Here is a 72,089-nt window from a genome sequence, read left to right as displayed (position 1 = left end):
GTCTTGTATCCACACTGTGGCACCAGGAGACGACGATTGGCTGGACACTGTCGTTATTTCATGAGCTGGAGAGACAATAGAAATACCAAATTAACATCTGTACTATTTCATTTGTGAGATTTGGCGAACGGTGTTTCCGAGCCTACCCTCGTCCAGGGTGGAGCAGAGAGGCGCAGTCGACGCAGGTCCTATCCCCGCATTTGTTCTGGCCTGTACAAGAACACCGTACTTGCTGGACGGCTTCAGGTTCTTCAGGACGACGCTCTCTTCTTCACTTCTGGGCGTGACGCTCAAGTGCTTCCACTGTCTGAAATGTCTTCCCGCGGGGTCGTACTCTCTGTAGCTGATGCTGTAACTCCGCAGGACACCGTTTCTCAGATCGGCTCTTGGCGGCTGATCCACAGCAAACAAATCGCATCAAGTCACAGAACAAAAGGATGTAATAAAGCTGTGACAACAAGTAAAATAAAGACTTCACCTTCCAGCTAACTTTGATACTGTGAGAGCTGACGGCCTCAAGCTTCATATCCAGAGGAGGACCCTCCGGCGCTGCAGAGAAAACATGGTTATGATTTTATTTTGTGTCATTATATCTTCATAACCCCTGAATGTACCTGCTTCTTTAGTTGTCACTGCGATGACGTCGCTGGCTTCACTCAGTCCCACGCTGTTATCAGCGTACATGCGAATGTTGTAGGCTTTGGCTGGACGTAAATCCACAAGAGTCACCTGGGTCAGTGCAGGATTGTATATTTCGGTTCTCACGGCAGTGTCCCATTGCGCTGAGCAATAGGAAGACAAAGATTAAAACCCAGATTGCACATTATTTATAAAGAAAAAATAAGCTAGGTGAAATTGACTGAGGATTGCCAGGAGAGTTTGTTTGTTTTTTTTCTTCTCTATGCTTACCCTGTTTGTGCTTCAGATGAACAATATAGCTTGTGATTGGCTGGCCACCATCAAACCCAGGAGTCCAGCGAATGGTGATTGATCTTTCTTTAACCTCGCTTATCTCTATCTTCAGGGGATTCGGGCGCACTAGATAGAAAGAGGAGTTAACTTACCAGTTGCCACATTAAACAATATTGGTAAAACAAACACACATGACTAATCTACTTTACTTTTTTTTTTTTTTTTTAATGAAGACACCTGATGACAATATTCTTTTTCATTAAGAAAAAAAAACGCTAAAGATCAGTCAGCACTGATTCTATTACGATAGCTGCCAAATGGAAAAAAAAATCCCTGCTCTGCAGTAGAACAGTACTTAGAAAGGTGAGATAAGAAAGTCTCTCTGTCCCCATTAGATGAGGGAAGATAAAACTGAAGACATTGACGTCTTTTTCAAAATGGTCACAGCTGCTATTTGTGTCAATGGTGAATGTCTGCTGGTCTGACCTGCGTTGACTGTCAGGGTCATCTGACGTTTGAAGTCATTGAACCAGCCCGGGAGTTCCACGCGACAGCCGTACGTCCCCGAGTCTCCCTCTTCGACCTGCCTGATGGTCAGCGACACGTCGCCCTCGCCCGTGTTCCCCAGGAGCACGTAACGCTCGGACAGCCTGCTGATCACCGATGTCCCATCAGACTTGATCAGCTCGTTGGCGCAGCCTCTGCTGGGTATGGGCCCCCGGCCCCAGCACGCAGGAAGCTTGCCATAGTATTGGGCATCATAGTTGCACCTTAAAGTCACGTCTGTTCCCACTGTGGCTATGATCATTTCTGCAGTCACACAACCTGACGAGGCAATATGAGACTTTAAACAGAATGATCATTAATCCAATTTCAACTAAACAGTGAATCTTCGGCATGACTCTCTTACCTATGAGTGCGCAAACGAGAAGACCGCCGCGCACAATGTCCCGGGAAATCATTTTACTGCTCCAGTCTGTGGATCAGTGGAAGGATGGGTTTCACTTGCTGAACGACACTAAACTGACCGCACCGTGGTTTAACCTCTAAAATCGCCCCCAAGTCACATGATGCTGGCCTTCATATGCTCACACAAACAACTTCTGTCCAAAGAAGAGGAATGCAGAAAAGAGTCATTTCCTTCTCTGTGGTTTTGGTTCCTGCTACGATAAGGGCAAAACCGTTTCTTTCTGATCATTAGACAGAGACGGGATCAAGGTTACTAACATGCCAACTGCATACCGCCGGTCGGCTCTCAGTCTGTATGATGGTGGTTGTTGGGAAAGACTGACTTTCCAACTGTTTTGTGAGAGACTGAGGAGAAAAGGTTTGCATCGAGAGTCTCCTCTCTTTTGAGCAAAGCATATAGTAAAATGTTGCTGAGGCACAAGAGAATCAAAAAAACTCCAAAGCCAACAAGTAATGATTATCAACCTGCAAGCACAGTTGAGAAGATGTTTATCTTTTTGTTTTTTTAAAGTAATGTATGAAACGCATTCAGTTTCCACATAAATGTGCATCTATTGTGGCCTCACTCAAATACACCGCTGATGAAAATAGAAAGTCTGGTTTACTCCGGGGCTGTTGACTCTAGTATGTGTCTGAGACTGCTGAGTAAACATTTAGGTCTGCTGGAGGTTGAGTCACTCAGCAGAGGACTTCCTCTGTCCTGAATCCCAGAAACAGATGGACAGCTTCATACGTATCGTGAACTACAAGAACTTTTCAACAATTGTAAGATTTACATTTTGGTGATGGGGGACAAGAATATACAACCAGTATAATCTTTTTCAATTTAGCCTAAAATGTGACTTATTGAGAGGATTTTCTTTCTCACCGATTCAAAAAAAGACACTTCCTCTTTTTTTTTCCCACAATCCTCCCTTTTTCTTTTTTTTATTAGTTTCACTCTTGTTCATTAGATCAAAAAATAAGATATTTGGTGCTTCTTGGCTGCTTAGAATTGGCCAAAGTTATCAAATTATCATGAGTGTCACAACATTACTCTGCTCATCTCACAGATGCATCTTTGTTATGAATCAGGCTTTCGACTTATTGCTATGAAGAAATCGTTACAACAATAAAACGAGGTAGCCATTTAAAATTAAATTGGTTTTATCACACAGTTTTAATATTCATTGTAACTCTTTATATAATGGAAATTAATGTGGAAAAAGGAGCAGAACAAATGCGGCAGTGGGCTGCACTGTTACCTCACGGGCAAGAGGCCCTTGTTCGAAACCTTTCCTCTAATGGAGAGCAGTGCGTGTATCGTTTTCCAAGTTGTGTCTTCATGGGTTTTGTGTAGGTACGCCTCCTTCCACCACCAATCTCACTCATTAAACTAACTAATGGCTCTATATTGTCCATATGTGTGTGAATATCTGTACTTTCTCTTAACCCTTGAGACTGTGGACCTCTCCACACCTCCCGCTCATGAACTGTCTCCGATCGTCCGATCTGAATAAAGCAGCTATAAAAGATGGATGGATACAGTTTGTGCTTGTGATTTCCCTCGGTGCTGGCAGTGGAAGTGTGTCATCAATCATTTACACACACACATGCACACGCACGTGCACACACACACGCACGCGCACACACACACACACACACACAGCTGTGAAGTCGCTATTACTTGATATTTTTATCCTAATGTGTTAGTCCAGTAGGTGGCAATGCATCTGCATATATGAAATTTAAACAAACCCTTTCATCCTCTGGCATCCATATACAGAACTCCTTGATCCAAGAGCTGCAGGGTGTTGGAGCCGATCCCAACTCGGTTCACTTTCAAGGGCCAAAATATAAAAGAGAATTAAAATGAAGAGACAGCCAGCAGCTGGTTTGCTCGGAGAAACACGTACAGCTTTGGCCAAATGGAATAACGAGTGTCTTAAAATATCTTTAATGAATGGAATACAACTCGATCAATCAATCTTTTGTCCCACTTTATCCAATTTGCTGTCACAGGGGACTGGAGCAGGTCACTATGGCAGAAGACAGGGTACAACCTGGATGACTCAAACCGTGGATTTTAGGGCAGTGAGGCCAGAGTGCAGACCACTATTCCACTGTGTGTGATAATAAATTCCCACTTACCAATAACAAAACTAAGTTGATGAATTTTTGGCAATGATGATGATGATAATGATGATGACGACAATTTCCCCTAATTGTGAAGACCTCTCGGTTTGTTTTTAGAGCATTTATAGAGTTTAAAATATGTAGAGTTACACAAAAAGTCAACGTGAACCTAAAAAGAAAAAAAAATCTATAAATTCCCATCAGGGGATTCAACTTTAACAAAACAACAACCAACTACTGAATGACCTGAATATGTTTGATCCACTATTGTTTTAGAGTACTGTGTAAATAAAAACGCTATGTTTGTTCTACTTTCCTAAAAACTGTCACTGAGAGTGAAATGTAACATACAAAAAAATAAAAATAAAAGGAAAAAGAGAACAAATGTAACTAAACAACATATAAAAGGACAGCCTTCGCTCAGGAGCTGTAACCTTTAAATAGACACCCTGTTATAATGTGTAAAATCTGAGGTGAGCTATAACCTATTTCCCACCGAGGAAAAACACAAAGAGGCCTCTCAAGTATGGAAGACAATTGCTGCAAATGTTCCCACCTGGAGGACTCATCGCCAGGGAGTGTGTCAATTATACAGTGTGTGTCATGTTACTGGAGGTGGCCTCATGTGCTGGCGCAAATTGTTCATATCATGATGTACGGAGCACATACAGCTGTTTCACAACTATAATTATATATACTATTATTATCACAATTATTGTCTGTCTCTGAATGGTTCGTGGAAAAGGATTGGAACTGCAAGGGAACAAATGCACCTTAATGGAATTTAATGCAACATTTAATGTTCACGGTGAAATCTGCGGTGGAATCTTCTCAAATATAGAAACCGAATAATAATGCATATAAGAGTAATTGATCCTAAATCACAACATGCCTGAATAAACTGTTCAATGGTTTCAGGTTCAAAATCTGCCCAGACACATAACCTTCTTCACTGTGACGAACCAACAATCAATCATTTCTTTATGCTAAAAGCAAACACATCTCAGGAGGAAGAGCCGAACCTCATCTGAGCCAATTACTCCTATTTGAATATAAAAAGGAACCGGTGCTGTGCTTTACTTTCACTCATATTAAGGACAGAAAAACACCTTTTAACATGTCCAAACATTCAGAGCCCAAAGTGGAGACTTTTCCAATACAGTTCATGTCAACTATAAAAAAAATAATAATAATAATAATAAATCAATAAATAAAAACCAACCCACACATTTTGGTTCACTTGACATCCTTTTGGGTGTTTCTGAGTGGACATAAGCAAGTTCAGAAAACCAACACAGAAATTAAAATGCTTCAACAAAATACACACACATTTTATTGCAAACATTTTGTGAATCAGATCAAACTGCTCCATTGCAACTAATAATTGCAAAGTAACACAACGACAAAGATTCACACTGGCAAATAGTGCCACTTTCAATGAACTATGCTTTTACAGACATGATGAAAGGACTGAAGTCTCCTTGTGGTCATCACTCAATATTCTTTATAGCAAATGAATGCTGTGGACTATTCTCTCTGTATGCCACTGCTGGAACTACTGTGACTCAGTAACTTGAAAGATGTAAGACTGGTGGTGATTTACAGCTCAAAATAAAGAATGAATTATCTTAAGGTTGTGTTCTTTGTGATGGAAAGTTGTGTTGTGGGTCTTTAATAATGACCGAGCATTTGTTTTTTTTTCTTCTTTACATTAAAATTGACCTTTACAGCCTCTATTTACACCTTCGCTCAGCAAATTGAGCTTTTTGTAAAAAGGGTGCTCCTGATGAAAGTGCCCAGTAGATCCAGTAGGTGGCGTTGTGGCCACAAATGTGAAGTATTTATCAACCGACTTCTTCGAGAAGGCACAGAAAAGCAGAAAAGGACAGCCAATAAACCTGCAGAATATTTCTTCCCATCTGTTGACATCCATTTACTCCTTTGAGTATTGAACGCTGCCTCCATGAGTTCATAGGTGTTTTCTGTTCCTGGTTTGGAAGAAATCTGAGGATCTGAGGAGATTCATTATGTGACTGGCAGCCAGGTCTCCCCTTTGTTCTCATGTTTGTCATCATTAAAATGTCGAGACAGTTTAATAAATATTCTCAGCGGCAGAGGTGTTGACGTGTTGATGAGTCCCCCCCACAGCAGAGACATCCTCCCTGGTTTGAAGAAATGCAAACAATAAACTCCAGTCCCACTGTAAAGGAGGAAGACCCTCCCTGGGAGTTCATCTGCTGAGGGGGAAAAAAAAAAAAAAAAAAACACCCACTTCTAATGTAAAATTAATCTGAATGGTAGATGAGTCACAAACTATAATCCTTTTGGTACTCACGGAAAATAGAGACGAGGATTATGATTACGGTGGAGAGGAAAATAGCAGCCATCCTCACAATGCTCTTCACTCAGGAAGGCTTTGAATTTTCCCTGCAATGGAAATGAACCTCATTGTGAGTCATTTTTTTTCTCCAATTATTATTGCCATATATATTATTTATATTATATACATATATATTATATAGTTATTCACATCATGTAGTGCAACAGCCACTATGTGAGCGCGGGGCGTTCCCAGCTGGACTGTAAAGCTCTGGATACACTGTGTGCAGTGATCATGTTTAAAACAATACGTGATTCCTCTTTGTTCTTGTAATTAAACTGTACCCTACCTGCATCGTTACGCTTGTTGGCTCACTGACTCCCACACTTGTAGATGCAGCTTTTGTCAGTAGTCCTTTAAAATAGTAATAGTAATATAATCATGTTTATATGAAGTCACAATTTGCTGTTTAAGGCTTTAACACATTTGATTAATGTCATCCGATTTAAACATGATGTATCAACTTGTCTGTGTGTGACACTCCTGGCTCTCAGCAACAAAGAACATGATCATTCCATTAGAATTACTGACAGTTTACAGTATTGGAGCTTTTTTTCTATAATCAGTTACGTGTTGATTTTGAGTTACTACGATCCAACAGCCATACACTCCTGCTTTCAGGATTGTCAGCAGCACATCGCCTAGCAGCTGATAGCTGGTGGACAAGGAAATGACGGCATTTAGACCGGGTCACCGTCCCACATCCTCAACAGGAACCCTGGATGTCGTGCTTCTGGAGGCTGTATCTATAAGACAGCATGGCTTTTTGCCCCGTCAGGCCAATGATTCCGATGGTGCTGGCACACGCTACATATTTCATCTGTGATTCCTGCAGATGAGGCACACTACTGCACCCACACACCTCCACACAAAGCCCTCCATCAACAAACAGCTCCACAAATAGCCGAAACAGGGGAGCAGAAAATATCGACTTTCCTCGGACCAGGATCGAAAGGAAGAGAAAGAAGGATCACGCTGCGTGTGTGTAGGCTATTGTATAACATCCTAAAGTGAGAAATGTCTCCCCCCCACATACACTTGAGGGCAGATAGCATCACACACCAATGGCGTACCTTCCTCTTTTTAAAAATCAGGAAGGAAATCAATAGGCCCCTCGTTCTGACTCGTCTCCTTATGAACCCAGCTTGTTTGAGTTTATAGATGCACATAAAATCTCTGGCTTCCATCTGTGTGTGAAAATATTGTACTTTGGTATTTTGCAAAATGATGTTGTAACATCCATTTTTTGTACTTGTGACATAAAGGCAGCGGTTCAACACCCACTTTCATCATTTTTTACACAGTTCAAAAAATTTTTTTCCTGCAGTTTAGCTGAGCGTTTTCATGATGATATTTTGTGCAAGTATTTCATTGATCATGTGAAGCACGAGTGGCAACCTCATTGTCGCTCAGGCGTCACATTACAAGCCAGCGTGATCAGAATCGGGACGGACCTGTAAAAAGTCATATGGAAGCATAACATCTGTTGAATAAGATGATATTAAATATTACTTTATATAGGAACATTTCCAAATGTTGTTTTTTTTTTGGTTTGTTTTCGTACATGGAGGCAGAAGCACATATCAGAAAACTAAACACCTGTATCTTCTACGTCGCAGTATGGCTTGGATGCTAATGCATCTTCACTACACCTTGATCTATCCTCAAACATCAGTCTAATTTTGAGAGGTTTTTTTTGTGTTTTCTACACACATTATTCGGATTGCCTTATTTATTCTCATCTTTAGAACTGTACGCAACATTTAATAGTTCAAGTTAAAAGACCCACAATTACTATGTTTGAATCAAAACTCTCTTCCCACTTGATTAATGCTGCACACATCCACTGTCCATGAGGAGAGCTGGCATTTCTCAAATGATGCACTAAAATGTGTGTAACCTTTGTCTTAATCACTCATCTTTTACTTCTAATCGATGTAATTCTAGTCATCAGGAGATTGCATGAAACCGCACTTTTCCTCTTATCCGTGTGAATGAGTGCATGAGTGTGCGGCCATATATGTGTGTTAAAAGCTCATTGTTTCACCGCCGTTACTCATGGGAAGGAAGTGTCATTGTGCATACGTGATGACAGCAGACCAAGAAAAATATTTTGTCTTCGCCAGCCATTATCTGCCCTCTGCTCACCTCCGACAGGCCTGTCTACACCTCCACTTGTCAGCATTGTCAGCCACAAACTGAACTGACCAAGCACTCCATAAATCACTGTCCTCCCACCACAAAGACTGCTGCTAACTCACTTTGTAGCTTCTCCAGGTCTAAGAAGAGGCATAATGAAATGGAAGCCTTTTCATGAACACAAATGTGGGGAGAGAATATAAATTAACACCAGCTTGGAGAAAATGTGTTTCTTAGCAACTACATTGCAATTCATATCCTCATAACAAGAGAACACAATAGGTCAACTTCCACCGACTCCAGGAGTCATGGATATGAGTGATTTAGAGTCGTCTATGGGGCCACTTCATTCTTACACCCAAACAACAGAGCTGGTCATGTGAACTACTTTGTTGTCGAGGCGACAACAAAAGGCATGTTGTTAACACAATGTAGCAGAAAACTTTGATTTATCGGGGTCATCCCCTTAAACATGGGCTGTGGCTAACACATTATGTATGAAACAAGCAAACCAAACACTTTTTGCCATTTTAGCCGATATATTTAATATCTCTGCGCCAGTAACTGCTGAAATCACATTCATTTCCAGATTCATATGGATGCTAATTTCTGGGAAACACCCACCAGCTAGATTCATCCTCAAAAGAAATTCTGGATGTTCTGGGTCTCACCATTGAATCTACAGAGCAGCGTGACTTTTGACACAGACAGGCCAATGACTCACAGTGCAAGAAACACCTACAATTATGGACAGCGAGCTTTTTCTCTGACCATACATCTCTGAAGGGTTATAAAAGAAAAAAAATAAACTTTTCTAAGGTTGTCCTAAGCAGTCACCTCTGCTTCAGTGCAGAGCAACATCATACAGTTAAAACTTACCATCATATCCACAAATATGACAAAGCAGCAGGCAATTCATGTAAAACCGATTTGTTTTGTGACAATGTTTAAGAAAATATTGACAAAAGTACCAAGTAATTGTGATAGGCTTAGGATATGACAAAGAAAACACTTGCACTTATCATAATGCTCTTGTCATAATTACAACAACCACTCGAGGTCCCAGTCATTGCACTGTGACATGACCACCATTCAGTAATCCTACATTTTTGAAGAAAGGATGAATCTTTGACTTTGGAAGGATGCACTGTCCATCTCGATCAGGTTTTCCATTTGTTCGTTCGCGCACTCGAGAAGTTAATACAGATGTTGTGAGCGAACTTGTGAAAGTATCCCACATCATGGCATGTATGGTGTCCACTTTGCAGCACTGGTGTTCAATCCTGGTATTAGAGCTTCACTGTGCAGCATTTTGTAGGTGTGTCCCCATTCCAGCGCAATCACGCAGTTTCACAGTCATCCATTACAATCAGATGCCTTGAAGCAGGGTCATTTCTAAAACCTGCAGGACTGTGGTCTTCAGTGATGAAGATTCAGCACCTCCAACCTAAGGTAACAAGCTAATTATTAAAGTTTTTTTGAAAGGTGAGGCTTATGGATTTGTATTCAATTATTTACCCTGAATGTGCAAAAGCTGCAAAAACCAGTGCGTGGTCTGAAATTGGAGCACCGGTACGTTGTGTGCTCCTCGTTCACCTCAATCACAGATTCTCCTGCAGTTTCTACTAAAGCCATAAAACAACTTGTTAAGTCAGATTTCTCCGCATGATAATTTCTTTCTAATCAGAGATGAATACTTTCCAAGTACCTGCTATCAGGGTTGATGTATTTCTCTCGCTCTCTCTTTCTATTTCTGTCTCTCTGTGAAGCCTCTCACGTCTGACTGAACTTAAACTTTGCTCTGGTAAAAGAGGAGTTCTGTCTACTTTAATTTCATGTTCATAATAAAACTGGAGCCACTGTCAATCTCAAATGCAGATAAAGATTCAAAAATGACTCTTGGTACAGAAAAACTGGACAAAGGCCAAGATGGCGGTATGAACGAATAAATGGCTGGGTGACTTTTGCTGATGTCTGATAGCGAGGAGCAAAGAGAAAAGAAGAAGTGAGAGTGCAGAGGTCAGAGTCTGCGACATTATTAGAACTCACATCGAAGGCTGGCAGTCGCCGCCCCGCTCGTCGAAACCTCAAAGCAAAGAGAGGCAGATCTACGGTTTGAAGAGCCGTGCGTATACAAACGCAAAACATAAATCATCTTCATTATTTGTCAATTGGAAGTTTCCTGAGGTCATCCATCACAGATGGAGGATGAGAGAAGGCATTGATTTGCAATATTGCTGACACTGCCAACCCACCGTTTTCTCTGGAACAAACATGCTGACGTGTCCAACAGCTTCATCCTCCTTCAGACGACCTCCACACCCCAAAAGTGCTTTTTTCTTATGAAAATAAAATGAAGCATCTGCTGGAGGCAACAAGAGATGCGTCGGTGAGGTACTGCTGGGATGGGATACGAACATCATCTTCCAAAAGGAAGACCATTGGATCAATCGAGGGCCTCTCCTCTGTCGGAAGTACTTATCTGTTCTGGATTGAGCAGGTTCAATAAGCAGATCATACACAGCAAATCACACAAAACACTAAAATATATATACATATTTTTTATTTAAATAAAAGCTGTCTAAACTCTCACTTATGCTACAAACAATTCCCCACACATCACATCGAGCTATATTTTGTTAAACATCCTGTGTTTCACTTTTAAAAGATATTGTTACCAGTTACCTGGTCAATACACCTTAACAAGTGCCGTTTCGAGGTTTTCACTTTGAAAGGGAACTCGATAGTATCTGTATTGTATCCAACAAACAGGAAACATTTATAGTCATTACATCTTTTTAAATATAATATTATAATGAGATTGACTCAAATGTCATGCTCTAAATCTTTTAGTTTGTGCAAAATGTCTATCTACCATTTGGTTCTTTCTTGAATCATGGCATCATCCCAAACACAACATCCTTTGCTTTCATTACAAATCAAAACTGGATCATTTGGAGGATAACATTCACAATTGCAAGGCCAGACATTTGAAGAGTGGAACGATGGAGCGAGGCCTGGACTGCACTGTACAAATCCTCATGATATGGAGCAAACTTAAACCCACGAGTGTCACAGATATTTATTAATTTATTCAACATGCCAGGGCGCCGGCGACGACCTCACGGTCACAGTGTGGAAGAAATACTTTGGCTTGCCTGCCCATTGCCGACAGCTTGTTTCTGGCTCAAATTGTCATCACAATCAGTTAGATGAAGTCAGAAGATACCGCCGCTCAACCGTTTGTCTGATATGAGGCAGAGAGCCTCGAGACCCCAGAGGGCGGACCAACAGGACTGCCAGCATTAAACCAACTGTCTTGCAGCGGCCGCAGGAAATATGTGAAGAGATGAAGAGAATTCAGGAGACGAACTCAGCAGAGACGAGTCAATAAGTCATTGGATTTCAGTTTGAGAGACTTCAATGAACAAGTGTTAGCCGTTTTAGACAAATTTCAAAGGATGTGTACCGTATACCCTTGCTGATAAATACCTTCTCAATAATGTAATGACACAGTCTATATGAGCTCCAGAAATATATCATAAACACGACACCTGGTTTAGTTCAGGGACTGTTTGGTGTCTTTAATGCTGGTAGCAGCTGATTGTAAAGATTTATGATCAAATCCACAATATGACACCAACATAGTTATTTAAATAACAATAATACTCAATGCCGTGCCTGGGATCAAGCTTGTATCTGGTCGAGAGATTGTTTAAAACCTAAAACTGCCAATTCTGTAACAATATAAATAAACCCATTTTCTGTGCGTTACATCATCAAGAGGAACAGCCTGAGTGTGTTTGACATGCGGGAGCTCTCGTGTAATATCGTGATATCAAATGAAATGGTTGAATCCCAGAAAACCTGGTTGTAATTTGGAGAACAAATTTAGTAGAAAATTCAACTTAAACTTCCAAATCTTTATTTCTCCACATCCATTTTATTGTGTAAATATTTAAACATTGGTTTAACAAAACTCTCAACTCTAAAAACTAGCATTGTACTTCATGCAGCTGCAGATGATGGCAATATCATTATTATGACATAGTAATAACTGTTAGAGTAACATGTCATTTGCAGCAAGTTAGTAACTGTAAATTCTCCCATTTCTTATTGGAAGTTTCTCTATGTTTAAATAAATACAAGTATTTTCAACTATTCTGGGAAGTTTTCAACGCAATGGATGAGGAGTATTTTGCTGTATCTCAATATTTTGAAAATGTTTCTCTCCGTTGTGGTGGTTTGTTTTTTTCTCTTTGTATTTCCCTCTTCGCAAACCTCAAATCTGTGCACAACTCATGCTTGATGGATTTATGCTTGTTGCAAATACGGAGATCGGCCCCTTCCCCACTTCTTACTTCCCACCCTCGTCTCTCCTGGGACTGTGTCTCAATGTTCCACTCCTCTCTCCTATTAATATCCCACAAGGGAGAGCAGCGCTGATGGTGAGTTTGGGAGCGGAAACGCCCCCAGGCACTCCTGATAGACACGGAGCTGGAGGAAGAGGAGGAGGAGGAGGAGGAGGAGGGGAGAAAGGAGATTAAGACAAATGAGGAGATAATTTCAGAGTGTGTGTGTGAGTGTGTGAGTGAAAGAGGATCAGGAAGAATGAGTGAGGAGGGGGAAACCATTACAGCGGGTGGAAAAGCGAGGATGCAGAAACAGGCATTGTGTGAGACGCAAAGGGAAATGCACCGAGTGACCGCTACAGGTGTGAGAAGGCTGTTGCTGCCTTAGAAACAGTCAGCGGAGCCTTGGAACTATTCAATCTTTACTCCTTCTTCTCCCACATCCACTATGTTGGGTTGCTGCCATTAATCCCGTTGCTGCATCACGATGGGAGATTCAGTTTTTTTCCCACAAATCTATGGTTCAATGACTCACCGCTCCACGATCTTCATCATCAACATCCTCGCACCAGATCGTGACCTGAATATGGGGGACTGTAAAAGATGGTGGGCTTTGAGGCCGAGTCCGCACAGTGCGAATAAAAAGAGAGGCTGTGCCTGGACGTGGAGATTCTTCACTCGGAGCATTCTCATGGGTTCACTCTGCTTCAGCACGATCGAGGGGGAAAAATGTGCAAACATAAACATACTCGTAAAGGAAAGATGATTAGGGACGTACAGAGGAGAAGAAGCTCTCCTGACCCGAGCCTGATCCGCATCCAACTCTTCTTCTCCTCTGGGAGAAAAAAGCTCCCTTTTCATTTCTCACATGGCCTGGCCACCCCTGCTAACACTGGACTAAGAGATGCTGAGAAAACCGTACGGGGACATGAGCTGGGGTCCCGTATGGGAAAGATGATCCTGAGCACTAGTCCCATAATGGGTGTGATGTGAAACCAGCCTTTTTGCTTTTGAACTATTCCACGCAAGACAGTTTCATAGGATGTTTTGTTGTTTTCACAACGCAACTTCACCCATTCTGTCGAAGAAAAGCAAAAAAGGAAAAAAAAAAAAAAACTTCTGACCTGCACATGTTTAATTCTCAGGTCTAAGTCCTCTGTTTTGACAGACTTCCTGCAGCTTCTATCTGTGTTTTTTCCTGTCGCCGCGTCGTCACTGAATCACCGTCCAACGATGCGCAACGCTGCACATCAACTCACAGCCACGAGTCCGAAGCACAGCGGGAGTCAAAGTTCATGAGAACATTTGTGGCGCATATGTTCACACGCACACACCAGCCGGTCCTTACAACAAAGCACGAGCCTGACCTACTGCAGCTTTTGGTGTGACCTCTAGTGGTTAGAGGCGTTATGGCAGGAGCCTAGAGATGAGCGTAAAAAATGACAAACTACAGTCACTTGAAAGTTTCCCATGATGAGGCACTGTTTATACAACAGTGGCCGAAGCATAAAGTGTTGTTAAATGTACGGACTGAACACTTCCTGCTCTTTCCTGTATAATGCTCAAACACATACGATAATAAACATCCAGCCATTGTCTGACGGAGAGGCTCAAAACAACCCTCAAGTCAATAGCTGCTTAACCGAGAAAAATAGCCACTGATACTTTTGCTGTGCCGGTTCGTCGTCATTCGTAGCAGATCAACAAGAGTAACACCCATTCGGCGGCCTTTGACTGAGTCATTGTTAAAGACAGACGGTGGCCTGATTCAATATATCTCCCCACAAACCGGATTAGTGGATAGGAAGACACGAAACACCAGCTGAGGTGTAAATCAGCAGCATAAACTCACATGTCCAACACTCAAGTCAGAGGTTTGAAAGAGGCCGTGCATTATGACTTGGATTTCGGCTTTACTCGCCCTCTGACAGAAAAAGACCAAAGCTCTTTGGGCTGAAACAGAGGTTTTTAGATAAAAAAATTTTCTTTCTTTATTAGAACAGACTTATCATTTAAAAAGTGTAGCTGTTCAACATTATGTCACTTCTCACATTACAGCCGCTGTCCCTGCTGCGATCAGGTCTAAGGTCACAGAAAGAATCTGTACTTGGACCATTTTACCTTCTCAAGGCATTTCTGGAATTTTCACACACACACACACACACACACGCACACACACACACACACACACACACACGCACACAGAAATGCACTGAGCATACGCACACGTCCCCACGACTTCAGGAGAACTGACAGTGAGTTACATTCATTTCCTGGAGACCTGCTGTAACCTCGAGCGCCGGCAGCCGCACTTTTAAATGCCACTTCACCTGAAAACAGTGATTTATGTTTCAAAGACCTGTTTTTGTCTCCATAAGCACGACTCATCCCCATAATGTGACAATAAAAACAGATTTAGGTCCCTACAACATGGGTAATACCTCCCCACACACCACGTACACACACACACACAGACACAGACACAGACATTTTGTCTACCTCCAGCCATCCTGTCTGCAGAGTACATAATCCATCTTTGGCCAGTGATCCCTGTTTATTGGATTCATATGGGGACCCTAAACAAAGACGGGAAGGAAACACACGATCTGCATGAGTGAAAACAATTGGGAGCTGCAGAGGGTGCATGAAGTCACAGGAAAAAAAATTTAAAAGCTCACCTGAAAGGGCAAATGTGACATTCCAGTAATCAAAAGACTGTAACTTTCAGCTTATTTATAAAGACATTTATATTATGCCTCTAAAGTTTTTGACATTCATCCACAAAGGGTGTATTATTCTTGTGATTGCATTTTATATACCAGTTCCGTTAATGGATGCCTTTGATTTGTTGATTTTTATGGTGCAAAAACACGCAGCCATCCGATGTGGCAAAAGAAAACAAATGTGGTTATATAAGTGACTTGTTTGCACGTGCAAGCGGACACGCATGTTTTCAAGACGCCTGGTGAATTCATTAAAGTGAAAAGTTAGAAAACACAGCTTGGCTTGAGAGTTAACATTTATCCTTTTAAGTTTCAAACAGAAGTTGACAAAATAAGCCTCTTTAGTGGCGACTCTGGAGCGCCCCGTCATGTCACACGGTGCTGATCAGCTGACTGCTCACATGCAAATATACAATTGTTGGAAAGGGAACAAAAGGACAAAAAGTACAAACAGGTGGGGCATGACGAATGCAAAAACATGACCTGTTAATTACAATCGTATCACAGGATGCCACTGAAGGGAATTTGAGTTGAGATGCTTTGCCTTCTTGAAATAAAATGAAGATAGTTACAGCTTTGTTTGAATGTGGTTCACTACTTTGCTATAAATAAACTGTTCTGTTTACATTCCGTGTTTCTCATCAAACATCCTTGCGTTTGTAATGATGTGAAACCCCTCCCCCCTCCAAAAAAAAAAAAATGTGATGTGTTTATAATCATCTCAACCTGTTAGCAGCTCTCTCTGCTTTGAGCATCTGCCTCTTTAAAGGGAATCAGGAATTAAAACTGAAAGTACCACCAGGGCTGCACAGAGGCTTCAACTATGCTGAGTTTGCACGTTCTGCTCGTTTTGCTTGTTTTCCTCACAAAATCTATAAACTAGCATAACGAGGCTAAATTATTATCTTTAAAGTGCCCTTCGATAGATAATGCAGAAGAATGCAGGATTGTTTTGTTGTGTTCCAAACAATCAAAAACTTTCACACGTGGTCCAGTCTGGATGTTCCTGCCGTCTGCGGCTCGGCTGTCGTATACAAACAACACAGAAAGATGCTTTATATGGCAATGCTTTTCATGTACAACAGAAATAGCATGTTGCGGCTATTTTAAATAGTTACAGACATCTCTGTATCATTGTGCTAATCTCCGGATAATTTAGGCATACCGAGTGATTTAAAACTTGCTTTCCGGCCAAGAGGAAAGGATCTTTTTTTCTTTTCTTTTCTTTTTTTTTTTGACGAGACTTACTATCGAGCCATCTGTGCATTGCGAGTCTCTTCCACTCTCCTCCCTCCCTCTGCTTCTTAGGGCTTCTAGTAAATTCTGTCTTTCCAGGCCGAGATGTGAATGACCAATCAGCGAAATTACTCCCAGGTCTCGGCTGCATTGTGCTGCACCCTGTAGGCAGGTTGAAATCATGGAGCCACTTCTTTGGAACAACACTGCAATCTCCTTGGAGACGCTGTAGCTGCAACTGTGCAGTTCACTTGGCCCGGCTCTGGCGGGACTGCCCGACTTTCTCACAGACGCCCGTGGCATTTCAATTAGGCAGTGAAAAATACATCCACTTAAGACACTCTGCAAGCTCAAGAAAAAGGAAAAAAAACAAACTACCATGAGTGAAATCCGAGAGGCCCCCCCTTTTTTTTTTTACAAGCTGACATTTGTAAACTTTTTTTTTTTATATAACATTGTGAACTCAACTGGGGAGAATATCCCTCCACGGCACAATTCAAATGATGCATCTCCGTGGTGTAACATCCAGTTTTACTCCATCGTCTGTGTTTATAGCTTCAAATATTAAAAAGTCATTATAAGAAAAGAGATTTGGACAAATTGCTGGCTGTTCCCTCAACATCAGCTTAATTCATCTTGCAAACATTAGATCCCTGGAGATATTCATCATGCGCTCACAATTTCTTACATCTGTCAAAACTACTGTTTATTTTATGGCTCCTTCCAAAGCCTATAATAAACTCTACTGTACGAGTGCCTGTTCTATCACAGTTTTCTGTGGCCTGGGTCTGTAGGTTTCCAAAGAGCAGCGTCTGTACAAAAAGTTTGCAAAGAATCTCGTCTGTAACTTATCAGTAGAAACTATGAAGACATTTTTATAAAGTGTTTTCTGCTGAGAACATTTGGGACCCGAGTGGCAGTGTCCAAGAAGAAGCCCACAAATGTTCTGATGAATAAAATATTGCAGAAAAATGGAATTGTTTAAAAACAAGAACGCAGCTTTCCTCTCTGCTTCTACGCTGTTATCGTGTTTGTTAACAGATTATGGAAACAAAAAGTGCAGATATCTTTTTAATTAAAAGCCCTGTTGTGTTGTTGATTAATTAAATTGATTATTTCATCACAACATAAAATAATGGAGTGCTTGAATGAAGACTCGACTATTATAAACCTAAATGGAAGTAGCAAGCACGGTATTTATTATGGAGGTAGTATTTTGGGATACTTGTACTCTTGTACTTATTAGAGGATAAGGTTTTAAAGAAACTCACAAATATGTGATTATTGTAATGTTGCAGTGCAGATAGGATGAACTGTGATGAGATCTGTGACACAGTAGCTGAACATGAGTACAAATAATTAGCATTGTCTTATTATCAGTTTGATTGTCATTATTTGAGATGACCAGAAATGGTTTTATTCATCATCCTGTTTAAATTACACATGAAAGTCTTGATTTTTGCACCATAATTAAAAAGGCTCAGGTTCAGAGGCCATGTAAACATATTTTTCTAGCACCACCAAGAATGATTAAGGAAATTGATGCAGCATGCTGACAGCAGTCTTCTCTTGTCTTTTCGCACCCTGAGGTGACGCAGCATGCCTGTGGAAACCCTGATGTTGAGGAAATGGGAACAAATCAAATCAAATTCAATCCGTTTTTTGCTCAAAACATTTATATATACCAGAAAATGGAAGACAATGGGAGGTTACCAAAGATGAAGAGGCAAAGGGGGTTTTTATTTTCCCCGACATGATTCATTCCTCAAAGCTTTAAAATCTGCCGTTTACACAATAAACTGAAAAAAACTTCATGAGTCAGAATTTCATCTCTTTAGAAATAATTTAAAGGTGGCAGAACTGTAAGTGTGAACATTAAACTGGTATTGTGAGATAACATAAACAGCACTTATTCACCTTCCTACACATACAGACAATTCTTTAATATAATTTGCATTACATGTAACACTTGATCAGGATTCTAATCTGCTCATGAAACATGTAGTTTTTACATCTTGTTAATATATGTCACCAAAAACTCAAATTCACAAACATAAAACATAATAAAATGAATTGTTATACAAGTATATGATATATTAGTAGACTTTTAATATTGAGTGATGGGTTTTCATTTGAAAGCCTTGAGTTAGTTGGGTTTCTGGATTCACCCCCCTGAGTCCAACCAAACACAAATGACCAGTTTTATCATCTGGTCAGAATGAAGTCAATATGAGGACTTTTTAGAAATACATCAGGAGTTACGCCATTATAATTAGTGAATTGGCAACTCCTAAACTCAATATCCCAGCATTCCTCCCAACCACAGGGCTCGTTATGACTAAATTCAAATATTTCTGGCTATATAACTTTTCTTCAGGATTTCTTCACTTTTATAAGCAAGTCTACAACCGTACACTAAATATTGGTTTACGATTGCTTTTCATCTTATCCTGGATGTGTACATGTTACCTCTGTGTGGCCTGCACTGCTTCCTGAAATATTAAGTGAAATGATCTCATAAACATATATTATTACATGGTGGTTTCACTTGTACAAAATATTTTCAGTGTCTTGACACGAAGTCTAAAAAAAAAAAAAGTGGCGACAGCCCGCAGAAGTTGTACTTGTTAGGTGATTGTTTCTTACAAAAAGTGTGAAAGCAGAGTTCCAATTGGAAACTTGTTTCACTGTGCAGCTTATTTGTTATCCTGATGAGAGGAGATGAAGTACACCGACTACATGACTCTTTAATCTGATAACTTCACTCAGTTGAATCAGGGAAAACCCCAATAGTTGTTTTTTTTTTGTTTGTTTTTTTAATAACAGTGTGGATTTACAAATACGTCTCCATTTAGAAAAACATGTTTTATAGAATTGTACGTTTTCATGCAGAAATATCAACAAGTTACTGAACAAATGAAATGAGTCAGGTTACTGTAAAGCACCTTGTATTGTTTTGTGTCTTCATGGCAGAAACTTCCTTTCACACGCCGCTATCCTCACCACTCCACTGTTTGAAAGTCTGCTTTCCACTTCAATACAAACAGGTTCATCCATGCACTCATACAGTGTTTTTTCACACCGCCTTGTAGCTTCAGACATCCAAACATTAATGTTTGTTTCTACCTGGCTCTGAAATGTCCACATGGCCAAAAAAACAAATCTGTTAAACACATCCAATTTGCTTTTATATTTAATCAGCAAATGTAGAAATTAAACAAAATAAATAAATAAAGATCATGCATGGCTAAGAGCCTGCGGCCATTGTAATGAATGATTCTTCTCCAGCTACATTAAAGTTTACTGCCTGGCACCACGATGCAGTCGAAGGAACGGGCAGTAATGTTCCCGACATGGCATTTAATCTTTGAAAGTACGCTCACACTTCATTCAGGGGGAATGACAAAAAAAGCAAAACAGAAAACTGTTCAACATGTTTTCTTTCCTGACGGGTCTTCATTTTTTAAAGCAGATACAGTCTGACGTTGATGATGGCAATGCTGCAGATCTGCGGCCCGGTTCGCTTGTCAGGAGCATGCACAACAGAGCCGAGCATGACGGATGGTTTGGTGAGGAGCCCGGGCCTGGGAACGGCTCTCCTCAAGGCTGAGGAAGACGCAAAGTGTGAGAACACAACACAAAGGCTTGTGTGCACTATTTCCTGTAATGACAGTAATTAAAACAGAGAGAAGATAGCAGCTCTGCTCCCAAATGACACACTGGCACATTTTAATGCCCATTGTCTGTGGGAGAGAGGAGTTAACTAATGCACTGACTGAAGTCGCAGCTCTCGGGTGTTAATAGCTTTGGGATGCAGAGGGAGGACTGTCAGACGGACGGACGGCAACTGAGAATCTCAAACGTGCAATAGTTTGATTAATCGCTCGCAATGTAAAACTGGGAAGAAAGAGGAAGACAGTGGCGAGCATGTAGCACTGATGTCAGCTGCTCCCAGTAGAAATATCATCTCTTGGATATTTCTTATATAGTCAGTCTACATGTACCTTTTTTATTGAATGAATGCGTTTCCAAATTTGTGTGAAACAACAGACTTACAATGTTACTTCCGATCACTTCTGAACAGTTCATGGTCCCGCGTGGAGCCTCACATCAGTGTGATACCATGTTGTTGAGCTCCCAGCCTTCACCTCCCACTCAAGCAACAACTCATTACTCCAGAGCAGGCACGTCCAGAGTCCGGCCTCACGGTCAGTCATGATCGCTCATGTCGACAGCATGATTGTGTAGCACTCAAATTATGTGATTCGTGGACTAATCGCAGCCTTTGCCGATGCGGTTGTGATTGCACTCAAGTGTCGGTCCCGTTGGACACAGTATTTATATTTTGTATTTATTCTTTTGACTAACTAAAAACTGAGGAAATAGATTTCTTCAGTCCGTCTTCTGTCGGTCAAAGAGAAAACTTTCAACTACAACATTTAAAACTTTTACACTCCTTTAGATCCCAAAAATCAATGAGCAATAAGGTTTTATTTTAAGAGATACGGTGCGATAACCTCCACCTGTCAGTCAATATGGACTGTGCCAAACAATGGTGTCCCTGGGATGTTGCCAACTTTGCTTTGCAGTGATTGAAAGTGTAAAAAGATGGTGAAAGTTGATTCTAGGAAAAAAAAAAAAAGAGGCTTTATTCAGTGAGCGTGTGACTTGAATGAGGTGTTTTATTTCTGTGATGGTTTTGCATCCTCGCCTGGTCATAAAACCCAGAAAGCCCTCAGACTGGATGCGTCTGCCTCGGTTACTGTGTACACTGGCACTTTATGAATCCTGGTTCAAGTTCAGATTTTGGGGAGTTTGTATGTTCTGTGTACTCCATCTTTTAAATTCAGTGTAGACTAATAACGGATTTATTACTGCCTTACACACACTTACCTTCTTCCGGTCTCACAACTTCCACACTGTCATTTACAGCCACAGTAGGCGGCTCCGCCTCCCGTCCGTCTGCTTCCTGCTGAGCTTCAAGAGCAGACAGACACATTTGGCTGGTGACAATGAAGCATTTAACAAGAGAACCCTTTTCCCCCTTCCAGAGTTGGTAGAATCCCAAGTTCAGAGCTAAATAAGGAAGGCTATAAATCTGAGAATCGTCAGGTAGAAATGAAGAAACGGCTTGTTTGTGAGACGGGTTAAAAACACAAAAAGTGTTTTGAGGCTGGAGCCATGATGATTCGTGACGGGTTGAGTTTCCATGACCGCCGGAGAAGAGGGTCTTTAGACCAAAAGCCGGATCCGTACCTGCGGCTTTAAATCCTTATTTCATAAAAGATTATAAAATAAGGCGACTGAAATGAATCAATACATCAAACCAGCTACATTTTTCATGTGTGACCTTGATGATTATCTAAAACCATTAAAAAAAAAAATGTAATCTTAAATGCGCAGCTCCTTGTGCGGACAGGTTTTATCCTTACTATCCACATAGTTAGCCAGCAGTATTATCTAATCTCGTGTGTGCAGTTAGTGCAACGTCCTTAAGCACAAACTGTTTTGTGGGTTCTTTGTGGCGGAATGCAGGAAGACGAGCATCTCCAACATTCTGTTTTCGGTGTTGCCAACTCCCCGGCTGAACCTGAAAATAGTCAAGACATCCACAGTCTTTCAGTAGAGTGTTTGTGAGATCTGCTGCTTCACAGTTGGAAATTTCCCATGAAAATGTGCTCGTATGCTGCATCCATCAGATCGTGTACAGGGACAACATGCAAACTCTGCACAGCAAGTCCAATGTTGGGTCAGATCTGGGGTTCTTCTTGCTATGAAGTATAATACTACTACTAATAATACTAAAAACCAATGATTCTAAAATAGATATACAAAAGGTAAACATACAGACGTTTGCAAATACTTTACCCAAATCTACTTTCTGTAACTACAAATGAAAACTGATATAATCTATAATTGCACTTTCATCGATTGCCTTAAAAATCAATATGATCTGACTGACCGTTTCCTTCTCTGTTGATTTATGTTACTGATTGCTGATCAGTCCTTTCAACAGTTTTTATCGTCAAGCAGCTGAGCGCTTCGTTAACTTAAAGCTGGTGGGAAAGTGCAGCAGGTGGAAGTATTTTCAGTCTTATCGACAGAAACGGTTTGTGCGTCATATTCAATGCACGCCATGAGACAGCGTTTGTTTTCTACGGGACAAGATAAAAATATGCCACGGTCTGGTGTCGATGTTATTTCAAGTCAGCAGTGTTTTTCCACAATTGTTTAGCCCACCCGCGACAAAAACAAACAAACAAAAAACAAACTGTTTTTCTTGTGGAGTTTGCATGTTCTCCCAGTGCATGTGTCTGACATGACCATTTGTGCATACAGCATAATAACAACTAAAACTTTCTCTTCCTCCGTATAGTTCTTTTAATTCATTCATGCTAATCCTAGTTTTCTAAATCAATCAAATCAAGTATGAGAATTACAGTCATTATAGACTATTGTTATGATTCCAGGACAAGACACCAATCAATGGATGGATGGATGGCAAACTAACATGACCCAAGTTAAAAATAAGTGCCTTTATATTCCTGGGATGGCTGGAAAAGTCCAGCTTATCGAAGGGGATATTTACCCTCAGTAATTGATCTGTCGCTCCTTTGCAAAGCAGTGGCCCTCATGTCGAATACACTGCATTCCTGAGATTTTCGCCCACATCATGATGATAGCTGTCCTCGCGTACTGCTGTTTCCACTGTCACTTGAAACGATAATCTCACACGGATTACCAGCAGACACGTAGACGCCGAGTTCGACATCAAGAGATTTTGCCATGAGCACGAGTCAAACAAACATGTTGGCACCAATAAACAAAACCAGAAACCTCAGTTGCAGACATGACTGTCAGGTCGGAACTTTTCTTCTTCTGATTTCCATTGCTGTGTCGTCTGGTCTGGCCTGTTCTCTTCGCCTTCAAAATCTATGGAGCCCCAGACTTTTCCAGGGAAACGGGAAACTTAATGCACACATACACACTTCTGTAATTGAAGTTTCCAACTCCAGTTTCTTTGATCCCAGAAGAATTTAGTAGGAAGATGCACACAATATATCAGCTAATGATCAACAGCAAAAGCTTCTGTCCTGTAAGAGCAAGCAGCGATAAACAGGAAAGTGAAAGTGCATCTGCTGTTTATTATGAGCAGATAGTGAAAGACTAATAAATTAAGACATTACACGTCAACATTTATGAGCCAACGAAAGGCTTTTTAAAATGTTTTTGTAGTGGAGAAACTTGTGTAAAGAGACTGTTCGTCCGAGTTCATTTAATCATCTGTATTTTCTCTTTAACTTCCATCATTAGCTTGTGCATTATTCTTTACCATTGCAGAGGTTATGTGAGGACGCACATCCCCCAAATAATGGACTGGTCCAACATCAGATTAACATTTTTCAGAACTAGTATAGTCGTGCGAGTGGAATTTCCCTTGTCCTTCAAAATGTAACTTTTCTTTGAGCTTATTTGGGCTAATATAGATGATCTACATCTGACAAGTTTTACTGCTGGCACGCCAAGCTAAACTTAGCTTCTGCTGGTCTTGGATGACCCCCCCCCCCCCCCCCCCCCCCCCCCCTCCCGCTCTTAGCAATCCAAGAAAACAAAAACTTGCATCCTCCCATGTTGAGCACACCCTCCAACCCACTGAGCTGTAGATCGTTTTCCAGGCATGTTGGGACTGCTTTCTGTCGTGAAAACCAAAATAGAAAACTAATAACTAATAGTATTATGCAATTCACACTATATCTACTTTTAAAGGCATAGGTCATTCCTGAATACATCCATGATTTTAATTGATATTCAAAACAATTCATTTTTATCAATGTTTTGTTTACCTTCTTGCAATAACCCCAAAGAAAATGTGTGAGGAAATATCAAGATGTATTCATTTTGGTGATGGTACAAGCTGTTTATCATCGTAATCATGAGATCAGGATCCAATTTTGCCATGATTTTGTTCAGAAAATTTTCTGTTTGATAGCAAACTTTATTATCAATCACTATGATTTCAACTTTCAGAAAATGGTTTTGGGGGGCCTTTTATTCATGAAACAGGGACACCAAGTCTGAATGGTCATCCATTATTGATGTGACCAGTTCATTTTGTTGAACTCGTGCACCTTCAGTGTCGACACTCGGCAGGTGCTTTGCTCCTTTTAATGTGACTCTGAATCCTTTTCCACAGAGGTTGAAAACAAATAATGGGACAGTGTCATGAAACAAAAGAGTACAAAGTACAGATCATTATTCTCAAGTGTCGGTAGTAAAGATCACATGTAGAAATACCTGAAAAATCAAACTAAGTTGAATAGAAACATGTAAATTCTTCACTGACTTGTGACATAATTGTGAATCAGATTTTTACTTTTGGGCTTGGAAGCCAAAGGTGGACAGAAAAGTCCACATTTTACAAGGAGAGAATAAAAATGTTCAACCCTTTCTAAGCAAATATCTCAGTTTCACGTTTCCAACTTATTCAAAGATGATGCATTAATAAATGGATTTGGTGAGCCGTGCTCACACCGACTTTGACTTTCAGGTGTATCCATCTTTTATATACCGTAAAATAGAAACTTGAACTATACATTATCTTCATTCGTTTTAGGACCTTATAGGAGAGCATGATTTTTTTTCCCAGCCTTGATCAAGATTCAGCTCATGAATCATTCAAAAATAGATATTTCTTCTGAAAGTCATCCAGCAAGCGATGGTGTCGCACATAATTTTAGACGTAATTTGAAAAGCAATTTAAACGGAACTATAGGAAGATCATTTATAAGCGGCCTGGTTGGAAATCGTCCAATTCTTTTTTTGTAACGTGATTCAGTGTTTGTCAGCATGTGTGAAAGCTACAGAAAATCTCACCATCTGAATCATCAGGAACAGTCGAACCTTTATTGTATTCGTCGTCATTCAGTTATTTGGCGAAATAGCCTTTTGACAATTTTATATTGCTGTGAAAATTCTTCATATTGACCATGCCAGTGCTGTGTATTTATATAAATGGTCGCTGTGTATGATGGCAGTGGTTCAAGATGGTGGAGACAAATTAAATGAGACAGCTGTGGAAAAAATACAGTTTTGATTGCCAAAATCTAGAGGCGCATTCTTCGTCTGTATGTTTGGGGGGGAAAACTCCCCAATATAAACCTCTCTTGGGGGGAAGACACGTTAGAAGTGCACGTACAATCATCTTCTCGTCGTGTTGCGGTTGTTATGTTGTACTGCAACACAAGACCACGCTCGTGCAAACGTGTTTTCAACTGCGAGATGATTTGTTTGAAGGATTACACACTGCAGACATAAAAGAAAATGCATCTGAATGGAAAAATAAACAGAGAGCACTCTGTTTGTGTGTGAGGAATGTACACGGCTGAGGCATCGACCTCCTGATCACCGATATGTTGACGACTAAAATGTTAAGACTCAACAAGCCGTTTTGAACTGTCAGCAGACCAGACGAGGCTTCAGTTGAACTCTGCGCTGTGAGATGGATGGCAAAAATAAAATGGTCCAAAACTCCACATCAAAACAAAACTTAACAGATATAACAGCATGTATTTGGATTCATACAAAATGGAAATGATGCTGTTAAATGGGAGGGAGGTTTACAAGGGCGGGTTCAGACGGGGTGATTCTTGAAAAGCACAATAGAAGGTCTTTGAAAATAGGTGACAAATGCTAAAAACTGGAAACAACGTAAGAATCGTATAGTCCAAGTTAACAAGAAACATCTCACTATGCAATACAGTAAAAACATTTTCTTGTTCATACATCACAATCTTCACTGTGTACTTATATTGACATTTAAATGATTAAATTGAATTAAACTCAATGAAAATTCATGGATAAGTTAACTTTACAAAAATCTGGCTATTTTTAGGGCCAAAACCAAACACAGTAAATAACCTACAACTATTCAAAGGTGATTGTATGATGGATATATAATCTGTAATATAATGTGATGAGAAATATTAACGTCCAAATAGAAGAAAGGTTTTTTTTTTGTATTTCAGTAGCTTCAAATATGAAACAATAAAATATATATTTTGTAATTCCAGGGATAAAACAGCAGGCTTACAAATGCTTTGGTGTTTGCAGCTATTATGGGATTAAGTTGTAAAAATTCCTCCAGAAGTCATTTTGGACATCAGTCTGCTTGTGCCGAGTGTGTCAAAGGCAGAACTGAAGTCCACAAACAACATCCTTGCATAACTGCCAGATTGTTCAAGGTGTTTACATAGGCTGTGGAGGGCTGTGTTTCGATTGGCATCACCTGTGCACCTGTTGACTCTGTATGCGAACTGGTGCTGATCACGGCGAGGAGGCAGCGAGGTTTCTATGTGCTTCAGCAGCAGTGTTTCAAAGCACTTCATCACAGTTGAGGTGAGAGCCACAGGTCTGTATTCATTCAGACTGCCAACTGGCACATTGCAGATTTTCGGCAGCTGGGGACGGTGCAGGCGGAACAGCGAGAGGTTAAAGATATTGGTAAGAACTTCTGCCAGCTGGTCCGCACAGCCCTTCAGTACCTCCCCCTGGATACTATCAGGGACCCGCAACCTCTGACGGGTTCCCGCTCCGGAATTCCCTCCTGACCCCCTCTGTGCTCGCAGTGAGGTCCAGGTTGGCCGCAGGTAGCAGCATGGAGGCCGTGTCCTCCTCCTCGCCTTCTGGCAAAGAACCGATTCAACATTCAGGAGATGTTTATGTTAATTAGGTCACGGATGCCCTGCCAAACAGGCCGGAGGTTCCCCTCCGTGAAATGTTGGCAGAGTGCGATGTGTTATAAAACCACACAATGAATGTTTCACATGTTCCCAACACGAACTCATGACGAAAACAAGGTTTTGGACTGTCATTTTGCTTTTGTTATTTCTTCTTTTTGTGACATACAAACATTTCAAACTCAGGTTAAATAAAAACCAACCAGACAGCGTATATTATCTCCCCAACTCAAGGTCTCTCATTGTAGATTACACAGCAAGACAGATACAAAGCAGCCAATGATTTATCATTTCCTCAATACGATTTGTAAATCCAGCTACATTGCATTTGGATATTTGAATACAAGTGAGAATGACGGGAGTTTAATGACCTGCCATCACATCCTCAAACAAAACAAATGTGCAGCAGAGAAACTGCTGGCACCTGGTAAAAACAAGGCGATTCTCCCGCAGGTGCACAAGTCCAAAAACAGGCATGAAAGAGGACGGCTATGCATTTGTAGGAAAAGTTAGGCTGTTGGATGAAACACAGTCCTGTCTGCTGAAGAGGCAACACTGATGTGAAACACCTCGTCTGAGACTCTCAAGAAGTCAGAGTTCAGATTCAAGTGGCAGCCGCTCTAAACACAAAACTGTCAACATATGAATTACTTTTTAAGACTCTCAGCTTTATGGGTCTGATGTGAATTCCATTTCAGCTTTATGGATGTTCTTGTTGCCTCCTCTGGGCTATAAACTGTGAGAAAATATTTTCTATAACTCTTTATTTACTCGACATGTTGATATTTTACCTCTTCCACTGTACGAAAACACATTTAAATTCACCATACGGTTGTGAATCAAAGCAATTATCATTAAGTGCTGCTTCCTGTGGTCGTTTTCTGAGCCACGTCGGGCAGTTTTCACTGCGGAGAAACACTTGAGCACTTCCTTCATTAGTTAAAGTGTAATACTGTAATGTCATACAGAAAGTTGGGGATAATGGATGATGAATGCTATACTGTACGTTCCAAAACAAAATCAGTTTTTCTTCCTGACTGTTGAAACATGGATCTGAAGGTTGGACCTGCATTCTCTACCAGCCCACTGTTTACACAGGCGTGTGTTTGTTTCTGTGGTTTTAAGGCCCACATTAATCACTCCTGGTGTCCATTCTCTGGGCCTCCAGTGAATCTACATTGTCAGACTAAATGAGAGAGAACAGGGAGGAGAACCGAGAAGCATCCTGCTGTACTTTGCCCTGATTTCACACAGATTGTGTCAGTGCTTGAAGGGTAATTCTGGGTAGGAGTGAGACATGGACGACTCTAAATGTCCTAGTTTACCTCCAATCACGGAAGTGCAAGAGGAAGACAACTGCAGAGGTCAGAAATGTGCTCCACCGTTTGGTTTCCAGTCATCAGTGACACACTGTGAGCTGAAGAGTTCACCCTAAGCCATCTCTAATCAACAATCATCCCCATGAAGGAGGAGTAATTTGAAGTTTTATGAGGTTTATGAGTGATATTTGTTCATGTGGCTCTTCTGCAGAGTACGAGCACATATAACCGAGGTACATGACCGACTTTCCTTCAGTCATTTGATGAAAGTTTTTGATTGAAAAAATATTTTTAAAACAAAGTTAAAAATAATTAACAGGGCTGACACCACGACTTGTGACGTAAATATCCGCCAAACCCCCTTTGGGTGCAAACACAGTGTTTATCCACATCTCCACTGTGGCTGGAGTTTTCAGGAATCATCTTTGCAGCGAGTCGTAGCTGCGTTTATGTGTAAATGTGCAGCACAAACAGGCAGGATGATTTAACTGTGTTTCATCTTCAATGCTCTGACTGATGGAAGGAGGGTATTGGCCAATATGTATCCTTAACAGGATGAGAGTTGGGAGTTGGCAAAAGGGAGTTGAAAGTCCATGTTGCCCAGCGACAGCCCCACACACGTCACAGCTCTCAAGAAGATCTGCATGGAAGAATGGGTGAAAATACCAACTACAGTGTGCAAACCTGGTGAAGAGCTTCAGGAAACACTTGACCTCAGTCATTGCCAACCACGGTGACATTACAAAGTATTGAGTTGAACTCTTGTTATTGACCAAATACTTATTTTCTGCACCATTATATAAATAAATTATTTAAAAATCATACAATGTGATTTCCTGGATGTTTTTTTTTTCACACTCCGTCCCTCACAGTTGAAGGGAACCTATGATGAAAATAACAGACCTTTCATCTTTTTAAGTGGGACAGCCTTCACAGTCAGTGGCTGCCAAATACTTTTTTGTCCGACTGTATCATTCCCCCGACCTGGCTGATCACATGGCCGGATGAACAATATCAATGAATATTCGCCTGAGATGCAGGAGGTTGTGATAGCCACGCTGAGCAAACTGTCAAAGGCCAGATTGTGTAAATCATTACAGTTTCAGTCATTTTGAAAAGAGGGTAAGAAGTTATGCAGTGTAATTGTGGCAAAGTGCTCATAGTGCATTCTGATCATTCGAAAGAAAGAAATATCCTGCACTTTCCTTGTGCCCCGTGTGAAAACAGCTTGAGCCTTATTACTTATTCTGTTAAATCGTGGCCTTGAGTCTGCTTGAAAATCATAGAAAACGATTATAAACTGCTCTCCAATTGAATGTCACTACAATATTCAGCCTTGATATTAAAAAGGTTTAAATACCTTTATCAGCTTAGAGCACATAGGATATGCAGCAAGTCTAACATATTGGATGTCATTATGCACCAAAACATTTGCTGGTAAATACAGCTTACAAGGGGATATTGAGTCATATAGGAGGTAGAAGAAGGGCACACTGCTCCTCTCTATCATCCTGATGACAGCTGATAATGGCCCTCCAATTGCTATGACATTGGGTGAGCCATTACAGTCACAGGCAGACACATGCTGGCTTTGTGTCCAAATGTTGAGGCAAGCTTTAAAAGCACTGGATGGTGGAGCCGAGCCGTGGCCTCTCTGGTTGTCCTCGTCAGTTTTCACATGGGAAGCTGGTCACTGCAGCCTCTTGTTGAGTCTCGCGAGGAGGACGGGGAGCGACCGGAAGCCACAAATGAGAACAGAAGCTGTTTATATGGCCTTGTGCATACCAGACTGTCCATGTACATGCTTGGATTACCCCCAGGGCAAGTGGTGAGATGCCCCTGGGTCATGGAGCGCTGTTGAAGATGTAAACAAATTTCCCTCTAATGTGACGTTTTGGTCTCTGAATACAAACCCTCAGCAGGTGAAATCACACCTTGTACGCGGAGCAATTTCTCACTGCTCCCGAGTTTAAAACTATGTATGTTTGTGTGTCGGGCAGGGTTATACGGTATCTATTGAATCCTCAAGGACAGGGTGTGAATTCTCTTCACATTTAAGCCACCGACTTACAAAGAAACTGACTTTAGAATGTGGAGCAAATATCAAAGAGCATCTTTTACAAGCATGCACATTATTTGTTCGACAATGTAATAACATGCAGAGATAAGCAGGAGGGCAGAAAATCAGTCATCCAAACCTCCTGTAGTTTAAAAAAAAAAAAAACAAACAGCTTCATATCATGAACACAGATGCTTAACAAGCATAAGAATTTCCGTAGTTCAATGCCGGATGTTATTTCAGTATCTCTCGCTCCCCAGGGAGACCCAAACTGATATATCCCTTGAGGTTGTATTTTTTATGCAGCAGTCTGAGAGGTTTAAAGGCTGCAGTAAAATCAAACTATAAAACAGACTTTTTAGTGCAGAAAGCATTTTAATAACACAGCCCAAATCCTAAAACACAATAGTTATGGTGGTCTTGAAAATGCTAATATTGTGAGTGTTAAGATAAGAGTCTCCACTGAAAGATCAAAGTCATGGCTGATTACAATCAGGTTTTTATCAAACTCTAGTAAAAAAAAGCAGGGGGAAACCCAAACAACATGCAGCAGCTGCAGAGGGTCTGATATATCAGGACCACAGTCTGCAAGCAATTACTGCCGGCTCGCACTGACACTGAAATTATAACCATTACCACACTTTAACATCCACCAGAATCTCCTTTTGTAGGCTAAACGTAGTAATTAACTTTGCTCGCTTCGATTAATTTTGATCAATTACAGAAAGGCAAATCCCAAAGTGACAGATGACGGAGATAAACAATTGGACTCAAGTTTTAAATGAGCTTTTTGGTACTAAAATGTCTTATTTAAAAAAAAAAAAAAAAAAAGGTATTCCGTAATCGAATACAATTTGTGTAAAGTTCGTGTTTTTCAACCTTCTCTGTCCAAACTGCTCCTTGGATTTGGTGATATGACAGTTTCATGAAGAAAAGCTGCACTCGGAGGAGCGGAGCGTTGTCAAATATTTTGTTTTTGGGTTTATTCCGATAGTAGTTCAACAAGCCAGCAGGTTTCAGCAGATCTACGCAGGGAAGAAACCTGCTACTCATCTCCCCGACGTCACACTAGAATAACATTTCTACATGGAAGCCGACACCAGCCAACTGGCTGAGCAAAAACATTTCAACTTTATATCATATATATATATATATATATATATATTTTTTTTTTTACCATCTCAGACTCAGGTGCTCCTCCTCTCCTCCTACCCTTGTTTACAATTAAGGATCAAACTGGTATTAATGGCTGCTGCGGAATAAAATTAGGAAAAAAGCAGCATCAGGGCAACATTAACACAAGCAATGAATTTTAATGTCTTTCGGGGACACTGAATTGAATCTGGAGAAAATGAATACAAGTCAGTGCAAACTCAACCATGACTGAAACCTTCCTCATGTGGGGTCTCACCTCAGTGCATCGTAAACAGTGGACACCCCAGACTCTCACTTGTCATTTATATTTTGGTCATTGTTGATTTAGTCACAATTGAATTGCGTTTAAACGATAAGGAGACAAATTGCATATGAATTAGGCAAGAATATAAAAGTTTATTAGAAAACCATTAGACATGCTCCAGGTTTGTTAGCCACTTGTAGATTACATCCAAGTCACTCTGCTGAGAGTGTGAATAAAGCTGAAGAATATGCTTATATAATATAAAAATAAAAATAAAAAAAACATTTCTGTATGTACAGGTGAGTGGGAATAGCAAAAAAATGCCAACAGCATGTGTGGGAATATAAAAGTTTACTCGAAAATTGTTCCACGTTGAATAGCTGGTCAGTTAATTAGCTCGTAGCCTACATCCACATATATGCAACTCTGCAAAGTGTTGGATTGAAGACCTTCACATGAGCAGTAATGAATTTTATGTTTATGTCATTCAGATGACTGATCGGATGATTCCATAAAGCCATGCTGGTTGGTGCCGCTTTGTGATTTCAGGATGAGAAGAATGAGGAGTCTGGAACTTCCCCTTCGTGTGCAATAGTCAAACCCAAAACATCCATTTGCTTTAGGATTGTGGGACTTCTGTGCACTAATTGGGTGGCAATTACTTTTCCGGGTTAAAATGAATGACTTTCCTAATGAGGTTTTTTTTTTTTTTCTTGTCAGAAAGAAAGAAGTCCTCAATGTGCAAGGAAACAAACACACACACACACACACACACACACACACACACACACACACACACACACACACACACACACACACACACACACACACACACACACACACACACAGCCCTGATCCACAGCAATGCAGCCGCCGCATAAGAGTGAGGTAAGCGGAGTGCTTTAGTGTACTTTTTTTTTTTCCCTTCACGCAGACATTTGACTCATTGAGGCTGGCAGACAACAGGTGCAGCTCTGCTCTGTTCAAACACTGCAGCCTCGACAGGGTGACGGAGCTCATTGCCAGGCCACTGCAAATTAGGCAGCGAAATGGAGAGCAGCCACCATCAGTTGTTATAGAAATTCTAACTATGACTTGTCAAAGTCTGTTTGGTGACAAAAGGCTGTGTTTTTCTCTTTTATGGTGTGACTCGTGGACCTTGGGAGCCGAGGCCCGTTTCTTCCTTGTCAGCACAAGTGTTTTAACCCAAAATCTCATGTCTGTCACTTTGTTCTGATTATCTGCTTCTTCAGAGTGTTAAATATATCCGTCTTTGTCTGGCAGGGCCGGCTGAGACAGGCTCATACAGTCTGGCCGATAAATATTTCCACAGACCTTCACAAAGTCGATGGAGAACGTTTTGATGAATCCTTTTCCATTCCGAAAATCATCACTCACATGCTGTTAATAAAAGTTATTTTTCACTTATTCGGGTTCATGCTGCCAACACCCGAAAACCAATGTTCCTTGAAATTAGCTCTTTCTCATCACTATCATGCAGAGCATTGATCCATTACACGAGTTCATCGTGAATGTCACATCTTCTGCTCTGATTAAGAAATAGCCTCATGAACACCCATATTTAATAAATGAAGTAAACAAAGAGAGAGAGAGAGAAAGAGACAAACTATAATACAGGTAATAGAGGGGACTGTATAACACAGAGATGGGAATGTAATGTGATGAATGGAACCGGGAGCTCAGTGGTCCTCCTCATTAGCTGCAGGTCAAGCAAACGCATGGACAGATTTTCTGCCTCAATAGGCTGAATAGACGTCCTGTCAGTCAGCGTTCCTAATATGGAGTGTCCTGCACAACTGTGTGAATACATAATTCCTTTGAAAATGGATTTTTTTTTGTATTCTATTCAGTTCATGCAGAAACCCTACAATCAAATAATTGTAGTGAAAATTAATAGAAAAGTAACACGTTTAATTCTTCATCAGGCGAGTCGCCAAATTTAGTGACGTGTATTCAGTCAGTTTGGAGGAAATGTCATTAATGTTAATCATGCTACTTTAGTAAGCCCAGTGTGTTTGGCGAGTGGTATTAATGGTGCTTTGTGTAAGTTATAGTATAAATTATAAATAGTGTAAGCAGACTGTTTATGTCCTACATTCCTGTTTTCTGTCTTTCAATAACACCACAAACTAGGATTTTTAGTTTCTGAATGAAAAGCAAGACACCATGTTTGTTACACAATTACACAGAGCACATTCACCTCAAAGCAACGGTCCCAAGTTTGGGGGGGGGGGGGGGGGGTGACCTGCTCTTACCTGTAATCAACCGGGATCGACTCTCCTGCCACTTTACCCTCACTGTTGAAGCAGCTTGAATTTCTGGAATGTAAACTTGTTTCCTGAGAATATCAATACTGCCATCAACGCTGTCAAGCTGAGATGCAGCTACATCCAGCAAACAATTACGTAATTATAGAATCGAGACAAGCAGCAGCTAAACAGATGATTTGCGTCCGTCCAAAGATAATATCTGTCGTCCAACCCTTCCAAACTTCACTCATGCACAACTTGGCTGGACTGTTTGATAAACCGCATACACCAGACTGGGCATGGAGACTCCAATAAGTTAGTTTAGCCAGGAAAACAATCCATTGCATAGTCTTACAGATCCAACATACATATGTTTATGTATAATATCTGAACAGTGTGTTCCCAACATGGAAGAAACTTAATTTTTCCTGAGTATTGCATCCGTCCTCACACATTTACTTGACATCTACATCTCCAATATGAGAATTATCGCAGAAGGATTACTCTCCTGATAATGTTCTGAAAGGAAAATACTGTATTGATTTCAATAAGCAGTTATTATTCCCTGAGCTGCTCCTGAAGTGAGGATAAAGAAATGTTTGTCAGGGGGGTATTTTTTCTTCTCACCTCGCCCTTGAGAGGAGGAATAAATCGCAGACGTAATGAATGACAACGAGCAGAGGCACTTTTGATATCCGCGTTCGAACACTGGCAAGGTAAGGCTCCAGACATCAGTGCGTAGGGGGTACGGTGCCTGGAAATGTGCCCGTCTCACATTTTTAAATTTTTAGCAAACATTGACAATCCCATCTCACTCTGCGACTTTGAATGGGCCCAGACCTATTTTTCGATCCTGTACAGAAAGTCCCTGGTTCTTCAGGCTGCCCAAGGATCTCATGGTGCACAACGATTCTCAGGATGAAAATATCCCCCTCCTTACGGAGGTTTGGCCATGGTCAATGTCAAGAGAGCCGTTAGACCTTATTTTGGGATTTATTTACAAACTTCCATGAAAGGTTTATTTAGACGCATGTGCTTTTTCCATTTGGCGACTCTTCCTCAAGGATTTTCACAATGCCTTCAAAAAAAAAAATTTGTTTTGTACACATTCGTGTCAAGCGTCAACATGTTTCCCCGCATGACTGCAAAAACGGTGTTGATATACTCCAGTTTGTCAGAGCAGCTCGTGATTACTCATAGCAGTATGTCTACTTTATCGACCGTGCAGTGAGGAAGCGCTTATAATGTCCTTGCACTTAAAGGAGCCTGGAAGCTGAGATTTATAAGAGTGGTGAAAACATATGACCCTATAAATACACCTCTACCTTTGGGAATGATCATTCTGTCCGGCAGGAGAAGCATCTCTCTCTCTCTCTCTCTTTCTCTCTCCTCAAACTTGATGTGATGAAGTCTTCCATCTGGCAAATTGGGAACAACTCAAATCGCTTTGCAGTTCTCTTTACCACAAATAAACCTTCCCCAATATGAACCAAAGATCTCCTCCGGTAATTCTTAAGGAGGAATGTAAAACAGTAGTGCAAATAAATATTGATGAAAAATGTGAAGAAGAACAAAAAACGCCACCTAAATCATCTATGTGGTCATCGTCCTGAGCTTTTGCATTATTTTAGTTTATCATCCAGTAACCTTTATGTGATTCATGTCATTCCGCCTTTAAAAAAAGCAGCTGGACGTCTTCGAGGTGCACCATTGATGGTGAGGATCAAAATATCACTTTGAAGGTCGTCATGTGACACTTTGATATTGATAGATCAGTTACTTCACTCCCGCTGATGTAAGCTTTTATTTCTACTGAAGAAAAGCAGAAAAGCGGATTGGAAGACGTCCAACTGGACACAAACTTAATGTCAGGCCGTTTTACTGATCAGCTTTAACCACCACTGACAAATGAAGTGAAGAACACGGTTTATATTTTCAACATTGCGCCTGTTTTGGGGACAAAATATTAGCCTGTTTTCTGATTTATCACACCAAGTTAACCAAGGTTTGCGTATAAGTGCCTTTTGGTAGAAGGTGAATAAACCCACTCAATATTTAAATAAGTGAAATTGATACACCCAAGTCCAAATTTGTTGTAACGTACCCAACTTGTTTTTTGATATCTTTTGTAGCAGTTGTTGAAGCTGGAAAAAAAACCAACTGAAGACTTGGATATGTAGTAAATCATTACCCGTACTAGAAGGAGGATAAATTAACAATAGATTCTCAGAATGTCAATTATTGAAGGAAGAAGATCAAGGAGGAAGAAAAATAATAACAACAACTAAGGTACTGATCAATGAAAACCATCATAATTGTCTTTTAGGAAGGTTTGACTTTACTCTCCACAAGTCATGAATTCAGCAGCTTGCGTTTCGGGCTGAACTTGCGATTGAACTCTGGGATGAGATGGAAACTTGCAAAAGGAGTTTTGACCTTCAGCTAAAGCACATACCAACCAAACCACAGCTGTGTCGTACTTGTTTGTTAAATACAATTAAAGCAGCAAGGGAATAGAAGAGCTTCGTGTTTTCACAAGAAAAGCTGGTTTTATACACTGACAGCTTTTCTTGCGCTGCAGGGGGCTTGTTGCGACGTCGGCCATCTTGCGACCTTGGTCACATCATCTGAAACCTCTTGCTGCTTTCAAAGACCTTTTTCTTTTTTCTTTTTTTTTTTATCTCACATGTCCATGGAAACCAAACAGATCTAAAAAGAGCAACCTTTCCCATAAAAAAAATTGTGTGTGTTTCCATTTACAGGGAGACATTCTACAGATTCTTCAGTGTCTTGTTTTTGCTTTTAATTATGATGTTTATAGCCATTCAATGTACACATCCACTAAATTCAAGAAAACCTCTGGCGGGGTGCAGCTCAAAATAACTCCTCCAGAGAAAAGAAAGATAAGAGGTGAACGAGTGCAGAGTACCTGAACCCGAAGGAGGACAGCATGTCCCGTCTTTTCAACGAAGACAATTGATTTTCCCAAAGAGCTGCAGCAGGTCTCATCTCTGCTAACCTTTTGCCTGTGCCCAGATGAGTAGTGGTTTATGGATGTTTACTAGCATATTACACCACACCGCAGGCAAAGGATGCATTCACTAGTTTTGCACAGGATATTCTACGAAATTAAAGGACATTGATGCTGGCAGACAGACCGCCGCGCCACCAAAACTCATTATGTTCTCTTCAAAGCTTCACAGCTGAGGTGGTGCAACCTATCTCCACTCTGTGTTCCTTTGGATTAATGAACGAAATTGAATTTGTTGTCTTTCCATGGCTTAAGCAAGCAACAAGGCCACAGCACCTAATGTTTTGTGGGCAGATTGTCTACGTGGGGGTACGCTTACTTTTTATTCTATTCTACACACACAAACATCTCCAGCACAAAGCCTTGAGGGGGAATTGGAAGAGGTTTTTGAGTTGCTAAACAGCCTTCAAATGGCATTCAATGAAATCAGTGGAAGTAAAAAAAAAAAAAAAAAGACAATAAGATGATGGGGAAGGTTAGTTCTACACAAAACTGTACATCAAGTAGAAAAATACATCAAATCACTAACTCGCAATAGAGGATGTTTAATAAAGCAAAAAATATTGTGAAAACAACACATTTTATTAATTACAACAACTGCATTTTCCTATTTTCTAGTATTTCCGTCGATCTGCCGTTGTAATGTTGGGGAACAAAATCTTGCAAATGCCAAGTTACCAAATATGATTAATTGTTCAATAAAAGGTGTGGGAGCCAAGTTAAGTTTATGCAAGTTGAAGTTAATACAAGTACAGTGCGTATTTTGTTTGAAAGTTCATGTTTATTGAATAAATAAGTTCAGAGAAAATTATGCAACCATAGAAAGTTGTTAAAAGTCAAACATAAATAACATCAAATGAATCTTGGCTATTTGGAAAGTTTTTAGATGCTAAATGCAGTATTTTGGTGTTTCTTACAGCAATATAGTTCATTGATTGGGGGAAATTAAGTTTGGAAACATCCTGTAAAATTGATCAACAAGCTGTGGATTAAAGACTTTGTTTTTTTCCTTTTTCACACTGAAGTCCTATGGATGTTTTTTCTTTTCAACTAAACATGCATGAGTAAGCCAAGGTACAATATATTCCACAAGTCACCACAAAAGTGTTAAAAGGGGGTCAAGTTCGTAGAATATTTCCAAACTGTCCACCATAATAATACTCCTGTGTGCAATATTAACGGGGTTTATTTAAGTTTAATAAGTGAATCACAGAGATCATAACAGAAATTATATCAAAACATAACAGGGAAATTCTGCCAGATTTGATTTTAACCAAATCACAAAAATGAAAACAGTAGCCAAATGCAGAGATGACTGACTGTTTTTGGCTGAGTTTCTTGTACATTGAGAACAAACCACATCAAATATCTTAAAACAAATGAACAAAAATTATTATTATTTTTTTTAATCCATTACATTCGGCTATTGAGGAAAATAACTTTTTTTTAAATAACTGGAGTTATTAAACTCTTCACAAGCTTCTATTGACTCATTTGTTACCAAACACTGTGGGAGTTTGAGCACTGACATTTGTAATTAACACACTGTCACTATTAATGCTCAAACATCATACAGTAATGGTTAATGTTTCCTGATGCTCTTTGGGGTAAATGTCCACCAGTTCGATCATTGTGTTAATTAACAATTACATAAGCACAACTGAAATGATATGCATATTGTCCTCTGGAGGAAGTAATTATGGCACCATAGGTGATTTCATTTTCAGCAACACAACATGCATCCCACTGTGTTTACCAACGAGCTGTGAATCTGATTGTGTGTGTAATTCACCCTGTGTTCCTTATTCTTGGTGAGTTGTTCGTATGGCAGAGAACAGGTGAGATGGATTGATGTGCTGCTTCCATGTGAATGTGACAAGCAGTACAACATAAACATTTTCTTGATTCAGTGTCAATGCATAATTCAAACGAATGGCTTCTACTGGCGGCAATTCATTAACCTCTCAGGGCTCGGTGCCAAGTTAAAATCGTTGCGGCACAACATTGATTAACATACGAGCTTATCATACACTGGCTGATTCACAAAGATCTGCATTCTCTGTCTGGGTCTTTTAATTTCCTTGATGGGCCGAGACACAGGACGATATGAGCTGTAGAAGTGAACGTCTCAGTGCTTGTCACAGGAAGGATCTGTATTTGTCATAACTTTGATTCCAACTGCATCAACCAAAGGTTTGGTGTCAAAGGGAGACGAACAAAGAGCTGAAACACTATAATTTATCTGATTGGGTCTTATTATCACGTCAATATTAGTTTGTCAGCTGCATTTGTTCCACGGTGCACCTTTTAACAATGAATGTGTGACACTAAGGCACACACACACTCACACACACTCACACACACTCACACACTCTTTAATCACAACCTGCGTCAAAGTGACAATCAATCAAAGATGATATTGACAGAAATATGCACGCATGCACATGTGGATGCATTTCCCCAAACACAAATTGCTAGTTGCTCCCAGGTGAGAAAGGACGGTATTCAAATATATTCAAATGAAATGATGATGTGCATCTCAATAGGCTCTTTCGTTGAGGAAAATTTGCATGAGACGTAATTTTTTTGAGGCGTTGGAGAGCCTGAGGTTTCCAGTTACTTGCCATTTCATAGTGCATCCTTGCAGACTTAATGACCTGCCAGTGAAAGTGAAATGCTTCGCTCCCAGACATAAAACGATTCATATACCTGTAATTTTATGTGCATGCCATAAACGCAAACAATCACTTTGAAGGCCTCCCTCCTGTGGAACCACAGCAACAGATCATGGAGGGTTTTGGTCAGAGAAATGTGAAGAAGTTCATGAATTTCCAAAGCCGTTGTGGCGATTCAAAAACCTCATCGCCGTGATCCAGCAGAGGAAACTTTGAAGACGTAACAAGTCTCACAGCCTTTACAAAACCTCAGAGGCAATCGTCTAATGGTTGAGGCTCACCGCACAGTCAAAGTGTCTACTCAGCAGCGCTCGCTGTGTGTACAGCCTGGGAGCCTGCCAGACCTTTTCCAGCCTGAAGCATCATCTGCCAAGAACCTCCTCTGACGAACGCGCCTACCGAAAACCCAACTACCGCACAGTCCGTCAGCTTCCAACACACACTCCATTAGCCCCACTCCTGTTTTCATCTTTGTCAAACAGCTTGCAATTACACACCAACATGGCGGCCAGCAGCATTTGTGGCGGGGTCAGCCAGGAACTATGGAAGGGTTTTATCAAATTTAAGTGATTTGTTCCGATGTTCATTGGTTATAATCTCATTTCTTCCGCTGTAAATCTTGTGTGAAAAGGTGCTTGAATTGCAATTTTTCCACTGAGGTAGGAAATCACCACTTGGCCAACAGTTCATTTCCAGCTGGACTGGCATCATATCGATGTGCGGCTGTGAATGATCTCTTCCATGCCGTATATAACTGTACAAATAGGCCCACTGTGAGCAGGTGCGATAACCTATCCGGTCTGAGCAGTCACGTCAAGATGGAGAGAGAGTGAAGGAGGCGGCGGCAGACAAAGTGAACGTCAGAAAGAAGCCGAGCTAAAAGATATTGTTTCAACATATTGTGTACCAGATAAACTCAATCATGCCCGGAGCTCTTTTCAAGCAAGAAAAAGCCTATTCATCTGCTCTTTTGTGCAGCCAAAATAGTTTGGTCTCCTCCAGCACACTGACAGCTGAGAAGCATTGATGAGATCCGTTTTCTTCTCTTTTCACTCTTTGTTGATTGATGCTTGCAACTGAAGCATCTTGAAAGGGCGAAGCCGCTTCGAAGAGTTTGTCGTTCCAAAAATGATCATGCAATGTTTTGCAGTCCAGCATTAAGATCCACAAGTACAAGAACAGCGTATGTAAATACATTTACATCAGACATGAACAAACAACGGGTCTGAAATTCTGTTGAGAAACAAATTCCATTATAGACTTACAAAATATTATTATGTATACACAAATCAAAAAACACAATTCTCTACATGCATGGGCTATTTTCTTATTACAATGACCCCCTATATATATATATATATATATATCTCCTTGGGCTTTTCCAGAGACGCTGTGATGGATGTATGACCAGTCAACACTAGAACATAGCGCCTTTTTGCTTACAGCTGTTCCGAACAGAAAAAATTAAAGTGAGGAATTGCACATGCAGGACATTTCTCCTTCTGTGGTTTACAGAAGTTAATGTTTAAAACATTTGAGACTAATGTACATATTTTTCACTAATATGCTCAACTGTTGCTGATGAGCAAATAATCAGCCCGACCATAATGTTAGAAAAAGATACATATTTATCCTCACTGTAATCCACTGACATGCCGCGTCTGCAACCTGGAAACCGGATAAATACTCTAATGGAACAAAACTGTCTAGTTGCTGCTCACAGATAAATTCCAATATGGCAGAAAACCGAGTGGGGGAATGAACACATGCATTTCACACATTGTGTAGTGTATTAGATTATGATGTAGCCTGTCACAGCTTTATATCAACTGTATCTGCAGGTATTTCCATTTGCAGCGGAAAGTGTTTGCGAAGCAGAACAAGCAGAGCTGCATTTACTGTATAAAACATGAGCAAACGACCAAAATCAGCAGTTTGTCTTATTGGTGTAGGAAGAAATCGGTTTCTATTCATCTCTACTTTACAGCCGAAAAACTGTGGACTTCTTCCACAACGATTCAGCAGGGTTGTGGAGATACTTGATTTGTTTTTAACATTTTATGTCACAAAAAATCTGTATTGTTGCCTTGTGTTTGTTATTTTTCCCAATGAGTTTTCAAGAATACATTTTTCACTGCCCATCATAATTATTCCCAAAGGACAGTTTAACATTGTTTCCCCTTTTAAGTGACATTTGTTGGAGACTTGGACAGATATGTGGATCTTGTGTCCAAGATATTTGATGTTATCTTAAATAGGAAACATTAAGGAAAAACCTGACGTCTGTTGCCAAGGAAACTGAAATAAATTTAAGCCTCCTCGGCCTTGAGGCTGACGGCTGTATTGTGGTTCCTGGGAAATGTGCTACCGGCTGGTTATGTCACATCTGTGAGCCGAGGTGTGAATCCCCCGCTCCGGTGAAGAAAACCAGATGGGACCTCCCTTCTTTTTCCAAGGCACGACAACTTGTTAAAAGTGAACATTGCTGCTCAGTCAAAATATGACACATATGGAAAGTTTTGGGCCGTAAATGGAAAGCTGAAAGACCGTCCCAAAAAAAAGAAAAAGAAAAATCCTCAGAATGACAGATCTGTGCCGAGTCATCACAGTTAGAAATCAGCATTTAGTCATTTCACCCCAAAGGTAACCACGGACCGTCAGTCCATCTGAACGGCAGCTGTTTATTTGTACCAGTCACACAGGTATGGAGTATTAAGACCAAACTCTGGCTTGTAAAGCTGGAAGGAAAAATGATTGGAAGACTTGAAGTAGATGGCCTGAGACAACACACAGACACGGAGCTGGTTTATATCGTAAAGGTAGAATAAGGACATTTACGTCACTCACAACTCAGTGATAAACTCAGTCCAGGTTCCTTTCTGGGTAGAGTTGCATGCATGGGGTTTTTTTTGTGTGTTTTTTACATACACCTGCTTCCTCCATCATGCCAAACACTTGGGTTTGAGGCTAAAATGTTGTGAAGGTAAACTAATAGTCCATCTTAGGATTGTGAGGCAGAATAATAAGTAGACCGAGTTCTTCTGAAATCCATAGACCATGTTTTATGGATGAAACTAAAACGCTTAAGGTTTAGACTCTGCAGTCTTTTTGACATACAGACAGACATGATGGGAAGATGAACGTCCTCAAAAAGATTCTCAAAGTTTTTCACTAGTAAATAAGGTTATTGTTAAAAAGCCATGATGTCCTAATGGAAGACATGGACTTTTCAGGAACCTGGATGGCGACAGACAATTGAAAGCTGAATAAACACAGAAGATGAAAACTGAGAAGGAGCAGACAAAATACAATTTAGATCCCAACAGGATAGTACCTTTCTTTTTTACTTTTCTTTCATTCTAGGTTTTTTCTTGCATCTCCTATTATCTTTTCCTCGTCATGTTAACCTTGATTGCATATGGTTTGTTTAGTTTTTTTTACTTCTCATTTTTTCCAAAACAAAGTGAGAAAAAACACCCCACAATGTCCTACATTTGAAATGTCTGTAACTAGTTGTTACACATAGCCTACAGCTCTTGTAACTGGTACACTCGTGGTTTTGCAATTTTTTAAGACATATTTTTAGTTTTAATTGATCTGTTCAAAAGTGTGTTTCTTAATAAAAATAAGGGAGTGAAGTATTTTATAGTGATTCCTTATTAAAATACAAAAAGGTAAAGATTTGTATATGATAACACCAAATAGCTTCAATACCAACAAGTCAGACCAGATACATTTTGAAACGACAAACAAAACCAATTAGTTATAATGATATAAATCATAACTGGTCAAATTACCCCCCCAAAATAGCAAGACTATTGTTGGTAACCTCAAATGAGTTAAGCTAGTTTTAACCAGCCATGATTTACGTTGAAGTAATTCTCTGTTCGTTTTTATTCCTGCATTGGCATGTAAGACTGTGTAAAGCAAATTTAAACGGTAAGGACATGGTGTCACTCATCTGGCAAAGTGCATTCAGACAGCTGAAGCAGGTGCATTAGAACCAAAAATATCTCAAATTGCTGCTTTATTAAAAAAGAAAAAAGAGTAGGTTCTAGTGAAAGCAATGCGTCACTTGAATAATCTTCTGCATAATTTCATTAAAATCAGGAACATGTTGGCTCAGACCGACACTAATAAATTAGTCCATGCATTTGTTACTTCTATACTCAACTATTATTAATTCACCATGATCACAGAGTCAAAATTAAAAAGTCTCCCATTGGGTATAAATGTTGCACTAGTACTGAAAAGAAACTGCCACGACGAAACACATCTTCCCCATCTTGGTCTCTCTTCATTAGGCTCCTGTGAGATGTACAATAGAGGTTTTATTTATTAGCAAAAGCAGAGCATTTGGTTCTCGGAGTGCTGGCTCACTGGAGGTAACTCGATCAGGAGGCTGGGCTTACAGCTACCAGACTCCTCTCATGTGGAAACAGATCGCAGGAAGTCGCTTGGAACTTTGAGTTGATGAAACTTGTATTTAGGACTGGCTCGGGTTACCCTGCTCCATTTTCTAGATAAACTGCTATAGATTTATACTGCTGGGAGACCTTCTTCATCTCAGATTCCTACGTTACCAACTTCCTGTCTCCTGTCGTCTGACCGCTCTCCCTGTGGAATTGCAGGTGATCCCAGTCTCCTCCCCTTGAGCTTGATTTTGCAGACGTTTCTTCCTGGTGAAGTGGAAAAGGTTTCCACGGCCGAGCAGCCGCATCCAAGACTTACATCACCGAGTGCAATGCAGTGGTGTAACCGAGACTACGAGCCAGGCCTTCTCTATCATCGTCTGACCTCAAATGCTCTATTGGAATAACAGTCCAAAGCTGTTATAGATGTTGATTTGAGCCGTACACATTCACCCGGGCTGCCATATTTCAAAGACTTCCCTCTCTGGGCGAACGCAGCCAGTCACTGAGCTGATGAAAATCCGCCCTGAATCAAAGTCATCCAGGTGGATGATGGTTCTCTGCAGGCACCAGCCCAGTTTGATGGATCACTTTTGGTGTTGGCCAGTTAGGGAGACACACACACACACACACACACACACACTAGTGTGAAGCTGATTGAGTAAATGTGGTAAATGGCTCTCCTTTTGTTCATGTTTCGTTATGTTTTTTTCCTCCCTCACTCCGAGGAACATTATGTATTTCAAACCTGTCAAACCCAAAGATACAACCACTTTCTCTAAGTAACACTGACGTGCAAGATTCCTCTTTCAGTGTGTGGAGTTTTGTTTTAAGGTCGGTCTACAGTAACATTTGTTGGGGTTTTTTTTAAAGAGCAAAAGTTAAGGGACAACCTTGGAACAGAAATTTGTGCTCTCCATCGTTGCATCTTGCCTCTTTAAATCCATTTATGGTTTTCGCCACAGCAGATTATTATTCCCAAAAACAGTTATACAACAAAAAACTATTTTTCAGATCTCTGCATATTACACAACATCGGCCAATAGTGTGGGAGAGACTACACCACCAAAACAACAGAAGCCCACTCGCCCGGGTAGGCCTCTATAGCTTAAGTCTGCGTGTGGGCTTCACTACCAGCTGGCATCCATCTACCTACAGATAGGATAAAAACATCCCCAGCAACTGGAAGAAGAGTTCTGCCCTAAACTTGAAGTTATATAAATGCACACTGTGAATTTGGTTCTTAGTCATCTCTTTGCGGGTCACGCTGCACCGCTCCGAAATTACTTCCGTGAGTTCTTAATGTGATGAACCAAGAACGTGCTTCTCGCCGAGCTTTGCTTTGGCCACATGACTCTGAGGTCAGGTCTGTCATAACAGAAAGGCGAGGTCAAAGAGGGACCGTGACCTCTCAACTCTTCACTCTTCACAGCGAGAAAATAACTCATCCATGACGGCAGGGCTCCGACAGTTTTATATGGAAGGGCTTGACATTGGCCAGAAGTCAAATGAGGGCTTGTTTTATACCATGACACCACGTGAGAGGTTGAGACTAAACTATCCTCTCTGTTGTTTGACAGTCGATCAGCTGAACATGATTTGAAGGAATAAAACTTTGGCAAAAAAAAATGAATCATTACAAAACAAAACAGTGAATCACTGGATAGTCTTTAGCCACAGCTGGAAAAAAAAATCTGCTTTCACAAGCCTATTTGATGAATGTTAAACAGATTAAAATAATGACAAATTACTTTGCAACAGAAGCCACATCTTTAAAATAAAATCAAATAGCTCCACATCTTATGTAATTTAGGACGAATATTGTCTTTCCTGCCAAGAGGAAAAGAGGATTCTCTTGAAACCTCTCGGCAATCTATTTCATTTCATTTATTCATTTCTCTGACAGGAACAGTCCTCAATGATGAACCCAACTAACTTAATCTCCAGTTCTTCTTCAAAGCGTCTAGTTTTCATCTGCTGTCCCTGGCCAATGCCTAAATTTGGCAAGCGGAGTGATATTCAAACAAATACATTGACAGATGACCTGCAAAGAAACACTCGAGCTCAACTCTATTCATACTGACCTGACGTGCATCAGAAGTCGAGAAGAGAAAACAAAGAAACACAAAAGATTACATCAGAACCAGTCGTTGGCAAACTCATTAAATTGAGAATGTTCCCAGTTTGGATGCCTTTCTGTGGCGAGTTTGCATGTTTTCTCTCTGGGTTCGCTTGTTTTCCTCCGAGTAGTTCCGTTTCCTCACACATTCCAAAAACACCAGTTTGAGGTTAATTAGGCCTCGTTCACACTGCAGGGAAATGCGACCCAATTTTGATTTTGTTAGTCACAGGTGACTCATACCCAACCTGTTTTGTGACCCTGTGAAAGCTCGAATTCCAATTTTTTATTTTTTTTTCCCCACACCAGGCCTCGTCCATATGTGGTACCAATTTGAATGTTTTTCTAGATGCCACTGCTTCGTCATTGACTCGTGACTAATATCACCGATAAGAGGCTCCGCCAAAATTTAAAAAGCTGTGCCCTCTTTTTACCTCATTCTCCTTGCCTAGATTTTGTTGGCTTGTATTTAACAACCACTTGAAAATAAATCTACACGGACTGACCAGCGTTGCCAGATATGGCCAAAACTCATTTCTCCAAGACTTAGTACAGTTTTCAACTGAGCCATTGAAATTCAAATTCCCGACACAGATATCTTCTATAGTCTAAAAAGAAGTATAGAAGATGGGTGGAAAATAGGACAGCTATTTACTATAAAGCCTCACAAACAGAGAAAGAAAGAAGATACTTGTGCTGAAGATGAATTTTCAGCAAAATCTCAAAAAAAAAAAAAGTATCCCGTCATAGAGCACTTGGCAGTGTGCCGTGGAGCAGTAGCTTTAGTGTTACTTGACAGCTCAGTGTATTTGATCAAGTGAAATGGCCAGTGAAAAGCACTTCTTCCCGGTACTAAAAGTCCTGTTGTGGGATATGAACTGAAATTATTCCAGACGATTCATCTTTTATGAAAGGTACTCTTAATATCTGCCTGTTCAAGGATCGAAATATCTCAGGCATTAAATTTAATAGGCTCTCTAAATGAAGTCTAAAAACTACAAGCTGAGTGGATCAGTCATTTAAAATCATTCAAATGTTTGGAGCTGGCCTTCAAAAAAAACGTTTGCACCCCTTCAGATAAGTGTGAGATCACGTTTGTGTAAATTCAGAGAGCCTGCAGTGGCTTCCTGTGAACCAGTCAATAAGTATAGTGATTGTATGAAAGAATAGAGAAAAGTTCATTCTTTACACTTTCATGATCATTTTACAAAATAAATCCTCTCTAAATTAACCTTGAATGTAATGCTGTTTGCACAGTTTAAATGAGCAAAGATCTTCCATTGAAAGACAGTGGAACTTGAATGATATTACTGAAGACAAAACAGGGAATACATAAAACACAGAAAGAGCTGTATTCAAATTCTGACTCATATTTGAATCCCTCATTCATGTGAAATTTTCAGATAACCCTCTTGAATTGGGTCAACCGTTTTTCTTCTCAGAGCAAGAAAAATAAATGCCACTGCTTCCTTAAGAAGCTGTTTTGGCCACTAAAACGTTATATGCAAAACAGTTAAAAGACTTAACTTTCCCCTTTGCTCTCAGTGTTTTTCAGGAGGTGGATGCTTGTAAAAGTGCTCAATATGCAACTCTTGTCTTTTTACAGTTCAGCACTAAATGTCCAATTTTATGATAATGCTACATCATCCAGAGCATCTTAGAACAACTGTTTTAATGTTTACATAATTGGTACAGAATGTCAGAATGAGTTTCTCCACTATTGAACACTATTAAAGTGAATCGAATTGTACAGAAAAATAAACACACTAAGCAGATATTGAATAAGTCCATCCCTTACTTGGAAGAAAACCAGCTGTAACCACTCTATAGAAGCGTGGAAACAAGGAAATTAATGCAGCGCAGTTATTTCCACATATATATTACAGCTTTCAATAGTCTGGTGGTGGACTTTCACAATTTTAAATTGCCAGTTTCAAAGCGCACTGAACTGCTTTATGAGGTATTCTGTTGGATTTTAAAGGCCATTACTCTGACAGATTACCAGAAGACACACGTTGCATCTTAAACGGGGGGGGGGGGGGGGGGGGGGGGGGGACTTTCAGTTTTAGGAATGTGCATGAGCCTGAACTCGACCCTTTAAATCAGTCACTGCTAACTGAGCTCACATCCAAAACGAAATTACTCAGAGGAAATCCTGGTTTTGACCAAAATAGGACTTCATGAGAAATACCTGTTGTTTCAGGATTTCGTGTGAGTTATTACCTGCTTTTAAACTTTACACATTTTCAGACTGTCTACATAATTCCTTCGACCACACAAAGAATTTGAGATGGAAAATCTGCACTAACTGAAATGCAGTTGAAGTTTTATGCCAACTTGAATAAATGCAAATAGTTGTTTCATTGGAGGAAAAAAATGCTATTGCAATGCACTCATATATAAATTATGTTTTTTTTGTTTCGGGGTGGGTGGGGGGGTTATTTCTCCAAACCTGCAATTTGCTGTTTCTCAGAGCAAAGCCGAGGCTTTTCGTGTTGCGAGTCATGCGCACTCCAGACGCTCGTATTTAGGCATGTTTGGTCAGTATGTGGCAAAGCTGTGAGTGGAGGAGAGGAGGCAGGAGATGACTGCTTCCCCCTCAGTCTCCACTGAGCCCTGAGTTCAGGAGAGAGTGGAGGGAGACGGACTGCGCGCATGGGGACAGTTCGGCTGCACCATGAGCGCGCTTCTGATTTGGATACGAGCTGGCGCACAACACTCAGTCCCACCATGCGGACTTCGGCGGTTCTGCTGTTTGTTTGCGCTTAGTTAAGCTCCTTTTTTTCCCCACCCGAGCACTCCCAAGTCATCTGAAGCCTGCTATGGAGGACTTTGTGTGCCAAAATGAGTCTGAGCACTGACAATGTCACCAACTTGTGGAAAAATCTTTCCTCCGAGCTGGACGGGGTTTATCCCCCGGGTAACTTCACCAACAGCACCGGGGGGAACCGCACGGAGCCCAGCGAGTTGGACCTCACCCGGGCCATCCCGCTGGGCTTGGTGCTGGGAGCTTTCATCGTGTTTGCCATCGCGGGCAACATCCTCGTCATTCTCTCCGTGGTGTGCAACAGGCACCTGCGGACCCCGACGAATTACTTCATCATCAACCTGGCCATCGCCGACCTGCTACTGGGCACCACGGTGCTGCCGGTGTCCGCCACCCTGGAGATCCTAGACTACTGGGTATTCGGCCGGATCTTCTGCGACATGTGGGCTGCGCTGGATGTGCTGTGCTGCACCGCGTCCATCATGAGCCTGTGCGTAATATCCATCGACCGCTACATCGGGGTGAGCTACCCGCTGCAGTACCCGGGCATCGTGACAGAGAAGCGGGCTCTGCTGGCCATGCTCGGGGTCTGGGTGCTGTCGGTGGTCATCTCCATCGGACCCCTGTTCGGCTGGAAGCAGCCGACGCCGCCGGATGAGACGGTGTGTCCCATCACCGAGGAGCCGTTTTACGCACTGTTCTCCTCGCTCGGCTCCTTCTACATCCCCCTCGTCGTTATTCTGGCCATGTACTGCCGGGTGTACATAGTCGCCAAAAGGACCACTAAGAACCTGGAGGCAGGTGTGATGCGCGAGAGGATGAACTCCAGCGAGCTGACTCTCCGCATCCACAAGGGATCGCAGGTGAACGATGAAGCCGGAGGTTCAGGCGCCGCCAAGGGCCGCGCGCACCAGGCGAGAAGTTCCCTCACGGTCAAACTCCTCAAGTTTTCCCGGGAGAAGAAAGCGGCTAAAACTTTGGGAGTTGTGGTGGGCATGTTTACCCTCTGTTGGCTGCCATTCTTCCTGGCCTTACCCATCGGTAAGTTCACCGACTCCTGTTGCAGCACGCTGCGAAACACACCAAAACGAAATACACCCACAACTCACTGAAATTTAACACGCAGACCCCGATTTAGTAGTGTCTACAGGAGTCGCAACCAGTTGCAGTCATTTAAATGTGCGCAGGAAGCTCATTTGACGCCGTTAAATGTTACAGCAGGTCCCATAAATCATCTGAGGTAGCTGGCAGTGGGAAGGTCTCCTGGGATGCAGGGACTGTTCTCAACTGTCACCAAACCCACGAGTGGGCTTTGATGTACGGCAGTGGTCTTCATAAGCTGCTGAAAGTAAAATAACAGCTACCATATCTATTATGAGCGCATGTGTTTTAGGAGTGGATTCATGCCATTTATCTTGAGCTTGTGACAAATTGCATCAGATTTCTATATATAAACTTTATTAAAAAAAAATAATAACACTTCTCTAAATCCAGTCAACAACTATGCTTTACATATAGATCTAGACTCCATAACATGTTATAAAACATTTTTTTTAGGACTTTGAGGACTTCTTCTCAAGCTTATCCAAACATCATTAGTATTATATTTGCTCTATTGCCTGATTCACAGTTGATCTACTGCTGCTGCAACAAATAAAGCATACTTCTTGTGCGTGCCAAGTGGAGAGTAGGTGGCCTCCCTCTGCTCTGGTCAGTTATTTTAGAGGCCCTTGGATCCTGCAGAGGCTCCCTGATGTCACTGACACTGGCAAGCGTTCAACACCCTGCTGTCCTGGATGTTTGAAAAGACTGCAGTGGAAATTAAACAATATACTGCGGTGAAAGGCTCACGCCACACACTCTGCTGTGGAGAGGCGGTTAGAAAAACAATAAGTCTGCATCGAGAGGCTCAATAATGGCGGATTATAGATTTGCTGATTTTCTCCCTCCATCCATCCTTCTGGGCACGATAGCCTATGCCTGTTAATGCATGTGTGTGTCTGAGTGGCTGCACGTGTGTTTTTACTATTGTGTTGTGGTCATATGGGAGTTTGTTTACGCCCCTGGCATCAATCTACAGCTCATCACATCCTCTCACACATACACAGACTAGTTGGTACCCGAGGCAAGACCCAGATGCAGAGTCACATATCAGGGTTCAATTTGCTCGAAGGCATTTTGATTGAAAACAACAAAAGTTCATAGAAAATGTAATTTTCCAAAAGTTCAGATTTTTAGATTTGAGAGACATAAAAGAGTAGGAAAGTTTGGGGACTTCAGGAAGGGCCTCTTTATGCAATGCTACAGAGCAAACTGCCAAGACCCCCTCCTTCCCCGGGGCATGTTTGTCTTTACAGTCTCTGGTGTAGCATACTGATACGCTGTCAGACAAAGCACTGTGCAATTGTATTTGTGCACATTTACCTTAGAGTTGCATGAAAGAAAAGTGCACATACAAGCTCAATAGTCCACTGGGGCGGGGGTTCTTGTAATGCAATGACGATGCGACCACAATGTCAAAACACGACAAGAAAAAATATTGTCTTGAAGCGTCGAGCCAACCTCCCTTTTGAAAAAGCGATTGGTGGGAGATGTTTTTCTGTTTGTGCTTCTACTCCCTGGTGTGACTTGCATCTGAACTTAAAGACGGCGAGCCTGATAGGAGAGCAGCACTCTCCCTGCCCTGCTCCCCGAGTATTCATTAGCCTCCACCCACAGACTGGGACTTCCTGTTTCACACTTGTTATTATCCTGCTCCTTCCTCTACACATACTGTCAGTGATATGTCATGTCGGTGGTGGGGGGGGGGGGGGGTCTGTCTGGGTGACAGCGTGGATGGCATGTGGGTTGTGTGTGTGTGTGTGTGTGTGTGTGTGGGTGTGGGTGTGGGTCGAAGGGTGGGGAAATATTGATGCGTGTTTATGTGCATGTATGAAGTACGTGCATGTGCGTCGTGAGCGATTGCACCGGCGTGGCTGCAGATGCTTGGTTCTCGTCTGTCACTACAGATTTTCAAACAATGATGAGAGCGTGGCTGGACGCTGCCAGCAGGAGCCGCAGTGATTTCACAAAGTCTTGAATCCAGACTATATGCAGCCTGAACAACTTCAACAGCTGAGCTCACCCATTCTGCAACACTTTTTTTTTTTTTTTTACACAAAAATGGCAAGCTAGCTGTGCCCATTTCCAGATTTTGAAGTACTAATTAATAGGGTAAAGAATACAGACCACAAGATAATAAACAGTGCAAAGATAATTTTTAAGTTAATATTGCAGCAGATACACTTACTGAGCACAGTTTAGACATTTCTTTCTTCAAACTTTCAATGACCTCAAATAACCTTTTCAAAACTCACATGGATGATTCATGAGGCTCTGCTGGAACAGTAGACCTGTATAAGATCAAACTCCTGTACCATTGGCTTCCATAAAGACTTCATTATAATTACATTTTATTAAACCTGATCTGATTGTGATTCTTGCATCACTTTGAATACAATTGTCCCAAAATAGTATGATAAGATTAGAATACTCATCTTTCAGCATTTGACTTTAATGCTTGCAAATTAATATGGAAATTCTTTACGATCTACAGAAATATTTCTTAGTGTCTGTAGCAAATGTATCCATCTACCTCTTCACTATTGTGAATCTGTATTTAATCTAAACAAGCACCTTTACTGATCTCCAGCAGTGTAAGATCTGCAATGACAAAGAGATTCGTGTGGATTTAATCATAAAGATCCAGAGGCTCGTTGAGAGAGAAGAAGATGGGAGACTGCCATTGTCTTCATAATGTTACTAGATGGTGACGCCAATGGGCAAGGTTTTCTTTGTCTTTCTGCACTGTAATTATGCTGTTCATGAAAAAGGACCAGCTGATCACCGAGGTCATTGCATCCATACATTTTCTTCTGTCTCAGGCATTATGTGGAGCACTGTGAAAAAACACGATGCAGCTACTTCAAAGTTAAAACCCAACGCTCTAATGACTTAAAATTAAGTAAATATGAGTTAACATCGAGTGAGTCTTCAAGGTTTTACTTGATTTCAGTTTCACTATAGATTTAAAAAGAACATTTTTTTTGTCTGTCCATCGCCAAATTTTAGTTTTCCAGTTCATTTTCCTCCTGTGGAAACATGACGAACGAGTGAAGACTCGTCGGCTATAAGTTGTTTCAACAAGCCGTTGTTGTGTTTTTCTCTCCAATATCACTAAAGAGAAATCATTAGTCGTTCATGGGCTGCACTTATTTTATTGCACACTTTCCCTCGGCTCTTTAACAGCAGGCACAGGCACTAATGTCCTGTGAAGGCCTCACATTTAGCAAATGGTGCAAGCAGTGCTTCCAAAATGTGAGAGAAACCAACACTTTCAGGTGTTAACAGTCGCTTTGCGTATGTATTTTTGGAAGAGATGCTGTATCCATGCATCTTACGTAAACCTCTCTTTTTAAATTTTTTTTCCCCCTCGTCATGTCTTGTGCCATTGAGCCGGCCGACCTCCGAGCTCCAGGGGTAATTGAAATGGTATTTGAAGGGGCAAAAATAATGAGAGGGCTGCATGTCAAAGCGATGGGAGGATAGAGGAGGTGGCAGAGCTGGGCTGGAGGGGCCACGGGGCAGGGGAGGTGAAGACCAAGGTCTCTGGCATGTCAAACCAATTTTCCAAAAATAGCATCATTGGCAGTTTCACTGAGAGCAACGAGAGAGGGCAATAACGGCCCTGTCCTTCCAGATTAAGACTTATTAATCATATTTATTGGTGTGTTATGGAAGAGGGTGGGTGTGTGTGTGTGTGTGTGTGTGTGTGTGTGAGTGTGTGTGTGTGTTCTGCACAGACGGGGCTTCTTCCAATTAGAGAGAATAACAGGATGCCTTGTTTTGTTAAGATGTTCCTGTGTTTCATGGCGAGATGTGTGCACGCGCCTGTCCTCAGGAAGGAGGTGCAAACATTTCTCTTAACAGTAGGGAGGAGACCGCCGATAACAACTCTACTACGGTTTATCTATATGCCATTGTCTTGCAGCCCGGCCCCCTTGCATCCTCCAGCGTTTATGCTGCCGTCCTTCAACATAAACACTTATGACAAAAAAATAAAAAAGACAAAAATGGACCAGTTTCACACAGATCTAAAACACACAAACATACCACATCTGGCTACAGGAAGGTCTGCTGTCGGCCACAGTTTCCCACATCTTTCATCCCGCGCTCGTGCTGACAAGAGGACTGGGAAACAGTGGCAGCGGCTCACCTTCTGCTCTCCGCTGGACTCTTTGGACGTTTAAGAGCTCTTCCTGAGACGCATGTGAATCCACATAGCCGCGCTCTGCAGGGGAGAGAGTCACTTAAAAGCTTTGTGGAGATGCTCATTTAAACGATGTGCAGATTCATCATACGGCGAAAAAAATAGGTTGATTGATCGCCATCGCAACTTTAGATCATATTTGCTGCCAAATATTGACATTTCTTTTTCAATGTTTAGCCGAAATGAAGACTTTTTTTGGTTTTTACTGCTCCTTTTATCATTTCTAAATACATTTGGAACGATATTAAAGTGAAATAAAACGCTTTACCTGTATAAAAAATAAGGTACTATTAACATTTAGGGGTACATTCACAGTTTTTTACAGTGATCCAGGTTCATCTTAAGTAATTACACTAAATCTTTTATAAATTACATATATGATTTATCAATTTTGCAATTGTCGTAATTTTATTTTCCATTGAGGTAATTAAATAGGAATTTTGCCTTTTCAAGTGCTGCTCAACAAAGTCACAAATACCATTATTACATATGTTTGATCTAGTATTTAGTAGTAAAAAAAAAAAAATCACTGGTATAGTTTTGAACCGTTCTTATCAAATAGTGTTTGAATTTATTGTTCAATTTGCAAATTTTTCCACATTATTTTAGTTTAGTAGGATTTCTGAGATTTTAGACTATTTTCTTCAAATATATGATTTTACTTATACTCAAATACAGTTTCCTTTGTTTATATTCAAACTTGTTGTGGCCAATATGTTTTGACAGAAACTCCCCGTATGACATCTGTTTATAGAACAACTTGCTATAATGTCTGAGGAATTAACTTGGATATGTTGCCCATTAACGCTAACAATGCTTGTACTTTGAGTATTCTTAACAGTACTTTTAATCGAGTACAAATCAAGCAATTTGACATTACTTGAATATACGTTTTCAGCGTTCTTTCCTCGTTTACTTACTGGGTATAAAATAAAAAGATTCTTAAAGCAATTCAATAGTAGAAACCGGATGCTGGAGAAAGGAAGTCACTTTACATTGTCCTCTGAAACGTAGTCACACTCGCATCCCTCATGATGAATGACGAGCATTCAAATGGCGGAAACAGCATGCGGACAAAAAGAAAAGTGTCACTTCTCAGGACACAACGTAATTCGTCTGAGAAACGGCACACACACCCAAATTTGCTTGTTGTGTCTGAAGCCATAGAAATAAATGAAAATAGATTGACGTTTCCTCATATTGTAAAACAATCACTTTCATCTAGGCAAACAGTGTGTGTGTGTGTGTGTGTGTGTCGTTTCTTCAGTTGGCTTCAGAACGCGTGTAACATTAGAGATTGTTGTAAGTAAACAGAGGCGTCTGTTCCTGCCTGTGATTTACCGGAAGGATTTTCACACTTGAAAGTAGGAGATTATGGTGCATTTTAGGCTCTTCAGGAATGTGATATTCAATTTAAGGACGTGGGCTGGTGTGAAGAGAGACAGTTTTACTTGTCTCAGCCCACATAGCAAAAACACGTCCCTCTTTGGTTCTTACTAATCTCACACCTGCTGTGCTTATTAATTCCTTGTTTTTGTCCCAAGGCGTCCCCCCGTCACCTCATTAGCTCATGAGAGCTCTTCCCCCGGCTGAAGAGAGGCTGAACAAAGAGCAGGCAGGGGGAGATTAATGCCATTTACTTCAGGCTGAACTTTCTGTCAGACACGACCTCGTACTATATCTATACAGCCGCCGTTTGCATTATTAATCTTTACAGTCCTGTTGAACGTTTCTAATAAACACTGAGCACAAATAAATTCAGTCTTGCGCTTGCTTTTAGAAATAGTTTGCAGCGACAGCCGCACTTCATATTGTCTGCCAGGAAGGGAGATTCTGTTGTGTTGGTGTATCACCTCTCCTCTCATGTATGCCATTCCGTTTGAACTTAAATGTCTCCCATTTGTATTAAAGCAGCCCAGCTCCATCGCAGTATATTCGTCTTTTTAAAAAAGAGAAAATCAGGGTCATCTCTCTCGCGCTTGGTATTCAAGCTCAACAGCTTCAAATGAGCTGCTGAGTGGCTGCCTTGGTTCTTTTTTTAAAGAGGAAGCACATTATCTTCTCATGTAGACCTTTTTTTAAATGGAAGGCCTTTCTCTAATGAGAAATGACGTGGGCTCTGCTCTCCTCCCATACACTCTCAAGACTTGTTATTTGACAATGCTGCCCCCTACTGGATAAGATAAGCCTTTATTGATCTCACAATGGAGACATTTACTGAATTTTACTGAATGTGCTGAAACACCAAACCTGATCCATTTAGAGCAGAGGTCTGCAACCTTCAGGACTAAGAGTCATTTGTCACTCAACTGTAACATCAGGCCAGCATTGGTTAGAAAGTTTTAGATAAATGGTTGTACTATGTGTACAGAAATTGTATCTTGCGTTGCAGCTATGATGTTACAGTTACATTTCAATATGATAGGCATTTAGATTTGATTTATTTGAATTTATTTTTATTTAACTTCATTACAGTTTCAGCAATTTAGATACTTTTTACATCTTGACTGGTTTTTGCACATTTTCATTCAGCAATTTTAATCATTTCTATGAATTTTTAGGAGTTTCGTATTTGTTGTGATTTTACTTTTTCCAATTTTTAGCCATTGTGCCTTTTACAGCCAAGAGAAAATTACTCTGTAAAAATAAATGGTAGACCCCTGATTTAGACTTTAACATGGAATATTTCCCCACATCAAACCAAACCGGGACTGACATTTTTAAGAGTAATCTTTCTTATTTCTGTTTCACTTTATTTTGCAGACAGTCCCATTCGGGGGATTTATTTTTCAAAGACAACCTGTACAAAAGTAAAACCCACAAAACATGTATACGAGTATCTAGATTCTGAACAGTGCAGTGAAATACCGTAAAGATAAATACATCAACTTTATGAGAAAAGCATCAACATTCACCCTGAACCAGGTTACTGATGATAACCTTTCATTTTATTGATAGGAGTGCCTCCAGCTTGAGATCTTGAGGTTATACAAGCAGGGGGACAGACTTAATTCACATAAAAAACCACGACCTGGAAGAGCAGTACCTGGAGGCTGACGGAATTTAAATGGATGAACTACCGATAAATGTTGAGTATAGCACAAGCAAGAAGCTTTCTAGGTTTTTTTTATTTTTTTTTAACCATCTATGACATGACTAAGATACAGGCGGTTTTGTGATGATAGTTGGCTGCGTGGGGTTGTCTTCCAATCCGACGGCTGCTGGTTCGGTCTTTCATTTCCCCCTGACCTGTCGATGTTTGCTTGGGCTTGATGCTGAATCACAAATGCTGTGCGAGCACCTTTTATGGAAGCTTCCATTGGTGTGCGAGTTTGAATGAGTGGAAGGACCTGACCACGTAAAGTACGCTGGCATTACTGGAGCACAATTTGCAATACAATTTAAATCCATTTATCATTTATTGTCATTTGGAATATTACACAAACGACGTTGCAGCTGTTGAACCTTTTGCAGAACGCCTGCCATCATAAACGGGAACTTCAGCCTCAAATGAAATAATCCAAGTTGAGTCCAACTGTGTGGGAAATTAGCCTGCCATAGGTCAGATTACTGTGACAGGAAGACAAGTAGTCCTGTCAACCAGAAGAAACGAGATCCTGAAAGTAGCATAATAGCTCATTTATGAAAGAAATACTCCATGATTAGTCAATTTGACCTAATTTCACTATATACAATATTGAACTTTTTAACATAAGGGCACAAAAAATTCTATTTGATGTGTTCACTTATCTACATTACATTCAGATCAGCTAGTTTCATTCAGCCACTGAAAGCCACAAGTTTCTTCTATTATACCACAACAACTCTCATCCTCGTGTTCTTTTTACATGCGAGATTTAAACTTGAAAATGAGCTTGTGCTTCATTTATTTCTCCTTATTAGTTTAGTATTTTGCAGCCGAGGACAGAATGTGATACAAAGCTGTTTGCTCTTGAATGTTGTGTTTGTGAAGTCTGGTCACAAGAGGAAAAGCTCTGATAAATACTCTTGTTTACTTTGCTGTTGATTGTTGGAGGAAAAGATCAATACTGCTGCCGTGACTGTATGAGCACAGAAATGGAACAAGGCAAAGTGAAAACGTGTAGCCATTCAAAAAGTTTTGAGATGGAAGAAGGAAAAAAAAAAAAAAAAGACTTCAGCATTCTGATTTGTTTGTGGATAGCTAATGGCCGGATTTATAAGTCCAGAAAGGGTTTTTTTTTTTGCTTGAGGCCATTTGTCCACTGGCTTTCAATTAATGACAGGAGAGAGACTGAACCGATTTATCGAACGATTTAAGAAGCTATTTGCAAAGTCAAATATTCTTTTTGAAGAATTAAGTTTGAAACAACCCTTTCAAATATATCATCATTACATGCATGTCAGATTTTAGCCATCAACAACACATCGGGTCAATTTCCACACAGCCAGCTTTGAGTGGGGGAGTCGTTTTATTTTCCTGTAGAAACTCACTAATCACCGAGTCGCTGGCTAACAAGTTTGTCCCATTTTATCTCTGTCATCCGCAGGGTCTTTTAATGTGAACCTGCGCCCCCCTGAGCTCCTCTTTAAAGTGATCTTCTGGCTTGGCTACTTCAACAGCTGTCTAAACCCCATCATCTACCCCTGCTACAACCGGGAATTCAAGCTGGCCTTCATTCGGATCCTCAGATGCCAGTGCCACCAGCGCAAACGTCCCGGATGGAGTGCCTACAATTACCGCTCCTCCAACTTTAGCTCTTCTGGGAACTCGCGCAAAAGCTCCGCGGATCATAACTCCAGCTGTTTGAACGGCAGCCAGCGCACGCTGCCCTCCTCGGCCAGCCCAAGCCCCAGCTACCTGAGCGCGGGTCTCCCGCCTTGCCCCGAGGGGGAGACGCTGTACATCTGGGGGGCCGCCACCCCAACGCCCTCCACACCCAGCCTGCTCCCCGGCAGCCCCTCAGACTGCCCACATGGGTCGCTGAGAGGGGAGGGGAGGGGAGGGAAAGCGGGCGAGCACACCACGGGGGGCGTTTTCTCCTTCTCCTTTGGAAGGAACAAAGACAAGGGAGGGGTGAACAAAGAAAACCTGGGTCCAGATGACAAGGTGTGACTGCTGCGTCTTACGAAGACAAGGACTTATTCTTCATTGGGATTACAGTCGGCACCAGAGCACGGCTGGTGGACTTCACAAGTTTCACCGTTCGCTCCCGCGATCATTCTTCAGTCGGTGGATTGTCATTGTCAGTAGTGGTAAATGTAAGGTGACAAATAGCTGAGTGTTGACTATGCTGCTGTATCCTGGGTATTTTGTTCTCTGTTGCTGTATCTGTGGTTGACAAAGACACAAAGGTTTCTTCAGACTCAACAGTTTTTCTAAACGACTGTTTGCCACCGTCTTTGGACTGGGAAAGAAACCTGTGCATGCATCTTAATTTAACTCAAAACAAATGTGAAGGAAAACAGACGTCGTTTCCATGGTGATCTCCACACAACAAAGCCTTCCCTTCAGCCCTTCAAGTTAAAGACCAACATCCGTCCTGTAAAAAGATTGAACGTGACGAGACAAATGGATCACCGTTCTGTTGCCGTCACTTGACATCTTGTTATATTTGAAGGAATAAAGTATAACCCGTTTTATCTGCTGTGCGCACAATCAGATATCATCCTGTTTGTATGTTTGTAGAAATGTGATGGATAAATAAAAGTAGAACATTGCTCAAGCACCACTTCACCCAAGAGTCTTTGTGTTGGCGTTTAAAAAACTTGCACTTGCCGTTTATTGCCATGGATGTTAAACTTTGTTTAATAAATGTCAGTCGTGTCCTGGGTAAGGACATGTGGACCAATTTGAGTTTGGAGGCGAGGGACCGCAGGTTTCCACTTTAAGCATCAAGGTCCTTTAATCACATCCATCCATCTTCTATACCACTTTGTCCTGTGCAGGGTCGCGAGGTGCTGGAACCAATCCCAGCTAACTATTGTCGAGGGCAGGATGCAACCCGAACAGGTCGCCAGTCCATCACAAGGCAAACGCACAGAGACCGACAACCACGTACACGCACATTAAACCCCTCTAGTGCCAGCAGGGAGCTCTGGTCTGTCGTTGCTTGACCCTTATCAGCCCTCCGAGGGCCTTTTATATCATTTGTACGTCCTTTAAGTTTTTACTCATCAGGTTGAGGTTTCGAAGACCCCGCTAGTGTTATTTCAGGACATAACACAACACCTTTAACCTTTCTTTCTCATCACGTCCCCTCGGTCATTGCCGGAGCTACTCTGCACGCCGACGGGCACATTTTCCTGCTGAGAGCGGTCACTGCCTTCCGGGCTCATCCAAAAGATGGACATGCTGCAATTATGTTCGGAGGCCATACATCAAACGTGGCTGAAGGAAAGTCAAGTCCCCAGCTGGCCTTCATCCCGTTGTGCATCCAGCCGTCACTTCTCCGACAGGAAAGTAGCATGCGCGCCACAGAAGGTGAGCCACATGAAGTTAAAGTGATTCTTCGGGTCAGAACACTGTCCTCTGTCGCTTCGCTGGTTCACTTCATGGTGACCAGACGTCAGCATGGACTCTCACACCCGTCCACAGCTACAGTCTGGACCGCCTCTCGGTCATCGACCAGATCTATCCTTCCATCTTCTCCATTTTCCATTTTCACATGGTGAAACAGTCACACTATGGATATTTTAAAAAAACAAAAAAACCTAGCATATCCATATGAAATGTAACTACCTCTAGACCACTTCTAAACCAGATCCTAGAATAATCTCTCCAGAGGGTTGTGGATCAAGTTTCGAGGCCTCGTCCCAGTTGACATTCGAGCCCCTCACTCCATCACAACCCATGAGGAAAAAGCCAATTTCAGCTGCTTGTATCCACAATATAGTTTTAATCAGAACCCATGACAATAGGTGAGGACGGAGATTTACTTTTCAGCTCTTTACTATAGTCCCGTACAAGGCTGCATTACTGCACCGACATGCTCAAATCAGCACAACCTCTACTCCCCACCTCCATCTGTTGAACCAGTCTGGCTTCTATTTGTGTATGAATCAACGTTGGGCACCTGTCATTATTTTAACAGTTCTTTTCCTCGTCTCTGTTTCGGTTAACTCTACCCACTACATAATATGCACACCGATTGATGAACAGGCCTCTTCAGTTACATCATGGCTCACCGTTTCCTTGTGCATATCATTAAGCCATTTATACCAGCTGGGTTTGAATCAATACTGGCCATACGCAGACACATAACAGAGTCTGGTATGCATTACATGACATATGGTGAGGAGTCAGGCACAGTTTTTTTATTTTTTGGGGGGGGTTAAATTAAACTGTCATATAATAGTCTCATTCATTCATTCATTCAAAGCCCTTGTAGTAGAACAAGTGTTCCCCATTGAGAATTGCAGATCCCCTCTATGATTTTCAAAAACCTTATAGTGAAGCCAGAAGCTGATTGACCCATTGCCTCCAACTTGAAGACAATGGGTAGTTTTGTAGGTCAGCTCTAGATTTGCAGTTTTCTTATTATTCTTCTCTGTCACCCACATCTACTTTAACCCTCTCAACCAGGAAAATATGTCAGGCAGTCTCGACAGAGGACCCAAACAATCAAACACGTTTAAACTCGATGGCTGCCAGAAGTGGAACCACAGCAGCAAAAGGAAAATTTAAAAAAAAGAGCCCCAAACATAAAGAAGACGGACAAACAAGACAGGAGTCAGACTGAGAGCTTAAATACACAGCCTGCCAGGCAGCGCTGATGAGGCACAGGTGGAAACACTTGAAGGGTAATCAGAGATGAAGCGCCTGAAAACAGAGGAGGGAAAAAACAACTTGTGACGGCAGAAAACCAAGCCGGAACTATGACAATAATCTTCTGGGTTCGATCTCTGGGTCTGGTCCCTCCACCTCCCTCCTTTTTATCTACTCAAGTAACTCTTCTGCTGCTGTATGTTGAGTGAAATACCAGGAAATTAAAGTAATCTCGTCAGTTTTCACCTTGTGTTCACAAAGATATAGTTCACTTCTTTTTTTAGAGAAAAAAGGTTGAAAGGACGGGGAAATAAATAGAAGTCAGGATGTGACCTAAAGTTTTATAGGTGAAACGTGGATGAATAGAAGCTTTTAAACCTGTTCGAGCTGAAAGGAAAGGTCCTCACCTGAAAAGGTTCAAGCCTCAGTCAAGGTGAAAAGTCCTTATCTTTAATGCTGCAGTCCTGTTCAGAGGGCTTCCTATATTTCCTTTCGACTGAATCTTTTCATTCCACATCAATAAATGTAAGGTAAAGGAGTTTCTCTTTCAACAAAAAGAAAACAAAAGCACTCATCAAAAGATTAACTTCTTTGTGCAAGACAGCACTTTGTTCATCTGATGTTTCCTTTTAAATTTCATTAATATTTCTTAGTTTAGGAGTCAAAAACATATTGAATGAGCCATTTCTTTTGTATATTTCACCTTATTCAAACTCCTGCTCAGTGAGCACACTTTTCAGTGTGTTTTCTGACATTTTACAGACTCAAACAATCTTTGCAATACAAGTCTGGACAAATTGCTTCGACCACACTGACAAATAGCAGCAAAATGACACAATATTCTTATTTATGACTCTAAAAACACAGAGGGTACAATAAACACACCTAAACAACAAAGTAGTCTAATAACCCAACAGTACCAGTCCAAATGTTAAACAGTCACTTTAATTAAAAAAAAGTCCTTTATTATATTGGTAAGTTTAAGCCTGAATATTATGGTAATTATTTTAGTCTTGTTCTCGTCAACACAGAAATGTTAATATTCTAGTTATAGTCCATAAAAGTTTGACATCAGAGTTGTTCTATTTTTAATTATATTTTCGTCAACAAGATGCGAAAACAATTTAGCGTCGGTGTTTCATGACATTGTTGACCGGACCATTTTTGTTCCAAAAAGCGAAAATGAACATTGACGAAAATATTTTGGATTTAATTTTAGTGAACAAAATGAACTCTGGACTGGACAGGATGTGATGAGAAGATAGCAGATGAGACCAAACAACATCCCAGTACAAGCTGAAAAGATACAATTGGAGAGTGACACGATACCAGACAATAAAACACTTCTTGTGCTCATGAGGAAATGTCTCCCACGAATGGCAATAGTTACTTCCTGAGCTCCTTGAATAGAGGACTCATGCAGATGTTTTTGGAGACGAACAGTCTGTAACCCATGTATATGTTTGTTGCATGCCGAGTTATCCTGGTCACAAACCTCAAAGTGTTTTTGTTTTTTTGTTTTTTTTGGTCTTGATTTTCTCATGCAAGTTCATCTGGCAGCTTCCAACGAGAAACATTCAACGTCTGCTCAGCAGCTGCTGACATCAAACGAGTTCGTGCCTCAATCAGGGCCGAAGCTCACAGAAGGAGAAAGGCTGAAAACACTTACACGATCTTGAGTTAAATTTGTTGCTAATTTGTACAAAAACAAACAGTGACTTTTTTTTTAATTATTATTATTTTCATCACACATGCTGAAACCTGCATACTGACGTGTGGGAAGCTGTGGAAAAACCCAAGACTGACGGGAGCGTGGACTTGCGAAGTGAAACCATGTGACAGTGTTGACTAGGAAAAAACACAGAAGTGAACATTTTTCACACACTTGTGACTGTAGAGTTGTGTGTGAGAGGAGGAAGCCGGTTTGGCAAAGCTTGAGAGGATATCTGAGAGAAGCCACTCCTCTCTTGACTCATAAACTCCTTCCCCGATTCATCTGTGTCTTTCAGCATCATGGCGTTCGCTGGGAAATACGAGCTGGAGAGCCAAGAGAACTACGAGCAGTTTCTGGAAGCAATCGGTATTTGGGTTTTCATTTTTTTTTAACAAACATGGGGTAAAATGTGTGTCATCCGTAAACTTTCTTTTTGACCTGGACCTTCAATCTCGCTGTCACAGGGCTCATGCATGCCAAAACAGACCAGATAGTAGTGACGGAGGTGGTTCAAGATGGGAACAACTTCACCTGGACTCAAACCATCCCCAACTGGACCTGGTCTAATACTTTCACTGTTGGCCAAGAGTGTGAGCTGAAGACGATGAGCGGTTCCACTTTCAAGGTAAGCAGTCACACCAAACCGAACAGACAACACATGTACCTGCAAGTCTGCTGCACCTCCACACCTTGTCGTGTTGCTTTCAAGACGTTTGAAACCTTTTGTCCTCGCAGGCGCCTGTAACTATGGAAGGTGGCAAGATTTCAGTGAAGTTTCCTCAGTACCAATTTGTAGCAGAGCTCGTCGATGACAAGCTGGTGATGGTAAGAAAGAAAACTACCCGATGACAAGAGACGAGGCGCTGCTTCTCCATAGCGCTGGAGACAAATCAACTCAATACAGCTTCAATATCCTCGGTATAACTTCTGTCCTTGATAATCTTCACTTCTCTTTTTCACCTCGTGTGACGCAGACTTGCATAACTCCAGGGGAGGAGGGTGTGACTTTCAAAAGAGTTAGCAGGAGGATCTAACGCTGCGAGACTCAACATGCTCCGATGGAGAAGACTGGGAGCAAAGTAAACCATGAAAGCAGCCACTGTGCCGACGGGAACAAGAGGAAGCGAGAGAGAGAGAGAGAGATCATCTGCACCAGGGAACAAGTGGAACCATTCATCACTCGAAGGAACATCTTGCTGTTGTATTAACACATTTAGACTAAACTTAAACGCCACCATGTACTGTGTTATGACACAGTTATGACAGTGGTCATTGCTGACCAAACAAAAGTCACTCATACCTGTTTTATCGAGTTATTAATGAGATTAATCTTTTAACGTACTGACGTTGTATTAATTATCTTTGGTTCAAAAAGTTGCACTCATATCGTCCCAGGTAGTTTTTTTATGCTGGAAAAATAAGAAGATCCTCTGCCAATGCCTGAGAAAAGAAGTGTAATCGTATTGTTAAAATAAAACAAATTGATGTCACATGTAAAAAAAGCGTCAATAAAACTCATAATTATTAGCAATCATATTGTTCTTGTTGTGTTTAACCAAGGGCCAACATTGACTGCATAAAGTTATATTTTGGATACTTGTATAAATGATTTTATGAGAATTATGTAATTTCACCCAAACTTGTACATCATGTAATATACTTTGCTACCTTTGGAAGTTATGACCACAAAACTTTTAAAGTACATTTCTATATCCAATAAGTTTATTCTTTTAAGAAAAAAGACTGAAATTTGATTGACATTTGTTTGCCAAAGAGTTATTTGCAAATACTATATGGTTGGTTACAGAAACATGTTTTAAAGTGTTCATATTTTAATATTTTATATATTCCAGAGAAATGTAATCAATAGGCTTCAATTCATAATGTTTAAGAAAGTTTAAAATAGTAACGAACATACAGAAACTTAAAGAATGTATATGGAAACAGGATCTTTAAAGGTTAGAAATATCTGCAGTTAGACATTTTCAAACATTTTAATATAGATTTTTTTTAATTATTTGTTGTTAAAGCACACGTTTCAAAATCTTGCTATAAACACCAGCTCCACCTTTTTCTGTTCCACATCAGTTGGTTTCCATGTTAACTGGTGACCCGCTTCCAGCAGTGGAGACTGTGGTTGTTACAGCGGATGTTAAATACTTGAATATGTCCCATTGTTTGCAGGCCATGACTTTATATGTGAAATTCTATTTGGTTAAGTGTTTGGTGTGGAAAACAACAGAGCTCTTGTGCACAAGATTTTAACATTTAGCTAAACACTCCCTAAATGTATGACACAGTCCGGCACAGATCAATACCGAACCTGAGCCGATAGCAGCAGCTACGTAACACTTCCCTCTCGGCGTACAGGTTTTTGACTTGGATTAACATAAACAACATAAACTATTTCAAACTTCTGGAGATAAGTCAGTCGACACAGTATACAGTCACATAAAAATCCACAAGTATTCAACTCTACCTGTCAGGCGACTGCAGGAGAGAGAGATCACTACTTCTTCTTCCTGTCTGCTTGTATTGTCTTCATCTACTGGATCGTTGGAAAATAAGACTCAGAAATGTCCATAAAGGCCATGATGTCTACCATTCCAGCCTGCTTCATGTGTATTCACATTAAACGTGCTTCATCATGTGGTCCTTTTAATTACAGGCAGCCTTCAGTGCTATTCGGTTACACTATAACTCAGTTACTCCTGCAAATAAACTTGGTCGTCTCTTTATGTATACTACATATACTTTGTCAATGCGTACATATTTTTTTTCTGGTCTTCATCTTTCCAATATGTTTTAAACCAGGACATGGTCTCCAGGTTCAAGTGAGAAAGCTCCAGACTCTCTGCTTGTAATGTTTTTGTCCTCGTTCAGCTGATTTCCACATATTTTCTATTGCGATTTTGTCGGTTTCCTGCATCGGGTCTCGCCATTTCTCAACATATCCTATCATATATCATATAAGGCCCAGCTGCTGTTTTAATATACTGTTGTGTTCTCTGCAGAGCACTTTTTACCATCTTGTGCTTCGGGGTGATAATATCCAATCTTCCTTGCCTTGCAATCTGATTCTCTGAGCTGCCTTTTTGCTTTTTGAAGATTGAATAAACACCTCTTGCCAACGTCGGGGGCTGGTCCTCAACTCCGAACACTTGCTTGGGTTTCATTTAGCACCACTTACATGTAGCCAATGAACGGTAGCTTGTATTTCAGAACGGTAAGCAACACAGCAATTACGCACATTTTGTCAAACAACCAGTCAAAATAAGAACTAATATCGAACAAAACGAGGACAAAATGTGACCAGAGCAGTGACACAATGGCCAAAAGGTGTGCCAGTGCCCGAAGAGAATGTCCTGTACAAACCAAAAGGACATGCAGCCTCCGCGTTATTAATTTGTTTTAAAAACTATGGCAACTATTTAATTTAATGTGTACTCTTATCTGCTCCCTGCCCACATTCTGTTTATTTCTACCCGTGTCCATACCCCTCAATGTATGCATTTGTACTTTTCACCTATTCGGAAACTGTTTTTGCAGGTTACGACTGCTACTTCTACTCTTGACCACTGTGTCAATGGATGATGGATATCCGTTACCTACAGCAGGCGTCTGCAACAACCGGCCCTCCACAATAAAGCTGCTGTTTAAGGCCCGAAGGCACTACGGACTCCAGGATGGATGCAAGGTAAACTCATAACATGGTACTGGGCCCAAAACAATCTTTGTACAAAAACATCTGAGACTGTATTTGTGAATCCTTCTGTTTTGTTCCTCTTGAAAGGACTCTGACTCCATGACTCTACCCCAGGAATGAAGCAAACCAGAGACTTTTGATTTGTTGTCTAGTTTAAACACACTTTGGCTTATGGAAGCTCTCTTTCCAGACAGTAATCATTACTTCCAACCACTCAGTTGCATCTCAACTAGTGGAAGCACGAACTGTCAGAATGAACAGGATGATATTCTCACAAGATGCATAAAGTCCCCTGCCGTGACCGTCAAGCATTCCAAACCTTTCGTGAGTTTAAAATGCTCTCACACAAGCAGGCGGACATTTAATTGTTAAAATAATTACAGACAAATGTTTTCAGTGTTTAATGATGTCCTAGAGACCTGACACACGTGATCTGCAGTCCGTGTGTTTTTCAGACACGCAACAGAAAAAGTTGTTTCTGTTTTCAGGTACAAAAGGTGTCGTTAAAAACAATCCAGGTTATCTGGAGTATTTTGAAACAAACATTGATTCTGATGATCTGTTGAAAACATGCCTGACCTTTGGGCTGCCTTGATCAAATGGCCTTTATTTGTCTGCAGTTTAACTCTTTACTGGGTGAAAGATCAAGGACTGATTATGAAAATAACAAACGAAGTTGGTTTTAGTTGCATGAATGTATTTGAAGTTATTCTCGTCAAACAACTTAAGAGTGACTGAGTGTCGTTCCAAATCACACACCTTCCTGTGGAGGTGTGTACCGAAGTTTTAATGATGAAAACTTCCAACAAAAGACTGATTCAGACTTTATGTCTGTTCTTTTTTCCTTTTTTTCTTTTTTCTTTTATTTCCTTTCTCCCTGTATCTTTTTTTTTTTAATTTAAAGCATCTTGACCACCAAACACAAGAAGAATGAGTCTCGCCCTCACGACACATAAATCACATTCATTCTTTTCTTTTTGTTTTCATTAAATAAAACTTTTTTAAAGTACCATTCTGGCCGAACAGGAAACAGAAGCCCACCATACAAGTCGTTCCCATTATCTCTAAAACAACTAAATATTGATTGTTGACTCGCAGACCCTGATTAAGACTCAAAAAGGCTAAACTCCACAGACGTCTGGTGCCATCTGTGTTTGTACTTCCTCCTCCTTCAATAGAGGAGAGTTCACATGTTCCTGCCGTCATGACACCAGTATTGTTGCCAGTGTACCCGTCACTCCGAACCAGGCTGCCATTTCAGGACCAAATGTTGTGTTTCATGGTGGGCAGGCAGAATCTCACTACTCTCCCCGGTGAGAGACCCCAGATAATCACAAGCTGCCACTCTCATACTTCTCACAACCGACATGGTAAAATGTAAACACAACTCTGCACCAAGGCAGCCTCAAGGGCATAAAACCTTCCATTCAAGATGGGTGTGGCTTTCTAAAGTCGAGGTTTTCAAAATGTGGACAAAGCAACAGGAGAAAGTCTGAAATTCAAGTTGGTGCCTTTTCCCAGTAGGATGTTTTCTCCAGAATCAACTATGATGTAGAGACATAAGAGAGGGTATAACTATTATTATTGCTTTAAATCCTATAGATTTTGATTTATTTATTGCAAATGTAACTGAGACTTACTGAAACGATAACATAAGCATTGGTTGGAAACTCAGGAAGCGTGATGCATTTTAATATCTGAGGACTCCAACCAACAGCTTTCAGTATTAACATTAGGAAATCAACAAAATATTAGGAAGTGTAATGACTTGGCATGGCACGAGACAAGTGCAGTCCAGTTTTTAATCTCTGAGACAAACATGCTCCTCTTCGGCTATGAACCCCATTCCAAACAAAGCCCCTCTTTTTCCGTGCATGATCAGTTTCTTGTATTTCCGTACTTTGCCCACTAAGCGGCGCACTCAATTCATGATATAAAAACTGAAGCGTTTTTGAGTGGAAATCAATTTTTATGCGTAAATACAACGTTGTTTTACGTTTTGCTGGAAGAAATATACATTTTATAGCACATAATTCAATTGAGTTATTGAGCTCAATAAAAAAAAAACTTAATTGTAGCACTTAATCCTCTTTATCACCAGTATTTTATAGAAATCGGTTAAATAAGTGACTATTTAGGTTGCTTTTTAGGTGAAGTGGACTAAATGAAAAAAAACTCAACAGGACTCTCCTCTTGAGAAGATGTGATCTAGTGAAAACCTTGACAGATCTCCTCATCCGGAGCAAATCATGTCGATCTGCAAGCGTTTCACCATGAAGAAGGACAAAATGCTGAACTTGTCCCTCAAAGGCTGTGTTGATCTCTCAGTTCTTGCAAAACAAACGTCCTCTCCACATGGTGCCATATCACAAAGCTTCTGTCATGGAGCTGAGCTTTTTCCATGACTTTCCTGATGACCAGCAAGCCGGCTGCTTTTCTCTCCTGTCAGGGTGTGGATGTTGATGTAGGCCTCAGATATACGAAGCCCACATTCAAACAAGTGGAAGCGACCAAGTACAACAGTCACACAAGAGAAGAGAGGTTCTTCCTCCTGGAGGAAGCGCAATCTTGATCCAACGCATCTGTGAGGAGGCCAAGCTCAATACAAGCTCAATACAAGCCGATTTGATTAAACACAAATTCACACATGCCGCCTTGCGATCTGATTGGCCGCTCTGTGTGTGGCCCTTTTTTCCAAGAGGCATTTTAAAGAAAGGCTGTTTCTCCAGCTCTGCAAACAATGCAAATGCCTGCAAGCGGCTCTGATAAAGATCCATCACCACACTGACGGCCTGAAGCTTCTTCAACTCCTTCTTTCACCTCAGCCTCCCTTACCGACCGGCCAGCCAGCAAACCCAAAAAACTGGAAAAACATTTGTGTCACAGTGTTTTTCCAGTTTGTTTTTTTTTCCTCATTTCAAATGCTAATAAAACATTGTAAAACTGAAAGGGTTTTGTTCCTTGTTTCCTTCATTCCATGTCAAAACAATTGTTCTACTGTGTTGAAAGGAACAGCCATTTCTGAGGCTTCAGTATTCTGTATTAGACAGGAGGAGGGTGGTCACTTTGCAACACTATGAAGGAGTATAATGTCTCGTGTGTAAGAGCGATGCACATTTCTGAATAGGTTTCTACGCAACAAAATTCCGTACAAAACAGAAAGCTGGGACTGAGCTATGGGAGCTGAAGAGAGGCTCAGCTTGTTGGAGGTTTTTTTTTTTCTTAATGAAAGGATTTTGTTTTACTTTCCCAGCTCTACAGATTTACAATTCCACCCATGATTACAAGTGTGGAGACAACACTTGTATTGCTTATCGATTTGACCTCAACTACCAAAGAAAATGTGAACATGTGCTGAGTATAATACATAACACATGAGTGAATTTAAAAACAGATCCCAGGTCTTCTAATGGAATCCAGAAAGCAGAGTACAAATCTGATGAAATACACTTAGAAAACTTCTAATGTACAAAGCCTAAAGCTGTTAAACCAGGCACATAAATTAAATATCTGTTAGCAGAACACTCTACTCAGAATACTTATCAAGGGAGTTTCTCAAGGTAGAAATAGACACAGCTATCTTTCAGCTATCAGGCTCCTCCCTTGTCCAATAAGTTTGATGAGTGATGCTAACATAATCTTAAAGCTTTCCCGTTTCATGAAGCTTATGTTACTGGCTCAGATCATCGTGAAGCATTTTTCTAATTAAACTGCTGTATGTTTAAGCCGCTGAGAGACCAAAAAACTTGTACCAAACTTCTCCCGTTCTCAGTTCACTTCCATTACTCTCTGCTGCTGGGGTTTGTGTTCTCCAATCTCACTCTCTCTGCCTTCCTGCAGCAATTTGTGATAGTGGAGCTGGAAGTTTGTGATCTGTGTCTCCTGTCTCCTCCGAGTCTGCAGCGAGCTGATTATCATACTGTTTGATGTCTACTTGTTTGCTTGCTGGTGCTCTCCGTCCTCTTATTTTCTCCGTTACTGTCCTTAAACCAAACCTGGGA

At 40.9% G+C, this 72,089-nt stretch overlaps 3 protein-coding genes across 3 annotated transcripts in view; 2 read left to right on the top strand and 1 right to left on the bottom strand.

The window, feature by feature from the left end:
- The window catches only part of LOC308134720 (receptor-type tyrosine-protein phosphatase F-like), a gene marked incomplete at its 5' end in the record, with an annotated part of 3,026 nt that extends 2,342 nt beyond the window's left edge, over positions 1 to 684 (bottom strand). The window contains 4 exons of the mRNA XM_080502493.1: positions 1 to 65; positions 147 to 393; positions 479 to 549; positions 615 to 684. The exon at positions 1 to 65 is cut by the window's left edge and continues 16 nt beyond it. Of these exons, the coding sequence (XP_080358619.1) occupies positions 1 to 65; positions 147 to 393; positions 479 to 549; positions 615 to 684 (453 nt within the window). The remainder of the gene's footprint in view (positions 66 to 146; positions 394 to 478; positions 550 to 614) is intronic.
- Positions 685 to 49,690: 49,006 nt separating this feature from the next.
- On the top strand, positions 49,691 to 60,016 carry LOC308134719 (alpha-1A adrenergic receptor-like; the record flags this gene model as incomplete). The annotated part of the gene is made up of 2 exons (XM_080502492.1): positions 49,691 to 50,654; positions 59,451 to 60,016. The coding sequence occupies 2 exons, from the start codon at positions 49,691 to 49,693 to the stop codon at positions 60,014 to 60,016; spliced, it is 1,530 nt and encodes a 509-aa protein (XP_080358618.1).
- A 4,603-nt stretch (positions 60,017 to 64,619) lies between these two features.
- LOC308134321 (gastrotropin-like) lies at positions 64,620 to 65,916 on the top strand. Its single transcript, XM_080501996.1, has 4 exons — positions 64,620 to 64,748; positions 64,847 to 65,007; positions 65,118 to 65,207; positions 65,357 to 65,916. The coding sequence occupies exons 1-4, from the start codon at positions 64,682 to 64,684 to the stop codon at positions 65,414 to 65,416; spliced, it is 378 nt and encodes a 125-aa protein (XP_080358122.1). The 5' UTR covers positions 64,620 to 64,681; the 3' UTR covers positions 65,417 to 65,916.
- The last annotated feature ends 6,173 nt before the right edge of the window (positions 65,917 to 72,089 follow it).

This window comes from Blennius ocellaris, assembly GCF_963422515.1.
Source record: "Blennius ocellaris genome assembly, chromosome: 9".
In the NCBI taxonomy this organism is placed as follows: Eukaryota; Metazoa; Chordata; class Actinopteri; order Blenniiformes; family Blenniidae; genus Blennius; species Blennius ocellaris.
Note: the sequence above shows the minus strand (reverse complement) of the source record. Positions and strands in the feature narration are given on the sequence as shown.

Excerpts from the sequence above, each read along its gene's own strand:
- LOC308134321 (XM_080501996.1), top strand. The coding sequence starts at position 64,682 with ATGGCGTTCGCTGGGAAATACGAGCTGGAGAGCCAAGAGAACTACGAG. Across the intron at positions 65,008-65,117 it reads TGAGCGGTTCCACTTTCAAG|GCGCCTGTAACTATGGAAGG; the intron begins GTAAGCAGTCAC and ends TTGTCCTCGCAG. Across the intron at positions 65,208-65,356 it reads TCGATGACAAGCTGGTGATG|ACTTGCATAACTCCAGGGGA; the intron begins GTAAGAAAGAAA and ends CGTGTGACGCAG.